Source organism: Tinamus guttatus, unplaced genomic scaffold (assembly GCF_059628265.1).
Source record: "Tinamus guttatus ecotype Peru unplaced genomic scaffold, ASM5962826v1 Tinamus_guttatus_pri_ptg000336l, whole genome shotgun sequence".
Taxonomy (NCBI): Eukaryota; Metazoa; Chordata; class Aves; order Tinamiformes; family Tinamidae; genus Tinamus; species Tinamus guttatus.
Window position 1 is genome coordinate 273551 of NW_028288870.1, and position 72089 is coordinate 345639.

Consider the following 72089-nt stretch of genomic DNA (forward strand, 5'->3'; position numbering starts at 1 on the left):
GTGCACATATTGCTGCAGTTAATGTTCGATAGGTGCAGGAAAGAAAGCAGGTCAGCGGTTCCTATAAAAACTAACTTCATTTTATGAGTATTCATACCAGCATGACACATGAGGACGAAAGTACTATAACACCTGTTTTCCTTCAACAACGTTTACTATAATATGCACAATTTATGAGCTTTTCAAATACTTATGATACACCCATTAAAAAGTATCCTTTAAAACAGATACTTCTGTAAAAAAAGCATGGAGACACATCACCTTCTGTCCAAAGAATTTATGTAATCGGACATTAAACGAACTTCTTTCAATAAGGATCAGTCAGACAGCTGAGACAGGAGTTTTGAAGAATGCAGCTTGGTTACACAGCATATCTAGGCAAGCCAAACTGATGAGGCTAAACACAGATAATAGTTTTTTTGTATAGTCTTTCACAGAGTCACCGAATTTGTGTTTTGAAGGAAATAGATTTACTAACTGAAACATAGAAAGTAGTAGTCCTCCAGTGCACCCTTCCGATTCCAGAACAGAACGAGGCATATAGCTGCTGCTTCTGCATGGATCAGGATATTTTAGAACTTTTAAATGTTAATAATACGATCAATCCTGTCCACGTTCTTCAGTAATGCTGTTCTTCATGAGTTCTGGTTCAATATTGCAGCTATCCTGGTTGCTCGGTGGGCCTGTATGCAACCACGGGCCGTTCTTCACCAACATCTATCAACATATCTATTGGCACGTGAGGCTTGTCATAGCCCGAAAACTTGAGCGTGCTGCTTGGATGGACTGTTTGTTGTACTTCTGTGGTAGGAACCTCTGCATCTGAACAGTTACTGCATATCTCTGTCTGGTTATTGTCAGAAGGGAAATAACTCCCTCTCCCTTTATGATTTTGTTCATCATCAGAGGACACCTGCCCTGTGCTTTCCTGCACAGAAACCTCTCCCGAGTTGCCTTGTACCTCTGTCAGGAAAATAGAAGACGCTCCTTCGCTGGAATTCTCAGGATTAGTGATTCCTTCCTTTTGCTCTACCTTCAGCGGGTGCACTTCTTCATCAGCTGGCGACGCTGGCTCATCTGGCATGAGACTGACCACAGAGTTGCATTTTGTCTCTGGTTTTGGTTCTAGAAATCTGTTTGTGTTTAGGTTTCTTATCACACTAACCTGAAATGGAAAAAAAGCAAAAAACAACAAATAAAAAAAACTTCTATTTTTGTTCAGGTTACTAAACGTTTATGACATAAATTTAATTTTATTACGGTGATTTCCAACAGAAGTCAGCGAAATGAGACTGTGGCAGATTCACTAGCCTCTGGCTATTTATCCAACACTTTGATTAATACTTTTAGGCAAGCTCTCAAAAATGTTTTCAGCGTGCAAGTACATGGCAAGGACCAGCTCCATGTCATAGGTGTAACCTTCACCTGTTCAAATGACCTAAAAATACTATTTAAGCTCACAGTGGCAAGGAGAGCAGGAGAGAAAAAAAGAAAACCCAACAACAACACCCAAAGAGCACTCTTCCTTCTGAATGAACAACCTTTTCAAGCCTAGACATACACACGAGCATAACTTTTAATGAGTATAATTTTCCAGCACTGTTTCAACTAAGAGAATACACCTTCCAGGACAGATCCCTAAAATTGTATGAGAAGTTTAAAACAGTCCTGCCATTCACATCCATGCTGAAGCCTTCCTGGTTGTTTCTGCAGGATTATTAAGCACTCCACCAGTACTGCAATGGGATGTTTCCCTTTGAAAACTCCACTGCCATCAAGCCCTTCAGGAGCCAGGCTTCAGCTTGTTTTAAACAGACATGCTTCCAGCCCGCATCATTTTTTCAGATTTACTTTTGTTTGGTGCTGGTTTTTGTTTTCTTTTTAAGATATTTTCAACAATGTGTACAAAAAACAACAGGGTAAGTTTTCAGCTGTGCTGTCCCCTAAAGCTAGCATAAAGCTTAGGGAAAACAGGACTTTTCAATTCAAGAGTTCTTTTTCAAATTCTGTAATTCATTAAAGGTACAAAGTATAACCTCCTATGGACGAACTAAATTCTTGTAAGAGGTATACAATTACTGTTTTTTTAGATATTTTATTAAATACTTTGACTAGAAGTCATTGGCTGGGTCAAATCTGAAAGGGAAGGATGTAGCTACAGTGGAAAAAATGGTGGGGAAAGCATAACATGGCTTAAGAAAAACTCTAAATAGGCAAAAAGAACCTCGCATTTTGTACTTGTACAGACTATTCCATTAAAAACAAACAAAAAAAAACCCAAAAGATAAAAACTAATATCAAAACAACATCAAAACCACTATATTCCATGAAATGAATTATTTGTAATCTGAGTTTTACAAACAGCTGTGTTACTAGGACTAGGGCGAGATGACCTCTTTGAAAGTCGAGGTGTATCACTGGAAACTAGTAAAAGTGGCACTAAGGTGTCTCCGTAGTAGTCAGAATACGCCACACTGCAACATAACGGCCCTTCAGAAAATTAATATCCAGAGAGAACCATGGTGGTAGTCAATATATGGGAACAATCAATATACCAGATAAAGAATATTCAGAGTAATTTTACATAAGCACAGTTGGGAACTACCCATACTTAGGAAGCTGATGATAAAAAGGTAGCTGTAGGAAACAAAATCAACAAGGTGAAGATACTTAAAAGCTAATGATGAGTTATTAGGACTGAAGCTGTACTTGAAAAAAATCTAATCATAAAGATTCAGCATGTTTCCATATATATGTCATTTACACTATATATGCCATATACACATACACCTATACTCATCTCGAAGGGACCAGAATCTGTGGCTTTGTGGAGTAGTAAAAAATCTTCTCCAATAGTCACACAATAAATGACAGGAGAAGATAATTCCCTATTTAAGTTAGAATACTTTAAGAATATGAAATAAAGTTGAATTCTATACAAAACATGGCTAAAAGCTGCATTTACAGCAGTTGTAATCTTCCTCTCCTCCTCAATGCCACATCCACTACACTACAGCATAAACAAACAAGAAATCAGACCTAAGCACAGGACTGCTTTAAAAATTAACACATGGCCTTAGATTCATATTTCTAAAATGAGTTAGCAAAAATGCCTTATTTTTCCCCTACACAGTTTCTGCATTTCACTCTGCTTCCTGGCAACTCTTACAAAGACGAATCCTGAAGATACTGTAATCTATCCAAATACACTGAAAATTTCATTTCAGGTCTTGCTTCCAACTCACTGGAAACTGTAAGTTTCTGCCTAAAGTAATACAGGGTAGACACTCTTATTTTCATCCACAAAACAAGGAAGGCATTGGAAGAAAAATACTTCACAGGCTTCCTGGTATCAAAGTTTCTTTAAGAGATGCTGAATCACAATTTACATCATCTAGCAATTCACATAGTCCTTTCTAGTGTCAAAGTGAAGAATCAACAGATCCTCCTGCATTAAATCCGAATGCCACGCAGAGCAACTCCAGTAAAAAGTGTAATTAAGATATGGGTTACTATGTGAAGAAAAATATTTACTGTAGGTAAGTTAATATTTGCTTTTGTGTACACAACACAACATTGGTAAATTGAGAGTCGACAGGAGAGTTTAAGCTCTATCTTAGCAGTACTTCCTGGCACGATGTTGTGATCTGATATTTTAATGTCTCCAACATGAACACCTCAAGTTTCAGGTCTTTCACCATCTTAATAGCCTAGAGTCTCCCCCAGGTGGAATCCAAACTCCAGGATACATATAAATGACACATCCAAAGAAGAATAAGTAGCTGTCAAGGTACTCAACAGGTCCTGCTTCCACTCTGTTTTCTGAGGGTTTGTCCTAGCAATTCCCAGAAGGACCTTCTGGAATGACTGAAGATGGTGGTGGGAGGAATATCTTGGAATACTTTTAGAGAGATAACTGAATGGCTCATTAATAACATCTACACTGCTGATGACATCAGATATACCTGTGTCCTCCACCGGCTCAATTAGCACGACAATGTTTTGTAAACAACGTGCTCCATTTCACTAGATTCATCTTCCCAGTAGGATCCCTCCTACTACAACGGGGTGTTTAGCACATTTAAACTAAGAAACTCTTATGAAAGTAACCACTCAATGTTGTTCACCTTGTAAGACAGTCACATTCTGGAAGCAAGACCTGAAATGACTGACACGCTATTTCTGGGAGTCTTAAAAAGCTTACAGAGGACAACGTGGAGGTTCCAGATCTAAACGGCAACAGAATTTTCTCTTTGACCATATGAGCAGTGAGGAAGCGCGTGATGGCTGCTTTTTTTCTGATGATGTATTTCAACTTGCTGAAAGTCACTCAAATGATTTAAGCAGACACTAAAAAGCACTAAAATATTAAAGTTATTAGGAAACAGATCTCTGGAAGGCAGTTGTCTCCTCACCTAGCCTAGTAACATACAGGGAGACTCAACTGATGAGTTTTTTTTTCAGACAAGCTCAGGTAAAGCACAGTAGTCATGACCTGTATGGAAAGACAGTGACAGGCTCTCAAATCTAAGGTGTCTGAAGAGATAGCTCCCATGTAATTCTTATCACCTGCATTGAAATTATGCTTGTGAGCTTTTCCATTCAGATCACAGAATTCCAAGGAAATGGACCAAAGGTAGGGGCCTTTACAAATAGTTTTAAGTCTCATTCAATTCCTTAAACAAGGCACAAAGTGGAATGTGAACCAGTCTGCTTAAGCATTCCTATAGACTTCAATCAAAACCTTCACATAGCAGGGAGGAACCTGATATACTGGAACATCTAGGAAGCATTAGGTAATATACAGCAAATTGAGAATGGGCAATGAAACAAGTTTCACCAAGATAAGCTAAAGTGTGAACCTGGAGCACACACGGGTAAACTCACTACAATTCTATAGCACCCATTCTCCTCATGTGATGCTTTTTTCCTAATCCCTTCGATGGGATATTGCAGTAGTTTTGGAAAACCAGGGCAATAAGGCATCTACTAGTCACAGCTTAGAGGCATTCTGGATAAAGGTATCTTTGGCTATAATAAATTGCCTTCACAAAACTGTGTGTGTACAAAGAATACAACATTATGCATTCAGATAATTACACATTAGCATGAAAAAGAAGCTGAAAGTCACCAGTATCTCCCTTTTCATTCAGACATGCTTGGATGGTACCTGGGCTGAGGAGCTGCTTAGAGAAGCGCGCTGCTTCTGACAGACTAAGAGCTCCCTGCAGACAAGGCTGAGCAGCTGCTGACTCCTTTTCCCCGTGACTTCCCTCTGTCTCCACCACATTTCCTCGAGTTCTTTCCTCTCCCTACAACACGGCTACTTTTTTTTTTTTTTTTTACTCCACATGTTACTGTAATAACGTTACATGATTAGCATTATCACAACATAACCACAAAACGAAGACACGTCATGCATTTCCCTGTCACTAGAATGAAAGAAATGCATCTATGTGCACTGAAGATCTATGTGCACTGCATCTATGTGCATTTCCAAATGGGCCAAGTAATGTTGCTTCAATTAAAGAGAGACTGAATTCTAACCCTAAAATAAATAGATTACAGACACTGGGACAATCTTAGATGGCATAAATTCTAAACATCTACAACAGCATAGTAAACAGTGAGATAGCTAAATTTTAACCAAGCAGCTTTGTCTATCTGGAAAGTAAATATTAATATTAATAATTATACAGAGAAGTCTGAACTTACCAAAGACTTAGGCAGCTTTATGTTCTTTTTCTTTAATTTCTTGTAGCCATAAAACATACCCAAAAATAGACCAAAGATGAGGATAACACCAACCACAATTACAACATTTGTTGAGCCTAGGAAGTTGGAGAAAAAATTGTCAAGTTTGGAAAATAAACCATTGCTGTATCATTTAGAATAACTTTAGAAACTAAAATAGCTCAGAACTGTTAGCTGCAATATATGAATGTATCAATTTACCACCTTTCTCAAGAACTTGCTTTATAAAACGCTATATGAAAATTATACTGACACACAATTTCCAAGCCATGACCACAATAGTGTTTTTATAGAGATAAAGGAATTTTATAAATAAGTTTTCATTCCTTAGAGATGACAAGTGTGACAAAAAAATGTCCATGTGATAGTATATTAACTGACATAAGAATTACTGTACATAATCTACATCTAATGAAACTGTTAAAAACACAGTACAGTTAATTCCCCCAAGCATACTGCTCTTCTTCCATATAAAGAAAGAACACATTCAAAGCTACCAATTTCATCTCTTTTCTTTAATCTTTAATGAAATTTTGGTCCACATTAAGTGACACTAAGAAGTCTGAAAGAGCTTTTCAGAGATACTAAGCTGGGTCATTAGCTGCCTTTGTCCTCTTGAGGGATCATCTTAAACAAGATGATAGCTTAATTTTTTTAAACCACAAATTTATTGCTACTTCAAATTCATGAAAGCCTACTTGCATTTTCTTTGGAGATATAATTCAGCAAAAAGCAATTTGTTACAAGATGGATGTTCTGCTTCCGAAAACCCTGCAACTCACTGAATGATCTGTTTCTCACTTGCTAATAACTCCAATGATCATGTAGAGTTGAAACAAATTCCAGAATTCCAACGAAGCAGGAAAAGCTTCCTCCCCACCCCAGCGCAGGGTCGCTTGAAAATGATGTATTATCTTTATAAGTTTTTAGAATTGGGAGCATATTTGGCAAGAATTACTGTGTTTTCCCTTTGTTGATACTCTCCTAGGGGAGAAGCGAGCCTACAGCTATATCACAGTCAGAACACTTGAATGAATCTCTGGTCAGACTCTATATGACAGCTCTTCAGTTACACTCTTCAGTTACATTCTTACTAGATTTTTAGAATTATCTTACTCAAAGTCAGCTTGAGAGGAATAGGAATGCAGCTTTCCTCTGATGGGGCACCAAGTATCAGATCATTATAGAAACTTCCCTTCGCTGAAACACAATAAATGGAACCTTCAGAAGAAATTGGGATGTCTACGCTACATTTCTTTAAATTACAATCTTCGGGAAAGAATTCCTCTTTGCTCTGTTAAAAAAAAAAAAAAAAAAAAAAAAGTTGTATTACATCATTTGACTAAACACAACAAGATAAAAATTACAGTATCTTCCAACACTTAAAAACATAACAACATTATTTGATAAGACATATATATGCCTCGATAAAGTTGCAAATTTTTTCTACTAGCGATTTCCAAGAGTTTTATTTGCTACCTTAAGGAGCCATGTTCGATCAAACCATGGTGCTTACAGCTAACATTTTCAAATATATCCAAAATAGGCACTGTTGATTGTGTAGATTTACATTCTTAATTCACTAAATTAAATTCCTAATTCAATAAAAAAGTACCTGAATATATATGTTAATTTTACATTAACTATCCATAGTATAAACAAACATATCTGCTATGAGTTTTCTCAAGTTAAACCTCCATGATTGCTACACAAATGAAGTGGGACCAGTATCTTATGTAGAACAGTCAAAGGGGCACAAATAAAGTTACCAATGTTTTAACATGCGCGCACAAACAGCACCTCCCTCACTTTTGCATACAGTACATGTAATTAACTTTTGTTATTAGATGTGCATTTGGGCAACTGCCATCTAGACCTCACGTCTCTCACCATAACCCACTTGAAATTTTAGGGCTTCAGTCTGTATCCATAGTCTTATGTTCACTGTTCTTCTGAAAATCACTAGCTTTATGTGTTATTGAAGATTAAAAAAAAAAAAAAAAACCTACTATTAAAGGGGCAAACTGCCTGTTTGGATATTTAAAACACAAATATTTTAATTTGAAGTTTTCACTTTGAACCATACCTGATTTTTACTGTCCCCCAAGGTCACTGTGTATATGACATCCGCCTTACTGATCCAAGGACAAAGCTCCTCAGAGGGAAATGCAGGTTGGTAAATATCAACGATGATTTTGTCACTGTGCCTTGAGAGATGCAACACAGGCGGTCCTATTTTTACTGAAACACATCATACCTTTTCCATTAGGCCAAAGGTTTTGACATGGTGTTGAGACATATAAACTTGCTATTTACAGTTAAATTACATAAATTAGAGATTTGAGGAGCATATCACATCACGTCTATTATAATGTTTTTAATATTATATAGCTGTAATACTGAGAAGTAATGAAAGCATATGGATACAAGCATGAATCTGCTAATGGAATACACATAACAGATTCTCTAGATTGTCTAGAGACAAGCTACAATAGAGAATTTTACTGCTGGAAAAAACCCACAATTTTCCCAATTTTCCTTCATATATATATAAGTCAACTCAACAACTCAGTTCACTGACAACGGGGTGGGGGTGGGGGGGGGAAGGGAAAGGAGAACCAAACTCAAAATATTGCCAAGTCCCACCCATAAACCATGCTCAACTAAAAATGGGAGTCACAAAATGAAAAAGGCCAACTGAAAAACTAAAAAAATAGTGTCTTGAACAATAGGAAGGAAGTTAGGAAGTGTGATTTCCTGTGCAATGGCCTTTGTGAATTGTTGCGGTCTAATGATCTGACTGAACATGTGTGTCTCATGTTCCATGGAAACTTTACTTTCCGAAGAAAGACCCATTTCCTGCAAACTGTGGAACTTAGCATCATTTCCATGGCTTCTGTTTCTTTGGCAAATGGTTGAAACAGACCACTGCTTCCAAGACATGAGTGCACTAAGTGAAGGAAGGGCAAGGAGAGGGAATCAAAGACAGGCAAACCAGGAGACATACACTATTCCCACAACTCCAGCAACGCAGAAATCCAGCTCTCCCTTGGTCAGAGACAGCCTCATGGGCAACCTCCTGCCTGAACGTACTTGCCAAGTTATACAGAAATCTCAGACCTTCCTCACTTTTGTGGGGCTTCCCACTTGGTGCTTCCCACATACTGCTGGGGCTCACACCAGTTTTGGAAAGGTTGGCTTGAAATCTGGACGCACAATTTCCACAGCATTAACGTTAAAGCGCAGTATTCTTACCAAAACAGCCCAAAGCACTCAAATGAAGGGGAGCAGCTGTTATTTAACCAGATACAGATACTACAGATATGTCTGTAATTTCTAGGTAATATCCATAGTGGTCAGGGAAGTGCAGTGCCAAGACCACACTCAGTCAGAGGGGCTGCAGTGCCAAAACATCACCTCACTGGCCGCTTGAGTACAACCTCCACGGCACCAGAGCTCCCAGCAGCAGTCTGCTACTGTGCTTGCCAGCAGACAGGAATGTGGGGAAGATGCACAGAGAACATCACTAGCACCATTTCCCTGCTTTTAAAGTTCTGAAAAAATATTCAAATGCCACAGTGGGAGGACAAAAAAAAAAAAGTCCCTACAGAGGTATAACTAAGAAATTCCTACTGAACAGCACTCATGCTTTGTTTCAGCCTGGACTCCTGAGCTTATGATATTCCCAAATGAGACATACTAAGGCACAAGAGATAATTTTGTTTTTTAAAATATTGGGAAAAAATACAAGATTTGGAGTATGGAACTTACCATGCTGTTGCAAAATAAACTCGCTTGATTCAGCATACTCAGATTGTTCTGACTCAACAGCAGCTTTAACTCGAAGCCAATGGGAGGAAAAGGGGTCTTCTATTTCTCCCGAGATATCACAAAAATGAGCCGAAATGTTCACACAACTCAAGATGGTCTTATAAGTACCAAGACTGTAAAACAGATCAAATATTAGTTAATACAGTTGCCACTTATTGTGCAGTATGTTGCCTATGATGAAATATCTGACAAATTTTGCCTTAATTTACACTTAGGAAACTTATCACTACATGACTTCACCGAATAGAAGGAAAAATGTTTATCGTACACTGATTGCTTTTATATGCTTCTGGAAAATATGAGGTACAGGAAATTATGAAAAAAAATAAGAACTTACTTGTAAGGTTTGATTTCTACTGTAAAATAAGCAGTTTCAGAAATATCTGGGTATTGCCAGTACAGGAAAGTCTTAAAATTTTCAGCTGTTATTGTAAGTTGTGTTGGTGAAGGCACTACAAAGAAACAAAACAATCTGGCTTAGTCAAGCAATGGAAAAGCCAAGTATTCTTCTGAGTTATTTGGAGAAGGCAACCTGCTAGAAATGACTGGAAAAATTAGCCATAAAAAATTCCAAATATTTCTGCCAAAGAGGAATTGATTTGCTAGCAGTATGAACACAGCAGAGTCTTGCAGGCTGATTTTCCATCCTTTTGTCTTTTTCATCCTATCTGCAACCCAGAACCTCAGAAAACCCACACTGATTGAAAGTAAGTCCCTGAGTCCCTGCCTGGTTCATCAGCTGTGATGCTCATCTGGCTATTTTGGTATTACAGCAGGACAGATAACATGAATTTAGTGAAGTTGGAATAGCTCAGCTCCTCCAGATCTACCTTTCTCTTTGAGAACCTGCTGAGAAGCAGGAGAACCAAAGCTGCAGAACCCAGGGCCTGCTCCAGGAAAGCCCTGCTGCCTCCTGACTCAGCCTTGCCAGAATGAATTTCAGCTGGGGAAAGCCTGGATTCAACATGAATTTTGGGCAATAACATTTCCACATCTCCTGTGATATCACTTAACGAGCTGTTATAATAAAATACTAACATTCATAAGGAACACAAACTGTGAAAATACCATGTAGTTTTACATGGTGAAGTGCATTTAGTAAATAACATAAAAGGTGAGGGTAGTAAATGATACAGGAATAAAATAAATAAATAAATAAATAAAAGAAGACATTTCTGTGCTCTGTGCTGAGCACCAGCTGGGTTGAGGGGAAGGTCAGCTGCAAGGGAAGGACAATTTCACAGACTGTAACTATTGAAGGCTGACAGCCTACAAAAGAAGGGGAAAGTGAAAGTCCCTTAAACAATTTTAGTCATCGTTTTGCTTCTTAATGTCTGGTTTGGCCTCCTTAATACTCTCTTACTATAACTTTTGTGAAGTGTTGGAGGTTAACTCTCATTTGACCTGCTCAACAACACCGTTCACAAAGCGAGCGCTCCAACTTCACTCTGTGATAAATCAAGGAGGGAAAGTTCATGTCTTGAGAACAAGACCACAAAGACAGCATCTGACAAGGAGCCATACATCGAGGCTGAGATCTGCTACTAACCACGAAGTTTTTATACATGCAATACGCCTCACTGCAAATGGCGCTGTGGTTTAGTTATTTTCTAATATGTACAAAAGTGGTATTTCAGTTATTGGAAGACAGGAACACAATCATCAAATTCTCAACCACAAGAAAAAAAGGTGTTAAGTTGATAGAAGAGGTGTCAAAGCACACAGATGCTACACTGTAAAATACTTCACTTAACAGTAAAATATTTGATATAATAAGCCTTAGAAAATGTTACTGTAGTGTACTATTATTTACATAATTGTATTTATATAAGGCTACAATTGACAAAAAGTAGAAAAATAAAAAGCCAGAGAATATTAAAACTTCTCCTAGAAGCTTGGCTTGGCTCCTTGGCAAATATACAACTAAAAGCCAGGCAGATAAAACTGCACAGCATTTTGCCCCATTGCCCAGTAGGCAATTTCAATACCTGGTTAGGAAATGCTATTCAAGACAATTCTTCAGTTTAAGAATCTAAGCTCTTCTATAATACTTATCACTAAATTATGCTAGCAAATGCATTTAAACCTATGCAAATATTTTCCCAACTCCTCCATAAGAGAAATGATCGTTCTTCCCATTTTACACTTGGGATATAAAACAGAGGAAAACAATGTTTAGAAGTATGTTACAAGCTTGTTGGTATTTCTTCAGACTTGCTCTGATTTGTATTTCTTTGTCGTAGACTTGCCAGATGTCTGTTTTTCACAAAGGCAGTTGGGGTTTGCGAGTGCTGAATGGGTTAGTTACCATTAAAACATGCAGCTACAGCGGCCCCTCAGCATCCGCAGCACGGCTTGTGTGAAAGCAGGACATTTGGCCGACACGCGCTGAGTATCTTGGCCATCGAGCGTGGGTTCCTGAGGGGACGCGACTGCTGCGAAAGGGTGGGAACCAGGGCCTCCACCAGCAGCGGGGACTTGTGTGCTTGGCTTTAAACACATCTAAGCAACTGCTGGTTTGAGAATGGGGTCCTTTCCCTATCTCCTGTCTCCTCCCTCATGTCCTTCACATGAGCTGGTTCCTTCCATTAAGGCTAAGTTATTTCATGATCGCTATATTGGTGTAAGAGAAACACAGTTTGGAGGATTGCTAAGCTCCAGGTTATTGAAGCTTAACAAACTGTCTGGGCAAAACAAACAAAATCTGGGTCTGTTCAGCCTGGAGAAGAGAAGGCTGAGAGGGGATCTAAACAGTGTATATAAAAATCTCAAAGGAGGGAATGAAGAGGATGGTGCTCGCCTCTTTTCAGTGGTGGCCACCAACAGAACTAGAGGAAATGGCCAGAAACTGAAGCACCAAAAGTTCCACAGGAACTTAAGGAAAAATTTCTTAACAGTGAGGGTGACAGAGCACTGGAACAGGCTGCCCAGAGAGGTTGTGGAGTCTCCTTCTCTGGAGATCTTCGAAACCCGCTTGGATGCCACCCTGTGCCACGTGCTCTAGGTGACCCTGCTTGAGCAGGGAGGTTGGACTCGATCATCTCTAAAGGTCCCTTCTGACCTTAAGGATTCTGTGATTCTATGATTCTATGTCTGAACACTGAGTGAGCAAAAGACTATTCAACCTAATCCTCTATCTCCCACCATGTTTTTTTTAACATGCTCCTTCACTACACTACAACGCCAAGACTAAAAAACACAAGAACTCTTGCAGCAAACAAAGCTTCCTCATCAAAGGATTGCTCTCCTCATGAACTGTATCAAATAAATCATCTTCTAGCCACCTGCAATGCCACCACCAACATGCCAACATCCCATACTGCCATGACACTGCAGGTTGGCCTTGATCACTTGCAAGAACAACCATACACACATACAGTCAGCTCACCCTTCCCATGCCTACTTCTAAGCTTGCTTTCAATGACCAAGCTGATCAAGCTCTCTCTCACAAACCAGTTACTCCTGCTCCTCAGAAAAGGCTTACAGGATACCCTTCAGCATGACCTGAGAAGCTGAAATTCAAAACTCTACTCAGCACTGAGAGCCAGAAGCGATACAAGTTTTATATCGCACCTCCTGTCATCTCATTAAAGCCTCTCCATGTTTCACAGGCCAAAAATGACTTGTGTTTCTTTTTCTAAGAGATGTCCGCTGGTTATTTCTTCCACTACCTCACTTTATCTCTACATGCAGCAACTGCCTTGTCTCCCAGGTGGTCCAATGGATATGCAGTAAATTCAATATAAAGTGCTTTCAGCTTGCATTTATCTCTGAGGTTTGCTGGTAGGCAGGAAAGGCAGGGAGAAGGCAGGAGAGCTCATCTGCTTTTCCTAATTACACTAGTCATTACCATGGAAGATCATATCTCTATCCATAAAAACCGCCTAAGCAGTTTGTATCACAGAGTTACTTTTCAGGTCATTTAGTGGCTCACAGAAGCTTGAGGTGCAGAACTTAGTGCTCAGCACTACAGCAGATGGGACTGCTGGGGGTCGAGGTTCCTCCTCCCATTGGCCCCGGCTACCTGTGGGTCATGGAAAGCAGGAGCTTCGCGACACCCCTTCCCAGCCTGATTCTGCTCCAGCATCCAGAGTGCAGAGAGCACCTGGCAGACTTATGGAGCACTAATGTACACAGATGTTACTGCTATCTACTACTACTGATATTATCACAACCGTTTATCTGAACAAGGTTTTACTAAGCCATAAGGCAACAGTAACTTCTTAAGGGTGCTACGTTGCTGCGCTATGCTATTTAGTAGGCACAACCAGGGAAAGATGATAGTGACACAACGATAATCTTTAAACATAAAACTCTCAATTTATAATAAATTTAATCAGCTCGATAGCAGCTGCACCCAAGGAGCACACTCAAACAGTGAGGAACTCAGCATGGGAAAAATGCAAAAAAAAAAAAAATCATCAAATCACAATACTGGGAGTTTGAGGAGGTCACGTTTGCTTCTAGTTCAAATAAAGTGATTTCCACCCTCCCAGTATGTCCCATTCACCCTGCTGAGTGTGACGGCAGGGCTGGCTAACAGAAAAGCAATGGAGACTTCAGGAAGAGTAGATTTGCACAGAGGCACAGAAATGTGCCACAAGCGATGGGCAACAGGGAGCTACCCCACACACGTATCTATGCCCAGAGGAGAAGGGAATAAAGGCAGAAGGCAGGAGGAAAGACCAGTCTCTCTCTCTCCTCTCTCTCTCTCTTTTTTTTTTAATGATTAGGAAAAAAAAAGGAATATGGAAACTAAACATGCTTGGATTTTGAGGACAAAGAACTTAAAATTTGAAAAGTAAAGGTAGGAAAACGGAGGAGTAAAAGCAAATATAAGAAAGATCACAGAATAAACTATAAATTGAGCATTCAACAGAGCAGATCACAAGCAGAAAAGCAATCACTCGGCTGATCTCAGCAAACTCAACAAACTCACAGAAGGATCAGTGTTAAGCAACACGCACTGCTCACAGAGAAATACGAGTAGTTGCTGATATATAAGCAGCCCAGACTATATAATTATAATGAATGCTCCCATTGACAGTCAGTAAATGTGACGTGCCCTGTGGCGTGGGAAAAAAATCCCACATATTAATCTCAATATGTGTTCAATTAAAATACTAAATTTCTAGAGACACTTGCCTCTTGGGGGACTGTTACATAGCAGACAGGAAGGAAATGTATGCGGGAGGAAATATTTTGAGATTAAAAACCAGATGCTGCTGAAAGGCTTTTGTTTTACTCCACATATCTGCTGCTTGGCTTTAGCCTGATAAGAAATAAGCTTTTTTTTTTTTTTTTTTCATTTTTCAAAGTAATGGGAGCAAGCGCACATAGCTGCACAGTCAACTGCTTTCTAAACACTGAGGACGGAAGACAAGCCTTAGACAAGTTATACACTGCATATGGCATAGTGCTGGTTCAAAAGCGTGAATCAAAACTTGCTTGCTTGTTCACAGAAGATAACAAACCCAAACAGTCGCGGCTTGTTTGTTCCATTCGCTCTCCTTTATCAGCAGTGCCACTTTGTATACAAACTCCTTCACAAATCTCATCGAGTTCAGAAACACACACATTGAGAAAGATTTCTGTATCTGGATGAAGATTATCTTCTTCACTATATGTATGTTTCTGAAAAATACTACAGGAAAGACACTTGCAATAGACAAATTTTGGAGCAGCCACAATAAAGCTACCTATAAGTACATTTAGAAATATCTTGTCAGGTGTTTTATATATTTATCTAACATCAAGAGCTGTAAGTCAATGAGCTAGAGGACACTTCAAAGGGGTAAGTGTAAGCAGCTCAGACAGGCAGCCTTCTAACCGAAGTTTGTATCCCGTGCCCCATTCTAACACATACTGTTAGTATAAATGCAGAGGGATTTGCTACCACTGATCACAGAAGTGGAATTCAGCTGAAGGTGTCATACGCACAACATTTAGCCAGGGGACTCCCCAGGGCAGAGTATGACACAGCTCTCTGGGGCAACAAACTCAATGAACCAGAGTACCTGCAAGTTCCACATGTCTGCTGAGCACAGTTCAAGTACTAGAAGCACAAAGTGAAGCTTAAAAGGAACAAGTTATGAGAAAACATTTATAAATCAATCTTTTGAACGTCTGTTCCAGAGTCGTCTTTTAGGTTTCCATGAAAAACAAATCCCTCTAATTCCAGAGCAGTATCTAGTAGGATGGCAGTTTCAAGCCACTTTACCCTCCCCAGGGTGCCATCAGTACTAACTCCGGTCTGGATTTGCACCAAACGGGCGTTGCGCCATTTAGGCCGGGGAGTTAAAAGGAAATCAGACACAATGCTAAAGTAACGGGCCGCCCTGGGCTGCAGCCCGGGAAAGCAGCGCGTGTCTTCACGTTAGCCCCACGCTCCACCTGAGCCCAGGCTGATGTTTAACATCCAGCCACTTTCACTGCGTGTAGAAAGGGCAGCAGCTCTGGAGGCTTCACCAAGTGGGCTCTGCCAGCCTGGCCCTGCCACCCAGCTGGCAGCGGGTCCGGCCCGAGGGGCAGAGCCCTCCTGGTGTCGAGCGACTGAAGCAGCGACAGAGCTTGCAGGCCGGCGGACAGGCAGATAAACACCCAGGCGCCAGGAGAGCTTTGCTCCTCCTGCCTGCTCGGCCTTCCTCGGAAAAGCTGTATGAAAAGCTCGCAGGTGCTCGTCTTCATGAGCTCGCCTTCACTCCCCAGAAAGGAAACCACTCTTGTAATGTGTCTTCTATACTCCAGTAGCACTTCCTGAACAAAGTTATTACACATAAGCTTAAATCACTGTGTGAAAAAAGCAAGCCCGTGTAAAAAATTCTACTAGAAGTTCTCAAAAAGAAAAAAACAACTTCAAAAGAGAAATCTCATTCAATTTTACAAATGAATAAAGAGTTCAAAGACTAGAGGCCAAATACAAAGCTATTTGCTTAAAAAAATGCTTAGTGCATGAAATAAAGATTGGGTAACTTTATAGAATACAGGACCAGGAATGTACACTTTACACATTCAGTACCTTTTTATTGCTACTATTAACAACAAGCTTTTACATCCACGTGGCTCAGAGTCAGGACACTAATCCACAGAGCTTTCTTCTTTTTATTATTATTGCTTTTGGTAAACATCCCAACATGATTCTACATGCACTAAGACGGTGGATCACTGTATATACATTAAGGAAAAAAAAGAAAAAAGGAAAAACAAAGAAAAAAGCGTGCACAAGAAAGTTTTTCAAAGCTGCTCTAATAGCAAAATACTGTTCTACCTGTTTCATGACTATTCTTTGTTTTTATAAGAGCTGAAATAGCACTAACACAGATAGTATCTAAATACAGCACTATCATCTCGTTACCTTCTTGCTTGTAGTTGTACAGAGGAACTGCTGTGACTGCCAATAAACAGAATCATAAAATAACAAGTCCAAAACACTATCACCTAACAGGCACATGCAGTTTGTGACCACAAAAAGCAAATATATACATAGACTTTGAAAACAGGCTTTCAATGTGCAAGTACCACCTGAATTGCTATTACAGCCCAAGTACTGCAATTTTGAGTAGGTCTTTTTGGGATCTCCCTCTTGGGACACTTAGATGCAGAGTGGAGGTTTGCAAGGACAAATGCCCAGCTCCAATGACGGATCACGGGCATATCCATAGGGACATGTGCTGTTCACCTGTTGAGCACCCAGATGTAGGAAACAGGGGAGGTGCTTGAGTGCTCAGGAAAGAGCTATTGGTTGTCTAGGCAAAACCGTATCCTCTAACAAAGCACCAGATCATGGACAGAAGTGCATTCCCCCCTTATGTTTCAGCTCTGAGATATGCACTACCCCACCAGAGTTCTGAAAGGCCTGATAAGACTTAAGAAAACCGCTCTGTTGCAAAGGAAAAGTGTCATAAACATGTTTCAGAATTCCCCTTCTTCGACTCTAACTGCACTGCCAGTTTAATTTTTACAAAAATAAACCACCTGGATGACGAAAAACTGAACTGCAACACTGAAAAACGAGTGGATAGATTAATATGCATCTTCTGTTTCCAGCCCAGGGGAGGTAAACCTAAACGATCTTCAAGTCCCGTAAGGCCAGCGTGTGCCCATCACGGGGGCACGGCGATCGGTCACTCTGGAAAAGCAGGGATCTCGGTGCGGGAAGCCCTGACACCCGGCATCAGGATCAGCACTTCGGAGGGAGGCAGCGTGTTTGGGGGTGAAGGCTGCTGCAGGAGTGCTGCTTTCAGCTAAAGCACAGATGTGTATCCTGGTTTAAGCCCCTTCACAAAAATCCTAATATACACTACCCTGCATACGTCTCTGAATATATTTACAAACGAAGCGCAGCCACATGTTCCCTTTTGACCTGAGCCACGAGCCCTCAACCTCGGGTCTTATCACCCACGCCAAAGCCAAGTGAAAACAGAGCTAGATTTCCGCCCGCCTCCCACCACCAGCAGCACCAGCAGCACCACCAGCAGCACCACCAGCAGCACCACCAGCAGCACCACCAGCAGCACCACCACCACCAGCGCTCCCCGAGGGGAGACGCGCGGAGGCTCCTCCCGGGCGGCCCCGCTCCGCACACAGCCCCACGCGGGACCGGGCCCTCCCGCGGCGGCTCGCGGGCCCACGCGCGAAACGCGGCAGACGCCGCTGCTCTGTGGCCTCCTTCACGTCATGTGCCAAAGTGCATCCGAGGGAGCGGCTGTGACGGGCGCGATAAGGACCGTAGCCGCTGGCTGTACAGAACAGTCACGACGCGACAGTGTCGGCACGCGCTGGCGCCCGGTCCACGGGACCCCCCTTCCCGGCACCCCCAGACCCGCTTTCCAGCCGCGCGGCCGCCCCTGGGCGGCAACAGGGCCGCCCTCGCCGCCTCCCCGGCTCCTCCCGCCCGCGGAGGGCGCCGCCAGCCCGGGCGCCCCCGCACCCTCCGCGCGGCCTCCCCGCCGCGGCGCTGCCCGTTACCTGCGGCCGAGCCCCGGCCGGGCGCCAGCAGCGCCGCGAGCGCGAGCAGGGCAGGCGGCAGCCGCATGGCGCCCGCGGCGGGGCCGGAGCGGAGCGGGGCCGGAGCGGAGCGGGGCTGGCGCGGAGCGGAGCGGGGGCGCCTCGTCCGCGGCCGCCGCTCCCCGCAGCCCTGCGCTCGGCCACAACGGCGCCTGCGCGGGGCGGAGCGGGAAGCGGGAAACGGGCGGGCCGCTGACGTGACCCGGGGCGGCGCCGAGGCCGCCCTTTCGCTCAGTTATTTATTTATTTTTATTTAATCCTGTGGCATTTTTATTTATTTATTTATTTATTTATTTATTTATTTATTTATTTTTGTTCGTGACTGTGGGCACCGCTTGGCAGCTCTCCGCCCTAGTCTTGCACCCTCGTCACGCTGGGACTTCCTCTCTCTCTGTATCCTGCGCTTCTCAAGCAAAGCAAAACAAAACAAACGAACAAACTCACAAACAGTCTCATTCCCCTCCGGTTTCACTCGCCCCGTCTGTCATGTTCGTGTGTGGAGAAGTGCTGCAGCTCTTTAAAAAAATGTATTCCAGCATCTTATTTTAGCTGGGTGGGAATGAGTTGCTTGTCTGTGCACGAGGGTGCAGAGTAACAAATTTAACTCTGGGCTGTCAGCATGGAGATTCCCCTCCCTGAAATGGTACTTAGAATTCACACACATAGAGGATTTTTGGTTTATGCAGGGAGAATTTATTCCTTCTTGCAGGATCTCTTACTATAGGATTGGTGATCGGTCTGCAAAAGTATTTACTTAAACATTTGAAAATATGTTACATTGGGTGCTGACAAGCAGGATGCCAAGTCCAGCTTTTTTCTGCCCGCTTGCTCCTGTATCTCTGCCCAAGGTCCCAACACCTGATTTTGTGTCTGACTCATTCCAGGTCAGTTTGATCAGACAAACCATTTGTGTCTGTCACCCCCAGCCTGAACCACACTGGAGGAAGAGCGCAGAAAAAACTATGCAGAGGCTCAAAGATAAGGCAAATGTAGCAAGTTTGTAAGCTCCAGGCCTAAAAACAAGGCAGCTCAAGGGACCTAGACACATGTGCTTCTTCCCAGACTTGGAAAGGGATGGAAAGAAGCAAAAAGTCCAGTTGCAGGAGTCGTGTTTCCTCCTTCTCCAATCCCTCATGGAAAAAAAATATTACAGCTCTTGCTTCATGTTTATTTCCTATCCCAATTGATCCAATCCCAATTGATTCACTTCCTGGAGGAAGGATTTTTCTTTCCTCTTGCCACATTGCTATCTGAATCTGCAAAACTAAGGAGAGGGCATGGGAAGCAACAGGAGGAGGGAGGTACTATGCCAGCTATGCCGGAGAAACCTGCCAGAGACCCTTCCTTTCACTTGAGCATACACTCAGACTGACCTTTGTGCTTTATCATGAACAAGTGTTGAACTGGTTGATTAAAATATCTGCTCGCCAGCATGAAGATTTAATGATTGCTTTTATAGCTCCTTGCACAAAAATAAGTGAGAAGAAGCCGTTGTCGACTCTTGGCGGAGATTAGCTGTGCTGGCCATCACATCTGAGAGTGGCAGCATGCTGAGCGTAGGTGTCATGTAGACACAGTTTAAAATAGATTTTCTGTGATGACACTGTAGATTTCTAGGATCCTTATGAAAGATGAGAACAATGTATATTAAAAAAATAATCTGTTTACAGAGAAGTCTGGGAAATGTAATCCAGACGCTTTGACTGTTTTTACAGTAGTAAGTTAATTAGTGTCTGGATAAACTCCCCAGAGAACATAACATACTCGTTCACACTGTTCAGTTATTAGGGCTGGCCTTGGCATGCTCTCTCCTGGCACCAACAGAACTCTTTCGAATGGTTACTGGCAGGGGCTGTTCTAATCTCAGGGATGATGGTGTCCATTCACAGCAGAATTTTACAAACCTGCTTAAATCTTTCCTTGCCTTTAATTTTTACACATCGGAAAGAGAAGAAAATGGTCCATTAACAGGTCTGAATAGTTACCCCCAGTGGGGATTTTGCTGACTTGAAGAAATAGGCAGAGGTTCTTTTTCTCACTTGCTCTGAAATACTCCGTTTACTTCTCTGTAATGACTGTTTGTAATGCCAGTCCCTGCAGTTATTCACATGCTTCCTCACATACCAGGCTACGCTCTGGACCTTTACACTTTCATCTTTGCAATGTTGCTCAAGGTCCCTTGAAAAACTAAGCCATATACGATGCTGATGTGGAAACAAACCTGCAGCCTGTATCAGAATGTTGTCACAAAATGCATGTTTGTAAGGTTGTGCCACCTCTTCTTTACATGCTGTAGAAAGAGAAATCACAAAAACAAGTTATCTCTAGCCAGATCTTTTTTTTTTCTCCTAGTCATTAAATGCACTAGTCTTTTCACCTTCAGTAGGTAGAGATAATAACTTATTCCATGAATCCTAAATAAGTTTTGTGACTCTTTCATATGAATTTCAGGTAGAAATGCACATCTTTTCTCTAACAGTCATTCCAAATCTCTGTCCATTTTGATTCTTTGCAGCTATCATTCTTTCCCTCAAAATCTCACTTCCAAGAGCCTGAGAAAATAAAGACACAAATCCCAAAGCGGTTTAGGGCATAGTCTAAAGTAAAGACCAGAAAGACCTTATCCTCTGTAATGTTCTGCAACAGGATGCACAAATGTCTTCTGATAAGAGTTCCACCTCATAAATCATGCTAGTACCGTAATCAGACTAAATCAGGAGAAAATGTTAGGTCCTTTGTTCTTTCAATAACCCAATGTGTGTGTTTGGCATGGGAAGCCCCAGGCAAAATCCTTTCCAAACATTAACTATGTTTTGGAGATACTGTAGAGCGTTAGAGCACTGTAATGCACAAGAGATAGTGCATTAAAGGCCCATGATTATTTGGTTGTGCAAATCAATCTTGTACATATCAGGCTGTTGTTCCATGCACTGTTGGGAATAAAATAAAGAATGGAAACTGGTTGTGGTGCTGAATTTTATGGAGTTGTAGAGAGCATTTCGCTAGCACGAAGAGAGACTCACAGTGGTAGATACTATAACTCTGTGTATGGTATCCAATTATTAAAAGTGCTTAACAGGAATCGTCATATGTAGTCAGGATAAGCCTTTTGATAATCTGTTTGATCCAAATTATATATATATATATATATATGTATATATATATACATATATTTTTCCAAATCTCTTGAAACTTTTCAAGGGCAGAACAGAATGAACTTTAGGGTATTTTTTAATTCTCATGATTGTCAGGGTCCTAAATGAAACTTGCAAGTCATATTTGTTATAAGGAATTTCTGAATATGCTGATAATTTTACTTTATCTGTGGCCTTTCTAAAATGGAAATAGAATAAGAAACATTTCTCAGTGAAGGAAAGGTAGTCCATAATTTGTGTGGCAAAAACTGACAGATTATGAAATATGATTGGCTGAGTTTGTGGAGTGATGAGCCCAGCAGCAGGGATATGTCTCATACTGATATCTCAAAACCCTTTTTTTCCCCTAATGAGAAATATTATATGAGAAATTATGTGAGGACTGGATTTGGAAAATAATGTCTTTAGTCCACAGGAAAACAGTTTTCATTAGTTCTGCTACTCACTGAAAAATAAAATTGTTATATGAACATGTGTTTTGTGAAGCAAGCCCTGTTATCTGCGAAGGGAAGAGGCCAAAGATGTAATTTGAATAAGTTCTAAAGAAAGAAGATGAAGTCAAATAGAAAAAAAAAACTTATTAAAAAGCATCCCAGACAAGTTTTCATTTTTTTTTTCAGAAACTTCCAAAGAGAGCTAAATGGTTACTGCAATCTCTAAGAAATGATTAACAACCTGAAAAGGAAGCTGAGAATTTCCATATTCTCATTTGTACACGATGGCATCCTGTTTATACTTAAGTTTAGCTGAACTGGTGTGGGCTTCATTTCAGGATTCTGCAAGGAAAGAGAAAACTCCTGAGCCAGGATATATTTAGCCTTTTCTATGCACATGTGTGAAAGTTGTCTCAGAGAAATATCGGATTACAGAGATTAGGACTCAGTTCACTTTTTTCCTTTGTTTTGTATTTGCACCCATCTTTCCAATTCATCAGCCATCCCTTTTTGTTTTTACTCTTTGTTAATAAAAATATTTGTTTTATATTGTACTTACCTGTTGCTTAAAAAGAACCCCGGCACACCTGATAAAATAGTGATGCATCTTACTTTTCTGATGGTATCAAATCTCTGCTGTAGCAAAAGTAAAAGTATAGTGGGAATAAATTAACTAGGTACCTGAAGCCGAGGATAAAACTGGGAATCACAGAGATGTAAAGGTTGTTCCAGGCTGTGTGGGTCGGTTGTGAGCCTGCCCTCATCCTAAGCTGGGAAAAGGTATGGAGACTTTACATGGACATTTTCAGCTCCTCCCTAGAAGGGGCAGCCAGGGAACAAAACTGTTACGATAATGTAAAACTCCACGTTGCTTTTATTAAAAGTGTCCTGTGTGATTTGCATTGCCCAATACTGCCTATGCTGCTAAAAGCAAGGTGAGCAACTTTATATTCCAGGTTCTTCTGCAGTGTGAAAGAGCACTGGAATAGAGAGGAGGAAGCTGGGACATCACCCAAAGCCAGAATTAAAGCTTGGTCTTCATTCTGCACAATAATTTATTGTGTTGGGAAATTGTGCTGTTGCCGAGCTGTGGGCTAGTTAACAAAAAAGAGTGTTGGCAACAGTATCAGATTAAGTTTTCAGTTATCAGGCTAATTAATTATATGTTGAATCCAATAGATTTAGAGTATCGATTCAGTCATTGAAGGAAGCAGAGATCCCTCTTGTAGCACTGCACTAGACTGCTCAGCTCTGTACCAAGAGGACAAAAACAGTGGAAAATAGGCGAGGTAAAATAAAGAGCTGCCACACCGAACAGTGCAAAGCAGATATCCTGTCTTTTTGAGAGGAAGCTTTCCAATCTGTGCCGTCCGGTCTGATAAAAAAAAAAAAAAAAGGAGACTGGGAAGGGAAATGACTGCTTTGGTAAAGGTATTGCTTTTATAAACTAAAAGACAAAGGTAACTCAAAATCAGCAAGTGTAAAATAACTACCTAGCCACCTAAATAGTGGCTGCAAATTGGGAAAAAGCATCTAATTTTCATAAGGGGCTAGAGCTTGGAACAGTTTTCCAGGAGGGTTTATAGGAATAAAAGAATGGTAAGTTTTAATAAAGGGTGTGATCGTTTAAGAAAGAAATTATGTGACAAGATTATCTGCTGTAACTAAGAACAGGATCGATCATCTATTTTGATTACTAGTAAATCAAAGGATATTTTAAAATGTGATCTGCTACGATTTTTTTATCTTAGCGTGTTTTTCTTTATAAAATATATTGTTAGTATCCCCTCAACTTTTCCTTTTTAAATTTTTTGCAGGACAAAAAATAACCTCTGCTGGAAAAATACATGCTGTCTGTACTTGAAATAGATCTACAAAAATCTAAAGTCTGGATTTTGACACTTGAAATGAATATAATGTGAACATATATTTAACCTGGCTAAAGATAGGGGAAAAAAAAGAAACCCTTGGTTTAATAGGACTCTTTCCAGTTTCTATTGGGCATGAGTTGGACTTTTAATCACAACACAGCAAAATGCCCAGCAGAGCTAGTGACGGAGGCCTCAGCGGCTAGGCAGCTGACAAGGCAGTTCAAAGATCTGGCGTAATTCTGACCACTATTGGATTAATAAATGAATGCATACACCCACTGTGTCAACTGCAGTCTAAAAATGTACATATTACAAAGAAAGATATCAGGAGCATTTTAGATTTTGTAGAACAGCATTATTTTGCTGTTTCATAGTACATGAGACTGATACCTAAGACACTTGCATAACATACTACAAAACATAAGTATAACATGATATGTAACAAACAGGCAGTTTTTAGTCATTTGTGTGATTCTATTTCCTGCATTTTTGCTAAAAGAAGCTTTACTATGTTGTCCCCATAAACAGTATGAGGCTTCCTATGTTTTTCTCATATTAGAAGGTGGCCCATATAGAGTATAGAGCCAATACATTCAAAATAACCCACATTTTAGGAAGTGGAGTGGATATTTGATGGAGTGGATAAAAATAAAATAAGTGGATAAAAGTAAAAATGGATAAAGTAATAAATAAATGGATAAACATAAAAGTGGATAAAAATAAAAGTAATAATATAAAAATAAAACCCCCACATTTCAGGAAATGGAGGGGATAAAAATAAGATAAAATCACTACACTCAGAAGTGTATATCTGTTTTCTGTAAGATACAGATATATTTTTTATTTTTTCTTCCTCCTCAAAACTACTGATTTTCAGCCCCAGAACTAATTAACCAGTTTCAGAAAGGACAGCGGAGGTCAGATCACACGACAGCCTCCTGCAGCATGTCTTCAGAGGACACTGAGGCAATTGCATTCCGCTCACCCCAGGTTTACCTGAGCCTGTTCGGGAGAGGCCCATCCTAGGCTTACACAGGAAGAAAGACAAAGCATGAGTGGAAAAGAGACAAGCTCAGTGTCCGCTTAGCAGTTTTAAGGAGGATACTAGCCCATTTAAATGACATTTGAAACCAGCAGTTATTTCTGTTCTATTCTCCCACCTTTTCCTTCCACTCTGCATTGTTGTATGTACCCTGGGCGTTGTGAAAGGATTTTTTTTTTTTTTTAAACTTCCTCTGTAATTATCAACTGGATAAGGAGAGGTGGTAAATATGGGAAAATTGCAAATCAGATGCACAAATAATTAATTCCTCCTACTGTACTGGAAGGGAGGCCAGGATCAGAGCGCACATTGTCATATGTCCAGGAGAAATAACATAATTACATTTTCCATTTCCAAATTCAGCATTGTTCATTGTTCTGGAGCAAACTTTACAACTACTGTTATTTTAGTACAATCTGAAGGAAAAACAATGTGCCCTGAAGTGCCAAATACCATGATTAAAAAAAAAGCTTCAGGTCCTTATGAGTAAAAATGAACAAAATGTCCTATTTTACTTCATTTTTTTCCTCAATAAATTGTCATATATTGCAAATATGTGGTAGAAATGTATAATGTTTTTATCATAACTTTGACACACCCTAAACTGGCTAAGATTACATAGGCAGGGCAAGATCTTCACACTTTACCCATGTTACATTCTAGAGTTGTTTGGTGACTGCTTGCTGTAGCCACAGCTTACAGAGCTGGTAAGTAGAGAAGGCAATCAAAGAACCACAGATCACCACAGATACTCCTTGTTGTCGTGGGAAAAAAATATTAGTTGTGACTGTCCATCAGAAAAATTAATCAGTTTCTTATGAACTCCTGCCTGTGAACACCTTTTTTTCCCAGCAAAGATAGGTCAACAAAAGTTTGTTAACAGAGAGGAAATTTCTCTGTGAGGTATATTTAGCTCAACTCCACTTTTTAGTGCAGATAAAGAGCTGTGAAGCAAGGAGAAGGATTCTAGCCCACAGCTGGAGAGAGCCAGGAAATTTAACCTCAGAAAAGTAACCAGGTTATCCATATCTGGATATTTATTCTTTGCAGTTGAAAAAGTAGAAGCCGCTGCTCAAAGCCAGGTCACTTTGCCCGTCAGAAGCAGAGCTTTGTGAGCATGGTTTGAAGGGATATGAGGCTATGCACAGGCATCCCTGCAGAAATAGTACTCAGAAACATCCAGAGAATAGGAAGGGGAGGGAGACAGAAAGACAAGCCATAACCAGAAGAAAGAATCAACAAGTAGTCCTGGGGAAAGAAAAAAAAAAAAAAAAAAAAAGGAAGAAAAAAAGCCCAAACAAACCAACAACAAAATGAAGAAGAGCACCAGTCCCTTCTCTTTCTCATAAGTCTTTGAATCAGCAAAATTCAATAAAGGTCAAGATAGCTCATGAAAAATCCCTCTTGGCTGTTAAAACTGTGACATTAAAATGACTGAGAATAAACCCCCTTTCAGAAAATGATCTTCTTTGGGCCAAAGGCTTTCTGCAGTTGTCTGTTGCAAAACAGTGCTCCTGCAGTATATACTTTTTGTCAACTTTTTTTTGCCTCTCGAGGTAAGCCAAAAAATACATTTTCTGTCAGCCTACCAAAAAGGATGGTGAGATGTTTCACCATGTCCTGCAAGACAACCTCAACCTATTGCCAATTTATTGTCCAGAGGGGATCACGAGGCATGTGTGGTATGCCTGCTGTAGCTGGGAGAGCCTTGTCTTTTATTAGCAAAAAATAATAAATGCTGCTAAAAATTAATTAATAAAGCTGCATGTTACGGAAATAGAGTGGGTATAAAAGGCAAAAACAATTACTTCATTTTTAAAAGAAGGTTGTAGTCCCGGAAGACTTTGTTCATAGACGAGTCTTTGAGTGATTTTGACCAAAAAGAAAACAAATACGTTTTCTCAAGAGGCAGAGATGACAAACACTTTATCCATTTTTCTGCTATTTTGAAATACCAGGGGATTCATTGGAAAAATGGAGCCGAGAAGATGAGTGTTATCCATTCTGCTGGCTGAAGGTATTAAACCTTCTACTGAAAAACAAATGCTAAATTACCTATTGTTACATTTAAAATCCTATGCCATGAAGTATAGGAATGATTAAATTGCTCTTGTGTTTAAATGACCAGTTGTGATTGATGGCCCAAGAACTGTGATCCTGACACTTTGTGGAATTGATAAGTGTTGCTCTAAAAGAGACACAAAGAAGTAGAACTTAATTATTAAAAGCAACAGAGAAATTACTTAGGTATTTGCAGAGAAGAATCATCTTTCTCTCTTAGAGCAAATAAGCGAGTATTCTGGTTTACAATCAAAATACTATCCACAACTTGAACAAAACACACGCTTTGATATGTGAACGAATCTTCGTGGATAAACGGAACTGAGTAGCTAGGGAGAGGGGCCTTTATGCTTTAATTTTTGTCTCTCTGTATGGCTGTTGTGATGGCTGGGTAAAAAATCTGCATACTTTTTCCTATTCACCTGAAGCATGAGTCAGTTTTCCTGTTCCCTTTTAAATCAGTGACTTTCAGGCTTATGCAAGATCTTCAGGACAAACAGAATTAAAGCAAAATAGGCTATAACAATATCACTAAAGAATCAAAAAGGAGTACTAAAGCAGTAATACAGAAGTCAGCCTCAGATGCGCAGTTTCAGCAGTATTAATATAAAAACAGCTTTCAATGTACTGAGTAAAATGCTTCACCTTTCCAGAGGTAGGAGTACAGAATGAAAATTTGTATGGGATTTCAAGAGCTACCCTTGTGCGTTAGTGAAAAAAAGTAACTTGCTGGTAGGACTTGTGGAAAGAGAGTAAATATTGTAGAGTACTTCATATGCCCTGATTTCCTCGTCCCGCCGTGATACAGGCAACTCATATGCAAAGCGCTGCTCTGCAAACCTGGCCACTTCCTCCCAGCTTTTCCGGTGCTATCAGCCTACGCAGCAACACGGAGAGATTCAGTCCCTGTGTTTTTCCCCATTTTCTCCTAAAGGCCATAATTTTTTGTGCCTGAGGCTGGGTGTGGGAATTTAAGTCACTGTTTTATCATGAGTGAGTGGCTGCATATAAACCTGTGGGAGATGCCCCAGGCCTGGCTTATGTGAAGGTTTGCTTGGGAAGAGCTTCAGGAGAGGGAGAGGAGCAGGCAGCCCAGCAGTCATGGCAATAACAGTACTCCTGTTTTTTATTCCCTCACATCCAGGGGACCTGGCCAACATCTGGTTCGTGTTTGGTTTTAATCTGCCATTACAGTTATTCACATGTGACTGTGCTAAGATGTGCCAGGGCTGGGGAAACACAGCAGGTGTGTAAAACAGTGTACAGCCAAGAAGCCTTTCTTCCACCTGTTACTCACTCTTTGGATCTACTTTGCTGCTAGAGCTTTTTGTTCAAGATTGCCCCATTAACTGGCCATAAACAAGGTGTGAGAAGTGTGTTAAAGTTCTCACACCTCGTGCTCATCTGCACTAAGATGTCCCTTGTCAGCTCTCAAACCTGTGTGAATTAAGGTCCAATCTTCTTGCATTGTAGCAAAAGGCTGTGAGTGCTATGTCCATCTACTCCTTTTAGTCTTAAGGAGGAATCTCAAGCACTGCTCTGAGATCTGCTGGTGCTGCAAGTGACTGTGCAATGCAGCATCACTATATGGCCCTGAACACAATCCTCCTATTCCCCAACAGTGTCTGCCACATCATAACTGGAGAGTTACAGGTATTAGATATGACACTTCATGTGGGTCTGAGAGGGTAAAACAGATGTTTTAATGCTGTAACATAGGTAATATGCCTAGGTACAACCCACTCCTCAGCCAGTTGAGAGATTAATGGTAGTAACAAAAGAAGCAAAAAGGAAGGCACTGGCACAAGACTTAGGAGCAAGAGATCCACTCCTGTTCTTGTCACTTTTCAAACAATTTTGTACAAGTGACTTCTGCTAGCACTTCCTCAGTTTGCTGTCTTTCTAATGTGAGCAACTAATAGGTGATATTGTTAGTACATGCTGAAGTTATGTAAATATATCTGTTCTGGTAAGGCAGTGAAAAAAAAAGAATTACATTTATGTGTACGGCCAGTTGCCTTTAAGATCTGCATTAAAAATACATGCAGTGAGAAACAAGTACAGTTACTTCACTAATCTGCATTTTTTAGCACTATAAAATTTACAACTTAAGCACTAAAGGGCTGCTAACCTAACATAGAGGTCTTAAAACCACATTTAACTTGACTAGGTCTAATTTAGATATTTTTGATGGTATATAAACATTCTCAAGAACAGATTTCTATTCACAAAACAGGGTCTGCAAAACTAGTAGCATCACATGTTTATGATGTCCTGAAAATAAACACATATTTGGTAGAGATTGTAGCAAGCCTATTTTAATTAAATTCATACCATTTGCTTTCTAGTTTGTATAGGTTTGGGTATTATCAGCGTAAATAAAGATCACTCTGTAGGGGGAAAGAAACAATCACTGGAAAATTCATATCCATACTGCAAGTGAGCATTCAAACATCAAAATGAGTTTTGCAGGTTTGACTTTCAGCCTTGCTCATTTCCCTTTAAACTTAGTTACTTCTACTGCATCCAAAGTCAAACTGAAACTTTGCATAGGAACAGACTGAGGACATAAACTGTTTGCAGTTTGCATTTAGGAAAATCTAGATGTGTTATTATCATTGTGCCTATTGATTTGGGCATTCGCTTATGATGAGTTTTGTTTGTTTGTTTGAATGTAATTGAGGTCTTTGTAACTACTTCCAGCAAAATTCTACCAGAGTGTAGGATCATTATTTTTCAAGTGAAAAAAAAAATCAAATTTAGGAAACAATTTTTTCAGAAAGCACTTCCCTTGTTTGGAGCTGTAACCTCAGAGGACAGCATGTTTGCGAGGAAGATGTCCAGCATACTCATTAAAATAACAAGGTTGAGCATTTTCTTTCTTTTGCTACAAATCAGGTACAGTTTTAAATGTTATATCAAATTATTTGTAGGAAAAAAAAATAAAGTTGTAGACGTGGCACATTGTAGCTATTTAGTGTCATGTAGTGCCAGTAGTGGATCTATGTGAAGAACTTGATTTGAGTTTGCTGGTGAAGTCCTTTGCTGGATATTGGGATGTGTTATCAAAAGAAGGCTCTCCCTGTATATGTCCTGTGTCTAGAAGAGTTTACATGCCCCATTCTGAGTCACTATTAGGATAAGGACTGGTTAGATCTTTGTTTTACTTGAGATGTTGCTTCTTATGAACTTTCAATATGGATCTATATGTCAGAGAGCTAATATAACTCCGTATAAGTAGGAGCATATCAGATGAGAGTAGAAGGGATACAATACTATAATCGCAGATAAAATAATTGAGATAGATACTAAAACACAATCACGATTTATAATGCCTAGGTTGCTTAAAAAATGCGATGTCCAGGAAAGAATAATTTGAGATCTGTAAACACTTCCTGGTGAAGAGACACTAAAACAAGTTGGTATAGTATATCTGACAGAAGGCAAAGCGGGGTCTATCTAGATGTGGAAGACATTTCTGACAGAAGGCAGATCTTCAGTTAGGCAGAAAAATCATTAGTGAATATAATACGAAAAAGAAAAGGAGCCATACATTTTTAAGAAAATGGAAAGTTATCTATCAGAACAAAACAGGCAACTGCTGTGTTCTTTGGCACTTGATATTAAACGAAGAGCAAGCATCTTTCTAAAAGACATAGGAGCCTAAAAGCAGGAGTTCTAAAAGCAGGAGTTGCAGGATTAATGCAGAAACTATCTGTGCGAAGACAGACCAGTTGACCATGACCATCTCTTTGGATATTCAATTGCACAGTGTACACCAGAGTCTGCAAATTTACAGGCTGATTCTTGTATTAGGATGCAAAATACACACATTGTGCAAGAACACTATACAGTAGAACATGTTCCAATGACCACTTCCCTGAAAGAGTTTTGAAATCCCTTTTCTATATTAACTGCGGAACTATAAAAACAGAAGATGGCCCCTCTGCTCTTAAATAAACTCATGTTATCCACTTGTGGCCTGAAAGACAAGCAATAAACAAAAGAAACCCCAAGGATTTCATAAAATCCAATTCTTGCCTCTGGTAGTGCTGATGGGGTAGTGTTACTGCTACCTCTTTCTGATCCAAACTGCTGAACTTTGAACACTAATGGCTTCTAGTAGGAAGGAAAACTGATGACAAAACCTGTCATTTTCCGAACAAAAACCTGTTTATTCATAATGATGTATCATCAATAACTTAAAAAACAAAAACAAAACACAGCAACTCGTGATGTAAACAGCTGGAGATTATCTTCCTGTTGCTTTTTGTGTATTTGTGTGTGTGTGTCTGTCTTTTCAGTACAGAAGGAATCAAACAACTGGACCCAGTTTCAAATTGTGAGGAGAGACTTGAGTGGAAAGAGCTTCTATGGGAAAGAACCTCTCTGGGGAAAGCAAAGCGGTTCACTAGGGGAAGGGCAGCAGTGATTTGTGCATTAGGGAAGGGACATTTGCTTCTTGAGGCAAGGAGGGATATTGTGGCAAAGGGAGAGATGCTTGATGATGCTAGTCATCTAGGCCCACTTGTTTATGCCATGATGCACCTTGATCTCATGATATGCAAAGGATTCTTCTGCACTCTTGTGCTGCTCTGGAAGCTGGGCTGTGTAAAGGTAGCTTGAGAGACCTTGCGCTTCTGCTGCAGGTCTTGACTAGCTCTGCAAAAGCAGTGGAAAACGCTGCTGGCCCCCATGATCCAGAGAGCCTTTGAAATGTTAGTGTCATGTCTGCTACTTAGGGCACTGACTCAGGCAATAGATTATGACTGGCATCCTGAGGCTGCTAACATACCTGTCTACATTATTTTTTTTCCGCTAGCACAGTTATCTCTGATGAATACTGAATGGGGATATCAATGCCATCTGCAGCCCTTGCACAGCTGGGGGAAAGGTGTAGGACAGTGGTTGCATATTGAAATGTTTGACGGCCTAGCTTGCTCCTGATCCAACTGCTTGAAAGGGATTTTGTACCTTGAACCTGTTCTCACTGTGTGGGAGCTGGATGCGGGCAGCTGCAGGAAGTACGCTCTAAAAGCAGAGTTTTATCACTGCAGGCTGGGCATTTACCAATGGCACCTGGTGCCAGAAGTGCTGTTATCTTGCCTCTTATCTTCTGAACACACCACTGATCTACCATACAAAAGTGTCCTGGTCCTAACAAAACATGCTGTTATGCTCTAAATCTTGTTTATAGGCAAGGAGGAAACACACGTTGTAATAATATATAAAGCCAAGAATTTTTTGTTAGTATAACTGTTAACAGTCTAATCCAAGAATTGTTATTAGTCCAAAGGAAATTATTTCAGAAAGAGAAGGAATACATCTATGCCAAAAGGGCTTTCATAATAATAACCTGGTTAAAACTGGTACAAAAACACTGCTCAGTTTTGACCTCTTTGCCTGATGTAATGCTTGCACGCTGCTCCTGAGGTAACTGGTTTCACTCTTGTGCTGGTGGCGAGGGTGTTACAGGGAGTCATCAGGGCCTGGAGCAATTGGCAGCAAAGCTGTAGTGCTAGTTCAGTGCAGACTCTGAGAGGGATGTTGTGCCTCATGCACAGCACAGGCAGTGGAGTTGCAGCTCGCATTTGAGGCTCAGGAGTGTTGTTTAAGAAAGATGTGATGCAGCTGGGTGCAAAGCCCTGCACCCGGGCAGCCCCAGCATTACTCCTTCTGAAGTGCAGCAGCCTTTGCAATTTGTTCGTAGTGTCTGGCTCAGGAAACAACTTGCCTTGTGAGTGCTGCTACTAAATGCAGCTCAGACACAATAGTGAGGCGTAACACGATCCACAGTTTTAGGGGTTTTGTTTTTCGTATAATGTTCAAAATAGCTACATCAATGTCTAAATGACTAAAGCAATACTTAAATACAGAAAAAAATAATGTCTTTTAACTGTGAAGAAACTGGTCTGAAACTAATCATTGGGAAATAGCAGTGACTGGTGGTCTATTATTTTCCTGGAACTAACTGAATTCCACACTAACTGAATTCCTTTTTTGATTGTGCTAACCTAATCTATCTGCCATAAACAGGTTTCAAAAGTCATTGCTGTGACTGAACCTGTCTGCGTAGCAATGAACGCTCTGTGACTTACAGTCTTGCTGGCACTGAAGATTTTGAGTTAGATTCACGTGCTTGTTCAGTTTCCTGTTCTGTCTTAAACCACTTTAGTCAGCATTATGTGGTTTAAGTAGACAGTTTAAATAGAAGAGTGAAATAATGGTCAAATGAAAGCTAGAAAATACTTGTGCAGAAGCAAACCTTGAGTAATGCAAAAAGATGTACCAACTAGGAGCTAACATCTAGTTTCAGAGATGGTAGCCAATGTGAGGCAGAACTCGAAAGCAACAGGAACAAAAATATCTGTGCATGCTCTCTTTCCCTTGCCAGACTTCTTCTGGTCTTGAACTTTTTAGCAAACCCAGGGTCAGTCAAAGAGTTCTTCCCTTCATTGCTAATCTTTAAGCAGGAAAGGGAATATTCCACTAGTTTTCAACTTAGTGATCTCAGCTCAAGTGTAGTTAAATCAATTGGTCCAGTAAAACTCTTTTGAGATACTGTGCTTTGTCATGAAAAATTTACCCCCAGCACCTAACCAGGAGAACTAAAATGCATTTTGACTCCACAAGGCCGACCATGCTGCTCGTAAGTTTTCTCTAATTCCAAGCAACGAGAACATTTCCAATGAGCATTCCCCCTAAACATCCAGCTGGCTGGGATTGTTCATCACTTTGAACTAAACATTCAGTATATGCTGGTGAAACAGGCCTCTAAGACAGGATGTCTCTGGTTTTAGGAACTAATTTCTACAGTACCATTTCTTGTTAAAACTGTCAACATGTTAGAATGATGAAAGATTAACCTTCCCTCCACTCTTCATGATCAGTCTTAGGAAACCAGAGCTACCTGTATTAGGAAATCCATTCATAGGACCTCACAGCAGCATATTTCTTTTACTATGTCATATGTGAAATCCCGGAACCAGTTATCAAAGGCAGCCTTAAGTTTGGTCTTATAGTTTAGTCCTATGAAGCCTTTGTTTATTTACTACAAGAGAAAAAAAAGTGTTATTTGAGCTGTTACTGTGACCTACGTTTCTTTCTCTGATCTAGCAAATGAAAACAAACTGGTCACTCTTTGTATGTCATTCTTCCTCAATTTCGTAAACACATGATAACTCTTGGGAATAAGGATTTCTTTCTTTTTTTTTTTTGCGGGGGGGGAAGAACAGAAAAGTTAACAATAGCAAAATAAATATTGTTAGGTAGCAGGAAAATGTGGAACTGAAATTAATACAGGCACCCAACATTTTTAACATTGGAGTAGCTTCACTAAAAGACATATGTTGCTGCATTCTTGTGCTCTGGCTACTGGGATTTTTTTTTTTATCATTCCAGCCCATATGCGGAATTTCAAGAAAGCAACAAACTCCTTGTATGGAACTACAAGTAGGCAACATAATTCATGCTGGGCAGTGCCTGTTTTCCATGCTTTCTCCTGTGAAGGATGCATAGATTTCAGTTCTTGCAGGGACGTTGCTAAAATTATCTGGGAGACAGCTAAAATGTTTGGAAAAACCTGCAACTGTTCATTACAACTTTTCATCTGTTGCCACCCCTACCGCTGAGCTGAGCTGCCGCAACAGATCTGATGCATGTTCCCTACATTATAAAACTGGACAAATTCTTCAAGCTACCTTCCACAGTGGCTTTAGCTAGGTGAGCTGAACTTACTGAGGAACAGATTAGGGGTGTTCATGCCAAACTCATCAGTGTTTGGCTTCTAGCAGTGGGGATCGCCTCTGATTGATGGGCCACCAGTTAACTTTCAGCAGTTTCGTTTTAAGTGTGCGTGTCGAAATTGGCTTCTGCATCCTTTGATATGAATGGGGAAATTTCATTTAAAGGCTGTTTGTTTCTGTCTCTCTCTAGGCAGCTACATGTGTTTCATGTTGAGAACATCCAGGGATTTCATTAACAAATACAAAAGCTGAGAACACAGAGAATAACTGAGATATCTGCAGAGGCTTTGGCCTCCATCTGGTCCTTTTTCCACCCTACATTCAGGTTCCACATACTCAAGCTCCAAGAATCATTAATGTATTTTACTGGGCAGTAGGGGCACTGAAGCCTAGTGGTCTGTGGATCTTCATCTTCTCTGATGTCTTATAATGCTCACCAGCCTATGGAGGCTTTTGCCACAGCTAGGGCATTCAGGGTGTGTGTGTTTGTGTGCAAGTGCGCATGTGAGCGCCCTTCCCTCTTCCTCCACTCCCATTCCTAAAGGATATGAAGGCCAGAGTTTATGCTGCTGCTTTCCTGTTAGCAGGAGATGTAATCTGGCTCTTCCTTCTATTTGTATGCCTATTTTCATGTTATTTGTACAAATTCATATGGAATTTAATTGGAAGTTACCAAAAGGATGGCCAGTCATGCAGAACTGCATACTTGTGGGGAGACGCTCATGCCTGCCTGCAGCTACACACACATATAGAGCAGAAAGCAGGCTGTAAATATTGTTTGTTTTATCCATAAACCCGTCTTTTCAGATACCACAACAATTTCTAAAGAAAAAATAAACAAACACAGGCAAAAATACAGCTGTTGCCCTTCGCTGATCCTAAGTGGAGAAAACAGAAGTCAGCATTAATGAGAAAGAGAAACGTGCACTTAACCTCTCTTTTTGTTCCACTCATCTAGCATAAATTAAAATCTTCTGAGGGCTGTGATTGTTTTAACCTGCCAGAAACCCCCTTGAGTTCATCAGCGCAGGAGACAGCGAGGGGCTGTTTATCGTCCAGCAGGCATCTACACATGTTGTGAGCGAGGTTCCATCTGGTCACAACATCCTGGATCATCTGGGTAACAGCCAGGCTTCATTTGCTTCATGTCCTGGACAGCATGGAGGCAGCCGAATAGGAATATTTAAATGACTGACCAACCGCAACCAAGTTTGCCCCTGAGGATTAGTCTAATAATGGCTTTTCGCTTTGGAACAGGAGTGGCTCTGTGCGTTGTTTTCTTTTGGAAATGGCTCAAGCTTGGCACCGTGGAATTATTTAGCGTTTTTATTAGGTGCGGACGATTTACTGGAGATGCAGTCTGGCTCCTATTTTAGGAGATCTGGAGGTAAACATTGACTGTGCCCAGGAATTCTTCCTGAAACATATTTGTAAGCAGAAACCCAGAGAAATTCTGCCTATGTTTTGCAGCTGTTTCTCCAGGCTTGACACTGCATTCCTGCAGTGTATGACTGATACCAACGCAGAGGGAATATAGAGCAGCACCATAGCAGGATTTTCCACTCGTTTGCCCCTTGAAATTGTTCATGCCTGGCCTGCAAGAATGAAAATGCCAGAGAGCAGGTAGGCACCACGTAATCGGCTTCGCCCATGGCTCGAGCAGGCCACTGAGGCTAATGCAGCTGCAGCAGTGCAATTTCGGTCGTCGGTGTTGAGTAGCTTCCCGTACTAGCGAGGAGGACTGCTCCATCAAGCTAGGATTTTCCAGCAGCCCCAGTGGAGCATTTTGCCGCCAGCAGCATGATCCTGTTGGAAGAATTCTGTTCTAGCGATGGCCATGTGGACATTGGGCTATGAAAGGGTGGTTTGCAGCTGCCTGACTCCAAGCAAGCATGTGTGATTTCAATAACAAATGTTCATGAAGATAGTGCTTGCTGGGTGAGTAATACATTTCTCCCGGGGCTAGGAAGCTATACGAATCCTAACACGCTGCAGAACAGCAGTAAGCACTTCCAAAAATTCAATCTGTACAGAAATACCGCCCAAAGGAGACTTTCTAAGCACAGCAAATCTTGTGAAGTTCTGTAGGCGGTTCACTGCTTGTTTGTGATGATAAACACATTCCAGGAGGGATGTGGAGAAGCAGCTGAGTTTAGCTTCAGAGCTAGTGGTGAGAGGCATTCCTTTCATTTCTCCTTTTCTGTAAAGATTTGATACCAGATCCTGGCTTAAAAATTCTCTGAGGAAAAGTGCCTGAGACATCACAGTAAAATCCATCAAGACGGTAGGTAGGTTGTGCCTTTAAGGAAATATCAGGGTGCAAATATCCACCAGAATTATCAGAGCAAATCCTTGCATGGTTTGCAGTCAAATACTACCAAAGCTGTGGAGTATTTTGGAGATTTCATGCTCTCATCTTGTGGCTGGGCATACCTGTGCGTACCTTCTTCCTGGAGCCAGTCCTGATGTAGCCAGCGGGACAGCTCAGCACCACATAGAAAGTTCCCAAGACTGGATTTCAAACCTTTATTTTAAATAAATATCTCACACAGGTATGCACGGAAACATTTCTTTGAATGTGTAACGCCAGTAAAACTAATGAAATTATTCAATGAAAAAAAAATATTCCTGGGAATATGGAGATAGTGAAGTAGTGAAGTTTATGCAGTCTAATCAAAGCAGGCCAGAAGGTTACTTTATTAAACATAGTCATTACTCTGCAAATCCACTTGGAGTCAGTCTAACACAGCAGCCTGTCCAGCACTGCTCTGCAGGCAGAGGCATTTGCCGTGAGTACGCTGTGGAACTTTATTTAGAGGGAAAAAACACAGAAATGGCAAGTCCTGCAAGGAAAGCAACTTGGACAACTCTGTTTTGGCCCCAGTCGCCCACATCACTGTGGCTTTGGTCAGCAATGGAAAATATCCCCCTGGGTAATGGGACTCTTAGGTTTGAGGTGAGAGGATTATTCCTGGAATATTGAAAACATTAGCATTATCTCTCCAGACGCAATATTCAACATATACGCTAATGCAAGAGCACTTTGGTACTCAATCAGCATGCAAACCTCAAGTCGTGTTTTGTGAGTTAGTAATACATGTCCGACTTTTCTGTTTACATTTTCCTGCAATTCCCTTAAGTTTGATTATGAAGGTACTGTTGACGGTCATATGCTGCCAGATATTTGAGGAATGTCTTTATGCAAGGTGAAATAAAAAAGAGAAAAGGATGAAAAATGTGTTAATTCAGAGAAAAAAAAAATAACCTTTATATCTGCTAGTGCATTTAGCTATGTGTTCAGGTGAGATGAAGGATCCCACTGAATGGCTGGGACTGCTTGCACACTTCTGTGTAGCTATAGGCACACACTTCTGCAGCACTGGGAGCTTTAACAAAACACCGAATGTGATTGGGAAAAAAGTAACTCAATGTCAAGGGAAGATCAGAAAAATAGATGGAGATTAAGGGAGTACAGCTACTGAGAAAAGTATTGGCCTCAGGTTGTAGGCTAAAACCAGCTAATGGTGTATCCTGTTTTAAGAAGCCCTTCTTTAAAATCTCCCATATTTTTCAACATGACTGTTATACAGAAAGTCTCACAAATATGGATATGGCTAAGAGAGGCTAAATCACAAAGAAAATAAAAAGCAGCATTTTATATGCCAGTCACAATTCATGCAAAATATTTTTAATATGTATTTATAATATGCTATTTGAACAAGCTGACATTAAAATAAGTCATTTGTAAGGGTGCAGTTGGCAGAGAGGTAAAACACATTCTAGCTGTAGTCAACAGTATTAAAACTCTATAAAATTATTGCCTTTCATTTTTAGTGACTTATAATGACTTCTCTGTGTGCATGTATCTATTTCAGTTTTGCAAAGAAATCTTGTGTATAATTTGGAGACAATTTTTTTTTCTCGTCAGGAACAGCGAATTCATGTCTGTCATGAAATATTTTGCAAACCCCCGTCCCCTCTCCGTGCTATCATTTATAATCGAGATATTTAAAACAAGCTGAAGTATCAAATGAGATGTTTACAGTATCACTATTGCCCTAGGTACCATGTCTCTCTTTGTCTCAAGCATTCTTATTTTAATGGTGACATATTTTCTTCCGAGCAACATTCTAAGCCACCAGAGAAATGTCTATTTAGTTTGTTTTGGAAAGGATTGTGACTGAGTGTGAAACTGGTGCTGAATAGGCTGCTGTTAAATGTGTGATTCCACACAGCAGTTTTTATTTAATAGTATTTGTAATAATGGTAAACATGCTGAATGCTGAATGGGAAGGAAGCGTCTTCCGTTATCCAATTAATGGCAAAGAAATTTTTGAGTCTAAGTTAAAAAAAAGAGCATGCAACAGCCCTTATATCTCTGAATATTTTTACTCGGGCGTGTGAAATTGTTAACCATTATGAAATGAAAAAATGCTATTGTTTCACTCACTGCAAAACAAAATGCTCTTTAACAGCAATAGTTTCATAATTATGTCCTCACATATATTTAATATTTTATGCTGAGTAGTGATTAATTTATTTTCCTTAGGGAATTTGAAACTGTTTTCAACACTGAAGTTTTGATGATTGTCATAACACTGATCTTTTCAGCGTAGTATGCTGGCAAGAAAAAGAGAAGGAGAGTGAAATGAGGGGATTCTATTTTAAATATCTGAAGATATTCGATTACTGACCGCAGAAAATGACATTGGCATTTTACAGTGTTCCAAATATAAAAGAGCTTGCAGTATTGTGTAGAAGAACATCAAAATGGAGCCCTCCAGATTCTGTAGAAATATGAAACCCTTTCGCATTTAGCCATTCAAGGAAAATGAGATGTTTTTGTTTGCCCTTGAGTAGGATCTCCATTCAGCTCCCATGGATTTGAGCCTTCTGAGTGCAACTGATAGTGTTTAATTTTATCAAATTTTCCTTGATCTATTTGCTTGATCTGAATTATACTTTCCATCTGAAGCCTAATTTGTCTCTGTTGAGTAACATAATTTCTACTATCTGAATGATTAAAAATGAACAAATGCATACTTAGATTTTCCACTGTGATGAATGACACAATTCATTTGGTTTATTCACCTCCACTCAGCCTGCTCTATCCAATGCTCGTTTGCGACATTCTGTATTTCTACAGCAAACCATTTCCTGACATATTTTGTATATGCAGGGGTTGTGTTGCATTTGTTTCTTGCTTCAGACTCAAAATTTTATAAAAAGCCTGAATTCAGCATAGTTGAAGACTCTGGGATATTCCCAAGAAATATGCGTCCAAACTAATCAGGAGTTTTTCAATTTGAACATTTTAAAAATGAAGATAAACCCTTTAATAAACTTCCCTAATTGTGCAGTCATTTTCCAGATAAGTGCTGTTGCAGAAGCTATGCTAACTGTAATTTAGGGTTGTTTATACTATAAATGTGGTCATTTGGCTCTTTTTAGCAAGTGGTGACAGCTTAGAGTTATCCAAATGAACAGTATCACAGCATTTTTCAAGATAATTGTTGCACTAATTTTTTTTATTTGCTCAATAGAAAGTACTTGATGTTCAATAAAAAGCACCATTAACAAATTAATGAATTGGTGAGTGCCATAAATATGTAAAAACTTCTCTTGAACTTCATCAGAGGCTCTCTGCTCTGAAAAGCAGAGAGAGAGCCGAGTCAGGCAAATGTTATTGCATGTTGCAGGCGTCTTATTGTACAGCGAAGCCGTCTCCTGGGCAAAACCTGTGTCTGGTACCCTGCAATAAAATCATTCCAGTTGTCCCAGAGGCCTTGGGGAAAGGAAGACCCTTGTGTGCTCACGAAGACCCATCCTCCCTGCCAGCTCTCAGCCCCCCACATCATTGCCACAAGGAAAAGGTTCCAGGAAAAAGTCCCCGTGCAGACTCACTGTCTGGGGCAGCAACTGTGGGGTGGCTGCTGCCTCTCAGCAGTGCCCCATAGCCCACGGCACCGCCGTGAGACTGGGGGGAGCACATGTGCCTTGAATGTGGCCGAGGATGCTTCCTGAGGAGGCCGATCCTAAAAAACGGCATTATCAGAGCATCTGCTCTGGCTATTGTTTCATGCGGCATGATATATGAAACACAATTTGCATCGTTCCCCTTCACTCCGTTGTTGAAGATATTGCGGACATACTCGTTTGCGTGCAAAATATCATAGCGCTGCTCCACCTTGGACTGCTCTTAGGACAGACTGCACGTTAGGATGGTGACATTTCGGAGCCAAGAAATGCACAGAGTAAATCCCTGTTTTGCTAGGGAATGGAAGAAAATGCGCTTGTCCCTTAGCATTACTATTATTATACTTACTGTTATTATACTAGTATTACTATTATTATACTTAGGTTGGAGTGAGAGTGCAGTTTTACATTGTTTAGTTAGCACAGCTGTATTTTGCCGAAGGCTGTCCACAAAGTGGATTGAGCTGCCAAATAAGATACCCATTCCTGCGATGTTGGAAAGACTAAGGCATAATCTGAGTGCTAATGAGTGCTCAAATCCTGCACCCATTGGAACCATGACAAAACTCCCACTAAATCCAGTAGCGGGACAGGATTAAACTCTTGGTGAAGATTTTGAGATTGATCACCCGGACAATAAATGACTACTGCAATCTGCAAAAACAGAGTCAATAGCTTAAGCTGCAGTGTAAGAAGTCACTTTTCTGACAGAACGACACCAGGAAGATTTTCTCCTGCTGGAAATATATTTTGCTTTCACTGTCTTAAGTTTAAAAAACATTTCCCCATGTATTTGGAGGGATTTCTGAAAAAGAAAATGAGAGAGAGCGAGAAAGGGAGAGAGAGAGAATGGAAAATAACCAGCTAATGAACAAATTCAATTTTAACTGGTAGGAAAGCATTTGCAATTTTCAGACGAAAAAGGTCTACTGGATATAAATTTGTTTGTTTATTTTCCAGGCTTTGTTAATGATAATAATGATAGTGATCCTGATAATTTTATCTGAAAAGCATGTCTCCTGCAGAGATTTTCAGTTAAATAACAATAAAACTAATTTTCTACTAGTCTGTCTTAAATACTTGAAGCAGCAATTTAGGTGGTTTATCTTTGGCAGTTCAAATAATCAAAACTGCTAAAAAAGACATGTAGTCTCTAATTAAAAATAATCTGAGGCACAAAAACAAGTTTATTTGTATTCGGTGTGATAAAAAAAGGATCTTCAGAGTAAAATGCACTTTTGCCAGCTCTAGCACATAACTGCTTCATCTGCCTTTTATATGTGTGTATACTTGCATTTCTTACGAATACTATGCTGCTATATAGATCTGCAAATTTACATGATGGTTGTAAAGCTTGTGTCTCTCTTCAGACATGTACGGCCATTCCACATGCCCTTTGCCACCCAGCTGCCTCTTGCTTCTTCTACATGCTCTTGCATTCCCTTTCACAGTGTTGCCAGGTGCTGAGATATTAATGCTTTTCCTCCAAAGTCTCTCTGGGACAGTGTGAGCATGTCAGAGCCTCAATTTACCCTGAAAAATAAAAAAGAACGGTCTTCTTCACACAAATGGTTAGAAGAAGCTGGAAATGCTGACCTTTAAATTGTGCCCATCAAATAAACACTCAGTTTTCATAGACTAAGGTCATCATCTTTTACTATTTAAGCGTTTGAAAACATTTTTTCCCCCTACAAATAGTGACCTAAGATTCTTCTTTATTATTTCTTTAAGATTTTGGTGAGTCAAATAATTGTAAGTAAGTGAGCCCGTGTTCCTGTCTTTGTTTGAGATCAGTCTTTGCTTGAGATCAGTCTGCCTGATACAATCTAAACTCCTTCATTTCTTTTTGTTTTTCAACAGTGGGAGAGGTGAGGCAAATATTTTGCAGTTCTTAGTGTCTATTCATAAAAACTTGACAGGCTGAGCTCCTGCCTTTTCACCTGCAGACTGCAAAAACCTTTCATGGAGTCCAAACCATAGCATATTGTAGATATTAATGAATAGAAACCTCTGTTGCGAAGAGAAGAAGGTAAGTGAAAACACAAGAGACCACAAGAGAAATACTCTGGAGAGAACCATTTTTTATTAGCACCGTGGGCATGAGCATCACAGTGGCTTAGCAAACTTTTTATTATTCCATACATTTTCCTTTGGCCCTTCAGAGTCAAACACGGACTGAGATTAGCAGTCAAAGTAATTTCTGACTTCTTCTGTGCAGGCTCGTCGAAGACTGTTGTTGTAAGAGCACATTTGAAAAAATTTTTAAATGGACTATAATTACATAAAGAGAAAGCATATTTTCGAGTAATATCAATGAATTGTTCCATCATTAAGTGGTAATAAAAGTTGCTTCAACTGTACAAAGGTTAAATGTTACTGAAGGCATGGAAAGTCAGTTTAAAATATCTCATCTGCCTCTATTAATGAAAAAACAGTGTTTTCAGATAGGAAAAAGAAAATAAAACTGTCATGCAGTTTTGGAGACCTTTATTTTGCAAGAAGAGGAAAAATATAGGCTTTCTGCCATAAGACCCAGAAAGACTCTTTTTTCTTTTTTTTTCCCCCTAATGCTATTTCAGACGTTCTCACTACCCAGTAGGAGCCCTGCTCCTGTTTCCTTGGCTGAAACAGGAGCTGTTAAGCATCATGTCACATGTAGCTGTGCCCGTGGTCCTCCTGCTGAGCTGTGCGCTGATCCCATGGTCCATCGGTGACATTCGCAGGGGCTGGGAGAAAGCAGGGGCAGGCGAATTCATCCTCTGTCTCCTCTTCCTCCCCACTTCTGTCTCCTGCTCAAGGCTCCTTTCAGCCTTATTCATGAGCAGATCACAGAGAAGGGACGGGCAAAGTTATTTGCATTCCAACATTACATTTAAAAGCCATAAATTATGGCAACTATAAACAACCTCCTTGCTGAATGTTGCAGCTCATAAAAATCTGTGTTTGTGTATGTGCTGTACTTGCGTGTGTGTGTGCGCATTCAGCCCTCTGGGATTTTTCTCCCAGTTATGACAACAATATTAATTCTTCTGGGCTCTGAATGCAATGTCTGATGCAACAAATATTTTTGTTGCTTTTTCTGGTTGATGCAGGCCTGGCTCAAAAGTAGCATGATTCTCACTGCTTTGAGTAAGTTTCAGATTGTCTTTGCAGTGGGAGAAAAGATTGTGGAATTATTAGCTAAAAGCTAAAGAAATGGGGAAAACGCTTTTGAATTAGTGGTATTTACTGTGGCCAGAATGTTCCACAATCCAAGTTCTCCTTGAAGAGGAGAAAGTGTTAGACACAGGGAAAAGGAGAAGGAGGGTCAAAATTATAGTCTTTCAAGGTGAGTCGTAGAGATGGAGGGATCACAGTAATGCAGTGGTTTTTTTAGTCTAAAAGATTTCTGGGATTCAACATGCTGAAAGCTTTTCAAAGTCTGCTTACATCTTCAGCCTGACACATAACGGAAGGAATAAAATTGCGAGGGAAAACAGGTCAGCTTGAGTTTTTAATATTATGTATGCTTTACAAGATATATACTATATTCTTAGGTATATCTACAATAATGAAATGGACAGATTTTTCACTCATGAGATTTAATTCCTGACATTGTTTCTTCTTGCAGCCGTACATAACCTCCTGAAGCTGGCAGATTCCTCAGCCCTGATGCTTGGGAGGTTTGAAGGCTTTGACCATCACACTTCATTTCTGCAGCAAGCCAGAAGAGAGAAATCTATAGTTGCTGCAGTATACTGAGCATCGTTCATGTATACTAATAGTGGCCTGCGTATGCTGGGACTGCTTGAATGATGACCAGAGAAGAAGGGGTATTGCAGCCCACCATTTCATAACCAGACACCAAACTGCAAGTCTGCTGTGAGAGCACTGAGTGCACTTACCACAGAATGCATGGACTAGAGTTCTCCACTCATGGGATAGCTCTAGTCTGGATGAGTTTTCCTGAAGACCTCAGATAAGTGTGGTTAAAAATATCTGTACAAAAGTCACACATAAAACCCTGCTGGACCAAGGTCACAGAAAGGGTAAGGGAGGGAGTTTTGGGAGGGAAATTCTGCTAGGAGTAATGAAGCCTCCAAGCAGGGTTTATATTTTCATCTTCCAAATAAGATGACCCCTTTCTGCCTTCAGCCAGTGTTAGTGTTCAGCACACGGCCCCTCTGGCTCAGTGGAGCCTACAGCATGAGAGGATGCACAGCACCTCCTAGCATCCTGCATCTCAGCTAGCAGGCACAGGAGCCTCTTGGTGCCACTGTTTATGTGGGGACAAGAGCTAATGTCTGCATCACGCCTTTGGAGCACCTCAGAGGTAAGCAGGGCCCAGAGATAGAGATGGGGAAAATGGGAAAGGGTGGTAGAGACAGAGGAGATCATGAGCTGCAAGCAGAGTGCCAGGAAAAATGGTTTCTTGCACTCTGGTCACTCTTTAAAGAGCATCATCTTTCCCTTTCAGCACTGCTCCCCTTCTAAGTGGGGCCTTAGAAGAGGCATTTTTTTCCCCTGGATTTTCTCCTACATGCTCTACTACCAACATTTGTTCTTTTCCATTCCAGAATGGGGCAATTAAGCCTAGAGTGGGAAGTATGGCCAGGCACTAGTTTTCACTTTGCAGGGTTGAGGTTGTGATTTGTGATGGGAACACAAACTTGGATACTGGGAATTTCCAAGTGGGAAACCTCTTTATCCTTTCAGCTCTACCAGCCTCTACCGGAGGAAAGGAACAAATCCATTAAGCCAGTCATCCAGAGTGGGTTAAGATCCTCAGTGGTGGAACACACCTGCCATGGGGCCCTGCTGGCATGGGGCAGATCCTTGCCTGGGCTGCACAGAGGGTCTGTCTGCACTGAATGGTAAAGCTGTGTCCACATGGTAGGACTCACACCGGGAGAGTAGTGCTGTGGGCATCTTTGAGGAAATACAGGGCTCTTTAGAATCACCTGGCTAATATGGAGATTTTCTTTAAGGAAAAAAAAAAAAAAAAAAAAAAAAAAAAAAAGCTTGTGAGCTATTTTTTCAGGGAAGCAAGAGTCACATGAGTAACTCAGGCCTTTATCTGTGTGTCTAATGTTTCCCGCTGAGCTCTGTGATCATTTCCAGAGATGACCCATTGCGGTGCTGCTGTTCCTCGCACCTACCGCCAACAGCAAATCAGAGCTCCAACCGGGATTATCAAGGTCTGATATCCCATGCTGCAGATTAAAGAACGAAACGCTGTGTGCATTGGCAAGGATATAACCTTACACAAACACACAGCTTAGGGGGAAGCGATCAAGTGCATCCCACGCCCCGGTGGCTCCTGTGCTGCACGGATTGGACTGGGCAGCTTTCGGTTAAAAAAATGGCAATATCAGAAGCGAGCCCTCTCCTGCCCCTCGCTGCCTGATAGATCTCCCTGAGAAGCGCCACTCGCTCGGCAGGGAGAGTGGACAGGCGAAGCCCGCGGTTCACATCTCTTTGTCAATGGCATCCAGCCCCTGGCCTTGGGAACTGACTGGCGGCAGTTTGCAAATGTATGTGCTTGGCTGGGAGCCTGCAGTTCCCTTTGTGCGCGCCGCGCAGGGGGCCTGATAGGGAAGCCGGAGCGTGTCATCCCTGACTGCCAGAGCTTCCAAGCAGTAACATGACGGGCAACTTTGCAGACAATATCCAACATGAACATTCAAGGCTGAGCCTATTCTTCTTCTAGACACTGGTACTGACTGATTCCACATGCTGTTTTCCAGACTCTGTTGCTGTAACAAGACAGAGTCCTGAATATGGACTTTCCTTCTAGGAAAAAGTCTTGTAGAATTCAAACGTGTTGAAACCATTCGAGAGCATTAGAAGCTGAATCTTTTTGAACACCATGTATAATGCTTTAGAGATTTAAAAAAAATGCATAAAAGTTTGTATAACATACGAAAAAAATATTTGTACATGTTCTGCTCTGCTTTGTACACCCACCTCCTAGGGCTTAAATGCAACTCGAATGCATGTGCATGCAATTGAAGGGAAAACTGTGCTGTGCTGCACCATGTTAAGCCAAATAATTATAAATTAGCAAGTGTTTTGGATGAGAGTGATAATGGCTGAGGAAATATGCTACTTCACTCATTAGACAATTTAAATCAGACAGCAAAAGTAAAAATCTTGGAACTTGAAGCCTGAGGAAGTTTTGTCTTTCTGGGAGGAGCAAGAGGCTAATTCCTCCAGGATTTACTCGTGGACAAAACCAATAGAAGAAAGACCTGTGTTTCCCAGGTTTGATGCTGGACCCCACTACTCCCAGGCAGCTAAACCTCAGTGTCACTGCTGCTTACCTCTATCCAAAGCGGCAAAACCACAGGCTGGTGGATTGCATGCCATGAATGCAAGGAAAGTGGAAACATTCATAAAGAGTTAGGGATGAGAGGTATTTAGAATTACACCCAATATCTGATGAGCACACGACTGCCATGGCTGACCTGATCCTGTGCTGGTGATGGTCCTGCTCTGGGCAGGAGTCTGGACTAAATGATCTCTAGCGATACCATTGAACCAGCATTACTATGATCCCTGATTTGGTCATACTAGAACAAGCAGAACTATGCGCTGACGACATTTGTTTCACTTAGACCATAAGCTGTAATTCACTTAAACCAGCAGATCCTACCTGTAAAGAGCTTGGAGTCTTTGGGTCTTGGTGATTTCTTCCTGCATGTTTTCATATTGTCAACATTTAAACATAAAAGCCTCCTTGGAAAACCTATATCTAAGAGGCTCAATCAGCTGGAGACACTTTTCACAACCCTGCCCTCATTCTCTCAAAATGGTTGCAGAGGAAATGACGGTGAAGTCTAGTCTGAGACCACTGCTTCCTCAGAAAAAAGCTTCAGTCTTGTGTCCGTGTCCATAAATGTTGTCAGGTGACTGTGAAAGACAGATGTTTTTCAGTGTTACAGTTACAGCTCTAATTTCTTCTGCCAGAAGCACAGTAATGGTAACATTTCATTTCCAAATCTGGCATACAGGCATCAGCCTGCTTGAAAACAATCAACAGAAGCCATTTCCTCAATGCAAGTAAATATACTGACATGTGTTGACAATAAATGGATTTTGTGCACTCTTGGAAAGGAAAAAGAGTATCTATCTCACATGTTTCTACTGTTCAGCTGCTCTAAAATAGTAGGCAGAAAGATATCTCTCATAGACTACATAAAACAGTTCATCTTATCTCTAGGGTAGTCATGATTACAGTAGTGTGATTTTTGTAGAATATTCATGCTGTATTGAGTGTGACAATAATATGAAAAAGTACGTACAAAACATATGTTTTAGGATTTATGACAGAGTTAGTTATTAAATAATCATTTTATCCTGTTACTTCCAGTTAAAGTGCATGAAAGTATTAGTAGAGGTTTAGAAACCATTTGCTGTCCTTGTTTCGATTGTGATACATTCTTCTCATGCCAAATGACTAAAATAGCATATATGTCCTTTCATTGTTGTCAGCTATCAGGAAATATGAGACTTTATGATAATGAAGATTCTGATTCTCAGCAAGGCCCCAAATCCTCTGTTTAAATGACTTGTTCTTGCTTTGAGACACACTCACATGCAGGTCGGCAGGGAAGCGTGAAGCGGAATGGGGCTGGACGCAGCTGCTGAGCCCGGCCCCTCCAGCGGTGCGGGGGTCCTGGCAGCAAGGGAGCTGTGTTTGGAGAAAATTGTGGATCTTCTGCCTTGGCTTTCTCCAACATGTTCTTGTGGTTCTTCTTATAGGCACTATTTGCCATTACAGGGAGAAGCCAATGGAGAATACTAGTGCCTGCGGGAGGAGTTTTGGGCTGAAGTCCCTGGTCATTGCAAATGAGGTGGTTTTGGCAGCTGTTTTCAAAGACTTTGAGTACTGTTCAGTTTCCTTTAGGAGCTAGGCTACAAAGCCTCACTCATGCAGACCCTGTCATTGCTTAAACTGCACTCACACGAGTACGTGACCAGCAGGAATGCACCCCTCTCAGCGTAGGCGCAGCGGCAGGAGCAGCATGGTGCCGCTGAGAGAAGTGACGGTGTCCCCAGGAGCGGCAGTCATGTCCCCAGAGGACCAGCCGAAGCGCACGCTCTGTCTGGGGGCACATGCTGTATCAGCTGAGGGGGCTGAGCAAGATCAGGATGGGAACAGTCCCATTTACTCAGGGATATTTTCAGACTGCATCCTGGCAGCACCCTGCCGAAGTGGTAGCAGCCTCAGAGTAAGCACAGTAATCGCTACAAAAGTGGTAACAACCTGATCTAGTATTCTCAACAGCAAATCTCAGTTTACTTTATAATGAAGGTAAAAGTTCCCCTTTGGCGTAAGAGGAAATGAAGATCCCAAAAACTAAAATGACCTGATCAAGGTCATCCATGCCAGAGACTGGAGGAGAAATGAGTCCCCAGCTTAATTCTGTTCACAGAAATGAGCAACTCAGTAAAGGATGGCTCTGGTGTCTGACTCTTATTCTCTGTGGACTCGAATATGTAGGGCACCGCTGGGAAGAACTCTTAATGTTGCAACCAGTGCTCTGGTTTTGAGCAGCGTTTGAAAACAAGGGAAGCTGAGTAGGCAGCAGTCACAGGCCAGCTGAGGCAGGGAGGCCCTCTGCAAACAGGGAGCATCCAATATGATCAGCAAGCGGTTTCTTACAGTCCGATTCTCCGGTAAATCCTAGTTTTGCTCTCCATCTCCCATGATAGTTCCCAGCTTTGCATCTGCAGGCAAAAAATCAATAGTCACTAAAGAAAAATATGTACTAAACATGTATACTACTGAAGTAAACATGTTGGTTCACTTTCATTTTTCTAGATTAAAGTTTTAAAAAATAGCTTATAACATGAACTTTATGAATCTCTTAGTGAAATTCTTAATTGCAAAAGTAAACAGTCCTATGAGACTTCCCTGACATTCTTGTTACTGAAATGGCAAGAAGCGATCCACAGAGTTACTACTGTATGGAATGTAGCTGCACAGAAAAAGACCTGCTTTGGAAATCCATGAATGTTTTATCAAAGATGTTAAATAAAAAAAATTAATTAAAATTTTAATTAAGCACTAGAGCTTCACTCCTTCATAAGACCAGTAAAATGGAAGCTTGGGATATCGCTACACAGAAGGGTCAAATTAACACATCAACTCCTTTAGAATATTTTTGTCTCATCACCTAAATCCCTACTAACATAAGCAGTCATATCTGTATCCAAATGTATTTTTCTGTCTAGCTGCTAATATAGCCTGGAGATATCTGTGGACAGATATAGATATTGAGGCTGCAGACAGGCTATTTACTAAAAGCATTATTTACTAATTAACGAAATGTCAATGTAACTATTCAGTAATACGTTTAAGTGGTGGTGAAGTTTAAGCAAGTGTTTTACGCATTTGATGTTAAAAATACTGTTAATACTATATGGAATTGCCATTTCAAAATTTAGGAGACAATTCTGCATTACATACTCATACTACTGTCTTTGTCTACTTTGCTTCTCTGTATAAATTTTCAGACCAAGAGGTATTTTGTAATGTCAGGAAAAGAAAATTTGTTTTTGAAAAATATTTTTTGAAAAAATATTTTTGACATTTTCAGCCCATTTTATCTTGAAATTTGCATTTTCCTGCATCTTGAAAATTAATTAAAAGAGATATTGGTCTGTACAGCTGATTTGAAAATAACAATTATTTTCCTTGTGATTTTTTTCTATTTTTTGCCATATTTACAGCGTTTTCTTGTCAAAAGAAAACTAAACTTGAAATCATAACGGCTTTGGTTTTCAAATTTGAACATTTTGACCCTGGATAAAAAAAATCAATTAACAAAAAAGGAAAACCTGAAAGAAATCATTTCAGTTTTTGCTGATTGCATTTTCTCTCATCAAAAAGAAAAAAAAAAGAAAAATATTTACTGAAATGAAGATTTTTTTCTGCAGAAATTTAAATTTATAAGTGAATTTTCTTTGTAATTACTTTTGAAAAAGCAAAAATTCAGCTAGCTCTCATTTCAAAATGCCTGAGAAAAAGTTCCTCCCGGAGGAGAAAAAAAAAGAGAGAAGTGCCTTTGAAGCACCAAGCTGAGGGGAATAATGGTACTTCAAGTCATCTCTAAGGGTCTGCCCCAGAGACTGTGCTTTAATGTAGGAAAATTTCACAGGGTGCATTCCCTCTCATCATCCTGGACATCTCCTTAAAAATACCCAGTTTATCTTATCTAGTGCACTATAAAAATCGTCAGGAACTCAATGATAGGATATATTCATTAGCCCAATTTTCATCTGCCACAACATAAGAGAGAAGAACATGGAAGCCAGTTTAAAGACAGGCACCAGTGTGTCTGGGCTGTAGCAAGCAGTTAAAAATTATAAGCAGCATACTTTCTGCTCATGTTTTAGTAGAAAATAATTGATGAAACATGTAATTTGCCCAGACATACCAAAGCATTTGTGTATTATTTTAGTTTAAAACTGCTGTTAAAACCACCGGTTTATATGCTGTATAATTAAAAGCTCCAGTTAGAAACATATTTCCATATTTGACTGTAACTATTCTTTACTACAGAACTAAGGGACAGAAACATCATCCAGGCATATGAGTAATATGGTAAAGTTTCGTGTGATAAATCCAGGGTACATTAGCCTTGTAAATGTGTGGAAATCCCATTATTTTTATAAAAAGAATTATGTTTTTTAATATAAATGAAGTTCTAATTTCCTCAGAGCTCCTATTAAACAAATAAATATGCTGTCAGCATTAGACTGAGTCGCCCTTTAGCATGGACTTGTTTTTATAAACCAAATGGACAAAGTAGTCCTGAATTTTTATTTTTATAAGCACCTAACTTTTCTGAATTACGATTGTGGATGTTTTGTTTCAAATCCTTTGGCAGGTGCCTTGAACATTACCCACACTCCATCTCAAATGATGCAAGTGACTTTCCAGAGCTATTTACAAAGTGCATAAGACATTGCTAGTGATGCAGCATTACCCGTGTGTGGTTTTAGTATCCGTATGATGAAATTCTTTGCAGCACAAGAAAGCAACTAGTTATTTCACCATGCCAGAAGATTGGTAACTATTTATTTACACATTTATTATCTGCTCCACTCTGAGAATAAAGAATGAGCCTGAACTACAAAAGCTGAGCCTGCATGAAGGCCCATCAGTCTCTCCACACTTCTGCTGTCAACCCTATTATAGGGGAAACATTATTCAAACTGCAGGCTCCAAACTCCCAGGTAACTAGAGACAGCAGGAAGCTCTGTTTGATATCAAGTATATTCTTTATTCTTCTTTTTGTTGCGATGGGAAGAAATGATCTAACTTTACTTTCATCTTGCTCTGTCCTCACATCACCCAGTAGGTGAATTGCTTTATTGGTGTGCCTTGGCCAAAAGCTCTTTGATATACGCTGCCCTTTGCAGCCATAAATTTTCCATCTTTCAGACAAGGTTTGAGACTTTCCCTGTCCTGCTATTCTACCCCTAAGTGACTGGACGCTCTTTTCAAAATGAAAGATGAGCTTTTATGGAAACTCTTGGCCCTCTCCTAGGTACCATAAAATAGCCATAATTTGATTTGCCGTACTGATAAAAGTTGTGGGTTTTAGACCAAGACTTATTACCTGGAAATGGGCTGGGGTTGAGTTCCACGTGCGCTCGCTAGCGCAGCTGCAGCACGGCGGGCCGGCGAGCTCCACCGAGCGCGGCCGGGCTGAACAAAGAGCTGCGCGCGCGGGGCACGGTGCTCGCAGCCTGCACTCGTGGCCGCATGCGGGAGCACAAAGTCCAGAGGGCTCTGTGCTCCCACCCCGTCCCCTCTACCCACGCCCCGGCCAGGCTGTGCTTGCTCCTGGTCCCCTGCCAGACCGTGTTCTCCTGCTCTTCTGCAACTAGTGGAGAAGTTGTGTGCTGTGGATGTGCGGACTTCATGAGTGCTTTGGAGTGACCTGAAAAGCAGATGGAGAGAGACATGGAGATCCTCCATGTGGACAGCCCTAATATGTTGAGAGAACCAACATTCTCTAGTCTTGGTAGCCCACAGTAAGATGTCTTTGCTATGCACAAGACGTTGGGGGAAAACTGTCATGAGCCTTGGCAGCAATTTGCCAGATTTGGCGGCCAACCTGATCCTCATCCAGTCTAAATTCCTCTTGAATCCTTGCATCTAGAAACCACATCAGCAACTTCCAGGTCTTCAAGGGGCACCTCCACCAGAAGAAAACAGTGCAGTTCAAGCACTAGAAATCTGGAGGATTACTTCTGTGCTCCAACCCTGTTTCTGTAAAATGGGGGCATAGTAGATGCCTGCTTCCTGCTCTGCTAGGTGTGGGGTTAACTACACAGGCAATGTTAATACAGGAGCAGTCAATATTCATACAGTGTTTTGAAATACAAGTGCCAGGGATTCCTGATGGTTATTTCTGAAGGACATAAAAAGAATCACCACCTAAGAGCTGGCAGTGCTCTGCCTTCACAGTTAGATGTCTATGATTTAATAAAGACAGCTGGGTTTTTTTTATTTATTTCTCTCCTGGAAAAGACCAATGAAAGTGATTTTTCTCAGTTTTGCCAAAAATATGGCTTTGACAGCTTTTTGAGTTTTCATTACAAAATGACAACATTAAATATTCTGGCCTGAAAATAAAGCATAAATTTTTTCAGCTCACAATAACACTAATGTATGAATATTTCTAGTCAAAAAAGGAGTTTTGAAAGAAACCATTAGGTCTCGTGCAATTACCAATGGCCCAGACTCTTTCGAGATGTAGAGTCCAATGGATGGTCAGAAACTCAAGCCACCTTTTTTTCTTTTCTTTGCAGTTTCATCTTTGCTATGACTCAATTTTCTCCTAGCAGCTGAGGACTATACAGCAATGTTTAGAAGGGTGGAGGGCCCTGAGTTAACTTGTGCAGTGCTCTGCTCCAGCACAACTGGAGCACTACACTACTCTCAACTCAGAGTAGCCCAAAGTCTGCTCTAAATTATTTTACTGGCCAGTTCCCCCTCAGGGCTGTAAAAGTGAGCAGGGATCAGTGAGCTAGAAATAGATTTGTTCACGCAGGCATTTACTGATTATACCTGGAAGACTGAGAACTAGATGAGGGATGGCAGAGGAGCAGACCCACTGCCTCTGTGTTACCAAAAGGTCCTCCTTGAATGACTATCACAAGGCTAATTAATCAGATTTAACTTGGTGGTGGTGAGGATACTAGACACTAGATACTTTATAGCTGAGTGTGTCCCTGAACAGTAAAATTCCAACAAAGGCTTGTTATTGTCTAAACTCACTGAAATATAAAACCCATATACTCAGGGAAGGTCAATTATTTGCTAAACTGAACTAAATGCACCCTGACAACCTCTAGTTGAGATGGCTTCTGTGCTTAAAAAGAGGGCCAAGTTATTTCCCTTTGCAGCCCTCTCGACAGCTGACAATTGAAATGTATGCACAGCTTGCTCAACAAATGCACGGACTCTCACATTGTGCCACTTTTTCCTCTTCTTTCCCCAATTCCTGAGTACTGTTTCACTCCCCTGAAAATACAGATCAAGCCCCCTAACCCCATGAGATGCCAGTGTCCTGTCAGAATTAACCTATTAGTTGATTATTCCCTTTTGAATGGGAAACGAATAGGAATGTCATTCAATGGTTTCCAGTTAGAGCATTAGAAAGAATTCTTTCCGGATGACTGAGGTCATTGTGCAGCATCTCTGGCATGGGACAGAGCATTGATATTGGGAACTTTAAACCAAAGTTGTGTGCTGTAATAATAAGGGCCAGTATCTTTGCTCAGAGGGGATAATGATACTGTTGTGTTTATAATCCAGTGTTATAAACAGGAGTCATCTTAGGAGGCATGATTCTGATCTATTTTCTTTTTGCTTGCTGAAGTCAGGATTGGTTCTAGTTAAACCAAATGCTTATCCTGGAGTGAAAGCAGAGTGAAGGGGATCAGAACGAGTCCAAACAACCTGGGCACTTTCAAAACGCAGGTTGTTTTGAGAAATGAGCTGTGGCAATGAAGCTCGCTGTCAGCTCGACATGCTTAGCGTGTCCAGTCTTGCTGACCTGAGGCACATTTTGAGGATTTGATTAGCAGGCTGACCAGCAGCGCCCAGGCTAAGTGGCTCCAGCCAGAGCCCTCAAGAATGGAGAGGGTCCTTCAAAAGGAGGACAACCTTCGACCCACAGTCATCATTTTGGCCATCAGGTCAACAGTTGTTCCACAGAACATCGGCAATTGTCTTTCTCCTTGTGTCAGGAGGCTCTTGAAACATTATACGAGGATAATTAAGTGGTGAATAAGGGTCAGTGTGGACAAATAAATCAAACTGATAGTTTGAACACAGACTGATTGAGCAAAAACAAGGAATTCTGCCATGCCTGTTAGTGCTGCTCTTGATGTTAACTGACTTTGTTAACATTACATCCAAAGGCAGCAAGTGGGAACGCTTTGTGAGGAATCAAAAGCTGAGCAAAGAGACATGGGCTTTAATTGTTCAGCTTTATTTTTGAAATAAAGACATGCAGTGCATCAATTTAGCTGACTTTAATGGACCACAAAACTGAACCTATTCTTTAAAATGCTAATTGAGTTGGAAGATTCTCGCCTCTCGCAGAACATGGATGCAAGAAATACCAATGCCACATTCAGACGTGTCAGAAGCTGAAGTACAGTTTCGTTCAAAGCGAGTTGGTAAAGGGCATGTCATCATGCAGGAGGAATATAATAGCATAATCTAGGGACACATAGGAGATGATACAGACATGACTGTATATACACGGTCATATGCAGGAACGTGGTTTTTTTATATATGCTAACATAAAATTGATAATGTGGGAATTTAAAACAAACACTGTGTTCCAAACCTGCAATGTGTCCTGCATGAAAGCTTTCACTCTCCATCCAAATAACAAAATGGCATTAACTTAGTAAGCTAATGTAAAGCTAGTAAGGAGGAGTAAGGGGCAAAAAGGGGGCAGTCAGACAATTTCTAAAGCAGCTCTTAGGGGAAACACTGTGGCCCAAGTCACACAAGTCAATGTGCTTCTAAGGGAGAAGGGCATTTGGAAATAGCATATAGAATTTCCTTTTTACTCAGTCACCAGTAAGAAATACTGCTCATAAAATAATTATGTTGACATTTCCAGTTTTTGCTTCTTCCTTTTTTTTAATTTTTTTTTAATAGACCATTATAGCAATACTTCCCTGTGTGTTTGTTTTATCTCTGCAGCAACACTATGTCTGTCTTTTACTTCTGGTCTTTCCTCAGCACCCTATAAAAGCTACAGGGTGTTACCTCTCCTGTGTCAGGATTCGTACTGTTGTGTACTGCAATATCAGAAAAGGAATGGATCTTGTGCTAGTAGTGTTTGTGTCTGGTAAAAGTGTTACTAGCAATTAGAAGAACAGAGAATTACATATAAAGATACTTGCAATGCAGAAAAAAATCTGTTTCCCCTTCACAACACTGTGTACAAACCATCATACTTCTGATTTCTGGGATCAAGACCATGTGTTTAAAGAAAGAAACATGTGTTTCCTCATGTTAACAATGTTTTCTTAAAAATCGGTCAGTGTATTTCCATGCTACTATATGTCATCATATAAACTCATAGCAGTTATTTAAACAGTCCATTCAAACCAGAAAAGTCTGAAATTACATATGAAAGTGAATGTAGCATAATTTTATCCTTTTTCCTGTTATATAGCATCATTTTGACTTTATATTTTGTAAAATAGTCTACTGCAAGCATTAATAATATCATTATTATTTTCTTTCTTATTTATAAGATACTCTGCATAGCACATTACAGACGCATAAAGTGTGTCTGCCCCAAATATTTTACAGTCTAGTTCTGGCAAATTTGAAAAAATTAGATCTAATATAATAAAGTTCATAGTTTTTATGTGACTTGAGCCTGTTATTTTTCAACTGTAGGTTATTATATAATATTTTCGTGTATATTTATTTTTGTGCTGCGGAAACTTTCCTTCCGACTAGGTTCCTACAAATTTATTATTGCCTGGCTTTCACAATGTAAGTCACAGAATTACTTCTTATGCAGAGCACTATGCATACTTAAACATAGAGAGACAAAATTTTAAATAGCAACTGGACTATACAAAAGCAAATACGTTATAAAAGATAAATTTAACGATAAGCATGTAAAAAAAAATCTCTGGGAAATGTATCTGTGTGCCTACATGAATTACGATGGTTTGCCAAGAAAGGTGTAATGGATTATGGTGAAAGATGAAGGGGAGCTTATACCATATCCAATCAGCCTTTTACTTAAAGGTCAGGACATTCTGTCTGGGTCCACTTGAGTTTTTGATTCTGCCGTTTCACTATTCAGTGGCACAATGTAACTGTCAGTCTCAACAACGGTTCCTCGAGCCACTGGCTCCACTGCTCACAGGGCAACACACAATATTTCACAGCCACAAAACAATTCACTGTCTGCATAGGCAAACCATATGATTTCCATGGGGAGCAATATTGACACACCCTACTGAGCACTCTTAAGGCGACTCTTAAAAGAACTACATCTTAAAAAAAAAAAAAGAAAAGAAAGAAAGGAAGAAAGAAAGAAAGAAAAAACAAAAAGGCCTATGGCTTTACTATTCTTGTCTATGACTAAGTTACCAAATAGCATTTTGATGTTCTGTCTCCATGAGACAAAGTTAAATGCAAATATCTTCTATGCCTCCTACCTCCTTCTGCTTTCTCATTTTACCAAAAGGAGACAGTTTTACTGCTATGCAAAGTCTTCTTGGTCAGTTAGTAGCAGCATGACAGATACTAGGAAAAAATCAGTACGGGAACAAAGGTCTATTTGATTTTTCCTGGTGAATATTTACTGTATTATATTATTCATTTCCAGTTGTGAGATAAATACAGAGAGTGGTACAAATTCAGTACTGCACAGGACCCTGCTGATGGTGTGTGCTGCACGTCACTCCTGAAGGGAATCTCTGCTGAAGGGAATTACCTGCAGGGAGGCTTGTGAGGGCTGGGAAGGATTTGGTATTGCTCTGCAGAGGAAATACGGCCCTGGAAGTCAAGACTGAAGAATGAAAGGCAAGAAATAAAGAGTGAAGATACCAAGAGTTGAAGAATCGGGGCTTGCAGAGGGGGAAGAGTGCCTTCCCTGCAAGGTAAGCCCAGGGGAGCACATCCAGAGGACAGCAAAGGTGGCTGCACCCGAGTGGCCCTCTGCTGCCTGCCTCCCCGCGTGCACAGGCCGGGGACAGAGGTGCTGCAAGTCCCTGGAGGACATGAGGTCCTCTAGCCCCTAACAAGTCTCCTGCTCTGGCAGCCCACACTTTCCTGCGGCTGAATAGCTTCCCAACATTAGAAGCAGGGATGAAACTGCCTGGCAGCTGCTAAGAGCCCAAGGGAGCCTGTTTTGTTTAAGAAACATCATGTCCTGATGCTTCCGTAACAAAATACTGCAGGGCTGGGTGCTTGTTTTTTCCCTTCTCTGTTGAAACCCTGTAAAGTTTTAGAATTTCCTACTTGAGATGGCTTTGTTTTTTCCCTGAAATATTGTTGTAAAGTAGAAATTCTTTTTCCTGATCAGCTTTGCTTACATTTCAGCCATCTGTTGCCCAGGCAGCTCCAGCCAGTGCTGGTGACTGTGTGATATAATGGTCCCTTCTGGCCTTCAGATCTCTGAAACCGGTGCAGCAGGATTCTGCTCAGCAGTGAGAGCAGGACAAACATATGGACCAAGCTCTGCCACTGCTTCTTTGGTCCTGCTGTTGTGCTGCTGGCCAGCAGACACTGGCCTTTCACAAGGTCTTGCTTTAAGCTACGTTTTGTGGCCACTTTGCTCTTCACAAGCAACTTGCCAAGCAGCAACTTGATTCTAATATTTGCACCAGAAATGGGATTGCAGCACTAGTCTAACAAGCCTGGTTTAATCACCTGCCGGCATGCTTCTTGCATGTTTGCCCCTCTGCACCAGACACAGACATGTGTTGTGGCATCTCCTTTCATTCTCATCTGAGAGACACAAGAACCTTCTGCACTCATTTTCACTGATTTCTATGTGAGATGTATTTAGTTGATAAGAAAAAAACATGTTTATTTTTCTTTGCATGCTATGAAGGAACTTGCAAGTCAGACTGACGTCACTGTTTCCCCAGGTTTCCACCAGCACTACAAAAAATGTCATTGCAAATTAATTTGCCCAGCAGTTTTGTCTGACACACAGGTCAGAATGGAAGCCAATGTATTTCCCTTGCTCTGTATTAGCTCTGCACTGTGAATGGGAACAGAGCTTTGCAAAATCTTTCTGCTCAGTAAAATCAAGATTGTTAGTTATTTAAAGGAGTACTTAATACCCATGTATTACTGTCGGATGGAGAGCACACAGTCTGTGGCTGGATGTGGCCCATGATTTCATCCCATCCACCCATCACCAGTTGGCAGAAGCCCTTCTGGTGACCACTGCCAAAACAGAGTAAATTAAATTAGTCCACAGGCTGCTCTAGATTTAGCCTGGAGTTGGGGGTTGATAAGTCTAGAGGGCAGTGAGAGAAGCTGAGACCTGTCTGCAGCCCCCTAACACCTGCCTTTTCTCACCATGTAGGATCTGGTTGGAACAGAAAATTTGGCCTTTCTGTGCAGCCATCCATGTTTACATTGTTTGCTGAACATTGCAGTGCTGGTATTGGCAGGGAGCAGTTTTTTTTAATGGCTACTGATCCTAGAAAAGACTGATAGTCCATTTACATGGTCAGAAGCAGATGGTTCTGGTCTGCAGAAACTGGGAAGGAAGCAGAGCCCTGGAGGGCTGAGCCCTTATAATAAACTTAAGAGTTTATCAAGGTGCTTTTGCAATGAGAGAAAAGGAAAGAAATGACAAAAAAAAGAGAGAGAATAAATAAAAAATAAATAACATTAGAACTCAAATACACATACGTGAACAGCGTAGGCAGTTTATTTTTTTATGAGAAGAAGCTGGCTGTAAATAGACTTATTTCTTGTCAGGAAGGATATGGTCAAAACGCCTTCTACAAGATGGGAAAACTTGCATGTGCAGCAGTCCATGACAGGCACATGTCGAGCCAGACAGCGCCCGTGCTGCAGCGCCTGCCGGACACCCCGCACCGGCGTCGCTGGTGATACGGGAGGCTCTGCCTGTCACGGCTGATGCTCCCCCAGGTTAGCGGCTCGGGGTGGCCAAACCTCCCCCCTGCTTGCGGGAAGCTCCCTGCCAGCGGAGCCCTCCACTGCGGAGTCCTTGTGGTGTGTGTGGTAGTTAGTAGAGTTCCTCGTTTGAGCTTCTAAGTTCCACCAATGCCTAGGAATGATGGAGGAGGATAGGACAAACACAAGGCAATATTCTGTTTTTAAATGGACTTCATGTTAGTTCTCTTCACCTCTTCCTCCAGCGGGATGACAGAAGCAATCATAAACCAGGCAGCTCATCTTCCCCTTTGTGTGCCTATTCATTAAAACCAGCCAAGCCTTTAAAAATGCTCTAAAAACATGTGAATGGCAGGAGAGAGAGGGTGGGTGGTGATAGGAAGGAGAGAGCCTGGGAAGAAAACTTCCTAAGAGAAAAACACATTTTTTTTCCCTAGGTAGCTTTGAATTTTCATCCTCAGGGGGCAAGTAAAATAGTTCCATTTATACTCCTCTGTCTGAGATGCAAAGCCAGGTAAACAGAGAGGCTCTGTCATGGCTAGGAGTAGCAGGGCAGTGACTGAACAACACCACCACCATACTTCTTCTGGCATGTTATTTCTAATATTAGCTGTGAGAGAGCAAATAGGCTGGAGAATATCATATTTCTAGAAGTAGCTTCCCTCTCATCATAGAATCATAGAATGCTTAAGGTTGGAAGGGACCTTAAGGTTGGAAGGGACCTCTAGAGGTCATCTAGTCCAACCCCCCTGCACATGCAGGGTCACCTAGAGCACGTGGCACAGGACTGCGTCCAAGTGAGTTTTGAAGATCTCCAGAGAAGGAGACTCCACAACCTCTCTGGGCAACCTGTTCCAGTGTTCTGTATACCTGTATTTATTTCCCCTTAACAGTTTGGGCTTGATTACTTCCACACTGAACCAAAAATGCATGTTCCCTCTGTCCTTTTGCTTTAAAGATGATTTTTAATTACACTAAGGACACACTGACCATTCTGGAAGCACAGAGGGGCCCTAGAATATGAGTAAATTATTTTTACACCCACTTTACGGTCTATTTATTCTAGCTGAGCAAAATCCTACTCTACTGGAAATCAGTGAGAATTCTGCCATTGACTTCAGAGACAGCAGGATTTTGCCAAAACACTGTGTAAAATGATTTATATAGAAATGGTTACCAGCCTTGTTTCTAGAAACTGTGATCTAAAGGCTCCAAAGTCCCCTTTTACAGCAGAAACAAAGCAAATGTGCATTTTATTCTTTTTGCTCAGTGATGAAGCATTTACTGTTTTGGGCTCAAAAAAAAAAAAAAAAAAAAAGAGAGAGAGAAAAAACAGTTCAATTAAGCATCACAGTATGAGCAGAATGCCCAGATGACCATGGGTTCGGGATGGGGAGATGGAAGCAAGTTTGTTTGCATTAGATGCTGAGTGTCAAATATAACACTGTACAGGAGAGAAAGAGAGAGAGAGAAAAAAAAAAAGTCAGATTTAGCCAGTAACACAGTACATCAGTGAATCTGTCCCTGGGGCGTCTCTCTGATAGACGGCAGAGTACCCTCCCCGGACGCTAACAGATGCCCAGAAGAGACGCTCCAGGCCCTAAACCTCGCTGTAGTCTCTCGTGTTAATGAGGGCTCTTGATGCAGTTTAAGGTACACTGGTGAGCAGCCTTAAATCAGAGCGCGTGCTGCTGGAGGAAAGTTTCCCGGGGCCGCGGCGGCCGGGCTGTTAGCATTCCAGATGTGGCGCCGGCATAGCCTGCCTGTGACCAGCATCCATTTTTGCACTCCACAGCTGGTCCATGTAAATGTGCCATATTGCAGCCCATCTGCTCAGAGAGTGCACAGTGGCACATCTCTCTCTGACAGTGGACCATTTTATTGAACACTATAAATATTGAAATTCATAGGCATGAAGCAGCAGATTTTTAATGTTACTTAGAGAGACATTTGAGCCACAACCTTTGGCAGCAGTATATGCTGCTAGTAGCTCAGTGCACTGCGCACCATTTGGTTCAGACTCATGAACAACTTTTCCAGAGATTTCATGGCTCTCCAATCCCAGGTAAAATGGAGTACAGACCCTGAGGGATGATATTTAGTGTGAATGTCACCCTGCATACAATGTGCATTTGGGATATGGACTTTCCAGCCCTGTGCTGTGTTAAACCATATGTTAATGTTTTCATACTCAGAAAAGATTAGATTGGGGACCAATAAAGTTTCAAAACTACAAATAATAGGCTAACCATAATGAAATGTGAGGTATTCCTAAGCCTGAGTGTTATTTTTTTTCCTCCCAAAGTCTCTGCAGTTTTCATTTTTTAAATGGTAATACTGCATTTTGTTACAGGAAACTGGCACATTCATATTTTATAAGCTAGCACACACACATTTTGTACTAGAGAGTAAACATCTCTATTAATTTGAAATTAGTGGCTTCTGATCTGGGAAAAAAAAAGCAAAACACTTTGCAGTTTTCTATTTGTAGAAATAGATCTGCACCTATGAGCATTCAGCATGGTGCAAAAGGTCTAACCCCAAACTAAGAGGAATGTTTTTGTTTTTGTGGATTTTTTCCTCTTGTTCAACATCAGTTCCAGTACAGTATCAGAAACCAGCCTTTTCCCTCTTGGAATCAAGAAGAATTTTCTCATTAATTAGAGAAGGATCAGGCCCTTAATGAGAGAAACTGCATTAAAAAGGAACAACATATTTGACACCCTCTCAAATGCTTTGAAAAAAATCATGTTCATTTTTTATGTGGGGTGTTGAGCCTGCCATCACATCCACAATGTGTTCCGCTGCTCGGACAAGACATTCGGCCAACAAATAGCATTGGGTCCTGCAGGCAGCCACTCTGGCAGTTGGATGTTACATTCTCTTTGTTCAGACGTGTCTCCCAGTGCAGGCAACAACCAACCTAAAAAGTTTTTTTTGTGCTTACCAATTAAAGCTGGGACTCAACAGTGACAAAAGAAAAAAAAAAAAAGGAGAGAAAAAAAGATCGGCTGAGAAAAGATCTGCCACTGTGTTGGCATGTGTATTTCTCAAAATGGCACTGCTTTTTAAGTTTGCTTCATTGTCTTTTTTTTTTTTCCAGTTGCTGTATTGTGTTCATTATAATTTAAAAAGAGGGAGGAAAGAAGGCATCTTTAATAGGGAAGTCGTAACATTTTGACAATAAGCTGTGTCATTGCTCAAACCATTCCCTGAGTTCCCAATCAGCAGTGTTATGTAAGGTGGCAGGTTAATAAATGCGACACACTGAAATCATTTGTACCAGATTATCTCTCCTTCCAAACTCTGACAGATGCTTAGTCCAGCTGGTAAAAAAAGTTTATAGGCGAGTTGGATCTGGGGCCTTCACACACTCCACAATGTTGGCTACCAATGCTTGTTTTAATGAGTCACGAATTGCCTGTTTATCTTCTGCTCCCTGCTGTTTCTGCATTTTCTCTTCCAGAACAATCCTAGAAACACATGCTGCTACAGACGCTGGAGCAATGTGTGTAGACATTTGAGCCAAATTATTATAAAGAACTCTTTCTTCTATGATATTAAAAAAAAAAGGCGAGAATTACACATTGCCTAGCAAATCGTTATCTCAGATGTTCGCTGTGACATGCTCAATATGGCCTACCAGAGAAAGTTGGAGACATTTGAAACCTTAACAACTACACAAAATGACACTGTAATTGGCGGGTTTTGTTGTTCATGTTCTGGCTCTGCTAAAACTGCTCTAAACACTTTGTTTAATGATGTTACATTATGACAACACATGGCTTCCGCAGAGCGAGTCATCATGTTTAACATGCGACTACACGGGAAGGGGTGCGAGGGGCTGGCAAGCGGCGGCAGGCAGGGGCCTGTGCACACGCGTGTGCACAGTGGGAACCCTCCCTGTCCTGCATGGGCCAGGTTTCGAGCCATGATGCCCCAGTGTGCAGACTCACGCAAGGCCATCCTTTGCTCAGCACAGCGAGTAAACTCTTGAGAAGCAAAAATGGCAAGATGGGTATTGCCAGTAATAGCTGTGGTCTTTCCTCAGCAGTGAGGACCCCAGCGCAAGCAGAAGAGAGGAACCACTTCCACTGCGAGAGTTGGTTCTTTGCCCCCTGGGAGGCTCCCTTTAAAGAACTGGCCTCCAAAAGCCCAATTGTGGACCAGAAAGTCCTTGCAAAAGACTACATCCTTGTCCTTGGGCCTTTGGAACATCCACCCCGTCTGCTGGGAGGGAAAGGGAAAAAGCAACATTAGCAAGCAAATGGAGAGGCCGCCCACAGCCACTGTTTTGGCTATATGTGCCGAGAGCTTGGCACTACATGCAGAGGGAAAAACACAACACTCTGTGGAAAGGGAGGTTCAATATTGTGAGCTTCAGAACAGCTTTCATGGACTTACTTAAAACAGCTGGATGGCGCCTCTGTGAAGGCACAGGAAACTCTTTCTAGCTGCCTCCTTGGCACTTGCTGTGACTTTCTGCGAGGCTGCAGCAGCGGCTCCCACGTCCTCGGGGTTCCCAAGGCTTCATTGTGTGTCAGCTGCCTGCCTGAATGCCCTCCCTGGCGTCCTCAGAAAGAAAACAGAAAGGAGCCCATTTCTGCTAACGCTTCTGATTATTAATAGAATGTTTCAAATTTGTCTATTCTTTGCACATGGGAAACTGTATGGTCATTTGGCAGATGTTGAAACTCACCGATTTTATATCCAGCAGCTTGGAAAAACAATGGATGTCATACTCTGTTTAACAAAATATATGCTAGGCAAAGTCCATCTTCTGTGCTAGCAAAGTGAATCTTACTCCTACCAATCATTCACTGTCATGAAGCTGAAGGAACCACCATAATTCCTTAAGATTATTTGTTTTCGATTTTAGCTTTCGCTATAGACAATGCAGCACTTCCATACAGAAAAGATGCAGCTATTTCTAATGCTGCCTTATGTCTGCATTCTCTTTTTATTTATCTAGTTTAACAATATGCTAATGACAGGAAGAAAACATACATATAAAATATTGTAAGCATCAAGACGTGGAAGGAGAAGGTAAATTTGGCTCCCAACCATGAAATCTTATTCTGCAGTTGCCTTCTTAATGGCATCTCTTGAGGTCAGTGGCTTTGAATTCTCCCAATTGTATAGGGTCACTCTGGCAGCATTGACCAAGTAGAAAAGATGCAGCCAAGGGAAACAATGGCAGAAGTCACCCTTTAAATGTCCTGCCTTCTATATCATGCAATTGATTCCAAGGCTCCCCACTACGATGTCACTGTTTGACCAGTTTGCTTTAAAACAGCTTAATTAGCTGAAAGGAAAGCTATGTCTGAGCATGTTTGTGAGAAAAAAACAAAAAGCTCACTCCTTTCAGAAAGCTCATGCTCTGTCTTGTCGGAAATCTCTGGTTCTGAAATGAAACAACATTCCTTTCATACAGAATTAAGTCCCTGACAACAAATTTTCCTGGTTTGGGGAAACAACGGATTGTGGCAGGGGCTGATGTCGGCAGCACTAGTTTTGTTTGGTTCGGGGGGCTGCCTCTCCTGGATCTTGCTTAACTGCAGGAGCGCCCTGGGAGAGCTGTAAACAGCTCCATTTCTCCTGGTTTCAGAGGCAATCAACACAAAGTGGTTCACTACTTTGGTGTCACTTGTGTGTGAACGTCCAGGTAACCAGCTAGAGAGAGGTCTGGTTTTGAAAGCAGAAGAAACAGAAAGAGAGGCTTTTATATGACCAAGCCCAAGTTTTCTCACAAAGTTCTTTGTTTACCTAAACTCAATACAGAAGCAAAATCTTTTAGTGAAAGGAAAATTCATAAAGGTTGAAGGCAATGCATCTGATTTCAGCTAGGAATAAAGTGAAACCTGAGGTTTCCATCCTTCCTTCCTTTGACTAAAAATAGAGAAAGCAGTGTAAAATCAGTGCATGAAGGTAAGACTTGCCTCTCTCTTTTCACTTTTTGAATTAAAGTATCTCAGAGTACCCACTGATGTAGCTCATAGAGTATAAGATACAGAGGCACATAAGAGCTCCCTTTATTTTCCCCATCTATCCTCTCCAAACTCCAAGTTTTGTATCTGCAGTGAGAAGATCAATACCCATTTTGGCCCAGTATATATTCTCTTAATCAACCATATATCTCCTAGAGAAAATGCCTAATCATTTAGGATCTTTTTTTCTGTGATGATCATTGCAAATATATTCCTCTAAGAAAACCACTGCTTTGAATATGGAAAATAAATTAAAATGTTTTATTTAAAATTAAAAATGATTTTTCAAGTGCTTCCTTGACTGACATAGAGTAAGTAGTGTGCCCAAGGCATTAGAAGAACTCCGTTTCAAAGCCAGAACTGCTGCTTGAGGAAGAGTGACGCAAATTTGCTGTTCAGCCACGGTTCCGTCAGGTCTCACTGCACTTGTGTGGTGTCCATATAGCACCAGTACTGATGTCGCAGCTTTGGAGCTGCAGGTGGAAGAGAAACACATAAAGACAAAACAAATCACAGAAAGAACCATTTACACAGAAAATAGGAATAGCTTAACACTCCTCCCAAGATACATGGAGATTCTATGCATGAAGACATTCGAGGTTCAGTGAAATTGTTTGCTAAATATATTTAAAAGGGGAGCAAAACTTGCAGAATCAGGGTCTTATTATATTTTTAAACTTTACTATAGCCTTTCATCTCTGTCCTTCAGTTTCTTGGGCATTTATCAGAAATTAGAGTCCACTGCAGTTTCTTTGTTCATATCCCCAAACAAAAGAGGCATTTTAAGCCATTTTGCTTTCACTGCTTGAAGGATTCTGACTTACAAATGGAGGTAAATATATGATTCACTGCTGCATTAAAAACATCAGTTAAAATATTTTCCTTGTAAATAATTTGTTCCAAAAACCCAAACTCATCTTAATTAATTCATGTGCTAATATTTGAAAGAATATCCTGCTTAAGATGAGCTGTTTATCAGCAGTTTTTCTCTTCTCAGCTTTACAGAAAGGTGAAGGAAAGGATGATTAAACCAGAAACAAAGTCAGTAATTAGCAGTATAAATCTCTCAGTGATTTCAGTAGGTCACGAAATTTACTGGTACAGACTTCGGACACATCTGCTCTTTTGGCAACTAGTGCCCTCTCTGAGGCTCCTCATTGGCTCGCACTAACCATATGATGGGTCTCCAGGAACTTATTTGTGTTCCCTAAGCTAAACACAGTGCAGCGATGAAACCCTACAATTTCTGAAATGCAAAAGCACGTATGTGCGGCTGAGCGATCCCGGTAACTGCAACAGCCTCATGTGTTTTTGAAGCGCTGCTCTATCTCCCTAGGACCCCTGCAGAGAGGGAAACATGAGAGCTTCGTGTGTGCAGGCTAATGCTGTCTTGCAAGGCTCAAACTGAGGAAAATATGAGGAGGTTTAGGGAGAGGTACCTGGCTGCAGCACTGCAGGCTGCTGTCATGAAGAGGTATATAGTCACATGCCAGCAAGTGTAGCACTGACATCGGACTTACTGCTCAATTTTAATATTGGCTAGAGCTGCACTCCCCTGGTGGCACAATAGCACAGTAGCGAGTAGCTTAAAGTGCCAGAAACATATAAACAGGGAGGAAGGGAAGAAACTGATGGTTCAGCCTCCTCTGCACCTCAAAAAGCATTTTTCCAAAGGAAAATGTGATGGAGCAATGATGTGTCATACTGCATCAATTCTTGCCTGCTATTGTGTCAGGCAAAGGGCCAGAGGTCAAGTGCCTGCCACAAAACCATCTCCGATCTGCTTGTTTCAAATAATCCTTTTATAATATACTCTATGCCTGCTGTCAATTATGTCATGATGTCAATAAAAACTGTCAGTCCAGCATGTATTTGTCTTTACGTATCATTACGGATGTAACTAACAGGTTCTGAACTGAATAATAAGCCCACTTTGGAGGAAGAGAGCTGTAGGCTGCTGTTTGGAGGGATGATGCTTGGGACCCATTTTCCCTTTTTACTATTTCATTGTAATTTAGAAGCCCAACTCAACTGTGTGACGGCCACCATGGTAGCAGTACTGGTCTCCTATTTGACACAATCAGATCAAGGATGTTGGAGCAGTATATCTTGCCCGGGCTGGGTCCTAATTCGTAAAGCAAATGCAGCTGGAATCCTTGACATTCTCAATTTTGGGTAGAAAAGAGAGAAAGTCATCAATTATAGAATCCATGGCTGAAATTCCAAATGCATATACATATTTTTTGTGCAAAAAAACCTCCAAGACTTAGCCCACATTCCTGTAGTCGCAGAAGACTTCTAAGGAACACAGCACACTGCTCTGTGGGCATATGAGGCTCTTTGAAATCCGATAATGTTTGCTCTATTTCTGATTTCATTGCAACCCCATAACATACTAAGGCCCGAACACTGCAAGGGCAGTCTGTGGGATCAGAGGCAAGCAGATTTTGCCGAAAGCAAAGCATGCCAGTGCTAGGTTCATGCAGCAGGCAAGTGATCATTCCACAGATATTTGCATGGGAGGGGAATGCTGAGAACATTCCTAAAAGCTGGGCTGATGACTGGCTGAGCCCTGCGTAGGGGAGCCTGCCGAGCCATTGTGGGGTCAGCTCTGCTCTATTCAAGAAAGAGAAGAAAAAGAGAAGAGAATCTTTCTAAAATTTCTCCTCCATTTCATCGAGCTTCCTCCCTTCTTTTCTTTCTTCCTCCCTTTCTTTCTCTCTCCACAGACAAAACAATACACAAGAGAGAGTAGCAGAGCTGGAAGGGTGCTATCTCCTCCTCCTGTTTCTTCCATATTCTGTAGTGCGCTTTAGATTCCAGAGTCAGTGTTGGGGAGCATTAAGTGACTTCTTAAGTCCATCTGCTCTTCAGAATCCCTGTGTCATAGGAGGAACATTTGTTTTTTGTTTTTATATAAGAAATGTTTGATTTTATGCATATGTAAAATATGTATTTTGACACTGTTCTTAAAAGCATTTTGCACATAATATATAGTTTCCTAATACGGAGAGCCTCCTACTTACTGTAGCCAAGAACGGGAAATTGGTATTCTGAGCCAAATTGACTACTCTCTAGCCAACAAATTGGGCTTGCAAATCTACTTTGCATATTTTCATACTTAAATATCTCCTACTATTCAGACTGCTGTTTATACCATACAAATATGGGCTGTCTAGTGATCATAGAATCATAGAATGCTTAAGGTTGGAAGGGACCTCTAGAGGTCATCTAGTCCAACCCCCCCCCACACACAGGGTCACCTAGAGCACGCGGCACAAGACTGCATCCAAGTGGATTTTGAAGATCTCCAGAGAAGGAGACTCCACATCCTCTCTTGGCAGATATTCTTTCAAATTCTATTTGCCTTTTACTCCATATATTCTCATATCAACCTCACTGGGATGAGGCACTGGCTGGTAGATCCTGCGTGTGAGAAGGGCAACAAAGGGTGGCTACTTGATTACCAGGATGCTCACTTTTTTAACAGTCCTCTTTGTCACTGCACCACTGAGAGGCAGTTGGCTGACATGGGTGAATTTTATTGAACTCCAGCTTCAGTCACAGGGCCACAGAACAGCCCGAGCGACCTGGGAGGATTAACGAATTGGAGCAGGCCAGAGCCATAGTGAGGAGGCAGGAAGGCAATAGCTTGGCTCGAAGTGTATTGAGATGCAATCATTTGGTTTCGTGTTTGTGGATATTATGTCACAGACTTTGCCTTCGACACTGCTTTCAGCTCAGCTGTACTGACTCAGCAGTAGCTGGAAAACCATCCTTTTCCCTTTAATGGCCCTGTGACATTATGAAACAAATTCTGATTGGACTTTTAAGCTTTCTTCCAAGGTCCTAAAAAGAGTAAGAAAATCCTAGGAAACTGTGATTTGCTGATAAGCTATACTGATATATTCTTTTGGTCTTGACAGCTTGAAAACACTTGACTAGCTAAGGAGTGCAATTAGGGAAGAGTATGAAGATAAAGCTCCATGATAGAGTGCAAATATTCTGCTTATTTTCCTGTCCTGGAGTTCCCGGGTGCCTACAAGGTGCCCTCTCCTGCAGTTTTGGCGCCCAAAACCCGGACGTGCACAACCGCACCGAGGGATGTCCCTGTGATTGTAGCACCGCTTCAAGGGATGCGCTTCACTGCGAGTGAAGTGTCTTTCTCTTGCCCAGCACCATTGTTTGGGTGTCAAAGGAGCATCCCTCTCATCTCCCCGACTGATGGCACCGTCGAGTGTCCCAGCATAGACAAGATAAACTAGAGGCTTCTGCAGACAGGTAGGTAACTGTGGAGACAGCAGCGCTGCAGAAGAGGCCTCCAAGCAGGGCAGTGTTTGTCCCACAGTCGACTCTCCGGCATAGCGGTCACCTTTGACATGACTTGCTGAATAGGAGTTTGTTTTCTAATTTCCATGGTTCAGCCCTAGGCCATGCAAAGTAAATACGAGTAAACGGGCAACAGTGGGTTCAAAGGGACGTAAAACAAGTATTTGCCCCCTCGGAAGACACTTGGGGTAGTGTTCACATGTGAATCAATCTGTTTGGGGTCTTTGAAGTGGTCTTGATTAAGAAGAGTGGGGCTGAGCACTGAAAATTGACAGGGTCAACAAAAGATGGCCCATCCTTGGGGGCACATCCCCGAGGAGAACTGCGGGGGTGCTGAGAAGGGTGCTCTTGCACAGATGCCAATCGTCAAATCATTTAACAAGAGAGGGGTATTTCCTTATGGGAAGTAACAACATGCCCTTTGCCAGGCAAGGACAATTTGGGATAGCCTGAGGAAAGTGCACGTTATCACGGGAGTTTCAACAAGAGGATAAATGTGGGTGCTCCAGAACAGGGGAGAGAACACAGGTCAAAACCACGTGCCAAACATAGGTGCCTCTGGAGGATGAGATGACATGTGGCAAATGGAAACCACTTGCCCCAGTACTAGTGGGGGCAGGCATTAGAAAGGCATATTCCAGAGCATAAATATTGCCCCCTTCCCAGTCTAGCCTTGAATATCCCTTTACCAAAAACATTAGACTGTTTCAAGATTTGCACAGTCCACAAACTGTGAAAGATTTCATTTGCTTTTTGTGTTTTTTTTTTTGTTTCTTGACTGTTTTTGTTAAATGCCCTATTTCTCTGATATTGGCTTTGAAGGAAATAAAATACCAATACCAACAAATTAATGTTTCTTAAAATGTTACAGGAATACCACCTTACACATAACATCAAAACACTCTCTCATTAGAAAGTCTATCTTCTGGGAGACGTGTCTTTCCCAGATACTTCAGTGTTTTTACACTAAAGAGTTAAAATATATACATATAAATAAAACATATCTGGAGCACAATGCTTCTAATAACACCATTATCTGATTGGGCGATTCGTACTAACCTGCAAGCCTGAATATTTGTAATCTGGCTCACAAGATGGGGGAGACCCAGCCCGCCATCCTTGTGGCTGACATAAATATATATATATATATATATATACACATATAAGGTTTTTTATACATTATATATCGCTATCTTTCTGCTAATGTGCAGCATATCAGGCAGACAATCTGTTATTTTTAGCTAGTGGTAATTTGATTTGATTAGTGTCACCCTTCTTGCTAAAAGCAGGAGAGCAATAATCCCTTACATAAGTAAGGATTATTTGACAACATGAGTAGCATATTGGGAAGAGACAAAAATCTGGGTCCCAAGCAAGGCTACTCAGTAATAATTCCACAGAAATAATTAATAGCACAGAAGATAAAGTGACTTGAGCAAAGATTAACTTAATATCTGAATTGATTATCTATATTAATTTTTTATATCCTGTGCTTATTAGCTGTAATAGATGACTATAGACTATAGACTATATACACACATATATAATTCCAGGTTTTAAAATGATTTTAATACCTTTTAGGAGCAAAGGAACCACTTGAATAAAACAGATTTTTGCTTTAAATCAGATGGACCCTTGTGAAAAGTTGCAGGTGAGAAAATTTTCCACAGCTATATCCCACCAGGTCACAGTGAAAAGTGAGGCTGAGCAATGACAGGATTGCTGTTTGTACAACACAGGGAAAC

At 41.1% G+C, this 72089-nt stretch overlaps 1 protein-coding gene across 1 annotated transcript; it reads right to left on the reverse strand.

Moving 5' to 3' along the window:
* Positions 1 to 586: 586 nt before the first annotated feature.
* On the reverse strand, positions 587 to 18631 carry IFNGR1 (interferon gamma receptor 1). The gene is made up of 7 exons (XM_088529677.1): positions 18553 to 18631; positions 9923 to 10037; positions 9526 to 9698; positions 7841 to 7995; positions 6871 to 7048; positions 5716 to 5831; positions 587 to 1165 (listed from the first exon to the last, which is right to left on the reverse strand). The coding sequence occupies exons 1-7, from the start codon at positions 18617 to 18619 to the stop codon at positions 662 to 664; spliced, it is 1308 nt and encodes a 435-aa protein (XP_088385803.1). The 5' UTR covers positions 18620 to 18631; the 3' UTR covers positions 587 to 661.
* Between the last annotated feature and the right edge of the window lie 53458 nt (positions 18632 to 72089).

Coding starts and splice junctions, on each gene's coding strand:
- IFNGR1 (XM_088529677.1), bottom strand. CDS start 18,619: ATGCGGCTGCCGCCTGCCCTGCTCGCGCTCGCGGCGCTGCTGGCGCCC. Junction 9,699..9,922: donor GTAGAAATCAAACCTTACAA/GTAAGTTCTTAT, acceptor TCTGTTTTACAG/TCTTGGTACTTATAAGACCA. Junction 1,166..5,715: donor TAAAGCTGCCTAAGTCTTTG/GTAAGTTCAGAC, acceptor TTTCCATTTCAG/GTTAGTGTGATAAGAAACCT.